Source organism: Bubalus bubalis, chromosome 1, assembly GCF_019923935.1.
Source record: "Bubalus bubalis isolate 160015118507 breed Murrah chromosome 1, NDDB_SH_1, whole genome shotgun sequence".
In the NCBI taxonomy this organism is placed as follows: Eukaryota; Metazoa; Chordata; class Mammalia; order Artiodactyla; family Bovidae; genus Bubalus; species Bubalus bubalis.
In genome coordinates this window covers 200,894,475-200,966,563 of record NC_059157.1, presented here as the reverse complement: position 1 = coordinate 200,966,563, position 72,089 = coordinate 200,894,475, and the positions used below count along the sequence as shown (strand labels likewise).

The following is a 72,089-nucleotide window of genomic DNA, read 5'->3' as shown; positions in this document are numbered from 1 at the left end:
GAAAGTCACTCAGTCGTGTCTGACTCTTTGTGACCCCCATGGACTATACTGTCCATGGGATTCTTCAGGCCAGAATACTGGAGTGAGTAGCTGTTCCCTTCTCCAGGGTTCAAAAGAGAAGTTGATTACTTTTGTATATGTATTTTTAGGATAAGGTTGGGATGATATTAATATGAATTAGGAAGGTGCCTGGCCTCTTTCACCTAGATTTTGTAGGATTCTCATAAACTCTTTTAACGCTTGGCCATAATACGTGTACTGAGGATTCTGGAGAGAAGGCAGTGAGACAGTTGGTTCCTGTTGTGTTCCTTGTTGCTGCCATGGCCTTCCTTCCTGACCGCCTCTGACAAAGAGCACCAATGCCAGAAAACAAGGAGCTGAGGAGAAAAGTGATCAAGCCATTTTAACAAATCCTGTGTCTTTAGGGGCTAAATAATTTGTCACAGTCTGTTAGGGACGTTATAACAAAATAATGTGGACTGTTTGGCTTATAAAAATGAGCATTTATTTCTCTCGGTTCTGGAGTCTGAAAGTGCATGAATCAAGGTCCTGGCAAATTCAGAGTCAGGTGAGGATGCCCTCCCTGCTTCATAGACAGCCAAGTGGCTCCTCACAGGGCCTGTCCTCACATGGTGGAAGTGACGAGGGAGCCCTCCGGGCCCCTTTTATGAGGGCACTAATCTCACTCACGAGGGCTGCAGCCTTATGACCTTGTCACCTGGTAGAGGACTCACCGCCTAATACCATTACATTGGGGCTTAGGATTTCACCACATGGTGTGGGGGACACACACAGTCGATCTGCAGCATAACCACACTGACATCATCCTACTTCTCTGCTGCTTCATCCTCTTAGTTAGTCAGATCAGTCACTCAGTCGTGTCCAACTCTTTGCGACCCCATGAATCGCAGCACTCCAGGCCTCCCTGTCCATCACCAACTCCCGGAGTTCACTCAGACTCACATCCATCGAGTCAGTGATGCCATCCAGCCATCTCATCCTCTGTCGTCCCCTTCTCCTCCTGCCCCCAATCCCTCCCAGCATCAGTTGACTCTTTGGAAAATGAGTCTTCACATGAGGTGGCCAAAGTACTGGAGTTTCAGCTTCAGCATCAGCCCTTCCAAAGAACACCCAGGGCTGATCTCCTTCAGAATGGACTGGTTGGATCTCCTTGCAGTCCAAGGGACTCTCAAGAGTCTTCTCCAACACCACAGTTCAAAAGCATCAATTCTTCGGTGCTCAGCCTTCTTCACAGTCCATCTCTCACATCCATACATGACCACTGGACATCATCCTCTTACATAAGTGCAAATTGTAAGATCACTATCATTCTCAAGATAAAGCAACCATGAGGGGCTAGACTTTTTGCTTGCCTTCTGTATATCTTTCCACTTTCACTTTTTTTTCCTACCTCTCCATTTAAAAAGAAAATATTGGATTATAATTGATTTATAATATAGAATTAGTTTCAGGTGTACAGCAAAGTGATTCTGTTACGCGTATATCTCCATTCTTTTTAGGTTCATTTCAAGTGTAGGTTATCACAGAATACTGAGTCGAGTTCCTTGTGCTACACGGTAGGTCCTTGCTGATAGTCTATCTTATACATACACGTGTGTGTCTGCTTATCCCAAGCTCCCAATTTATCCCTCCCCCCACATTTCTGATTTGGTGAAACCATAGGTTTGTTTTCTGTTTGTAAGTCTGTTTCTGTTTTGTAAACAGATTCACTTGTATCGTTTTTAAAATTAGATCCCACATATGAGGGGTAACATGCAACATTCATCCTTCTCACCTTATTTAGTATGATAATCGCTAGATCCTTTGATGTTGCTGTGAATGTCATTATTTTGGTCTTTTTAAAATGGCTGATTGATATTCCACTGTATATATATTCCATATCTTCTTTAACCATTCCTCTGTTGATGGACATTCAGGTTGTTTCTCTGTCTTGGCTTTTGTAAACAGTGCTACAATGAACATCAGGTTGCATATATCCTTTTTTAATTAAGACTTTCTCCAGATATATGCTCAAAAGTGGAATTGCTGGATCAAAAAAGAGTTGGACGTGACTGAGTGACTGAACTGAACCGACTGAAAGGAGTTTTATTTTTAGTTTTTCCAGGAATCTCCATTCCTTCCTCTACATTTTCTTTAGTGAATTTTCTCATTGTATTTCTTTCTTTATTTTTCTTTAATTACTGTATTTCCTTAATTTTAAAGTATTATTAATTGTAAGATATACCATAGATTAACTAAAAGCGTGATGGAAGGGAAGAAGTTACAATGACTTGACACATCAATTCTAAGAGGCATACTAATTTTATAAATTTATTTATATAGCAATTATCAAGGCTTGTTATGCACCAAACACATTCTAGGCATGTTTCATGTATTAGCTCATTTAATCTTTATAATAACTCTGTCATGGAGTTACTGTTATTGTTCCAATTTTAGAGATGAGGACCCTCGCATAAAGAAACAAGGAAATGGCCCCTACATCACACAGCTGGTAAGTGACGGGGAGTAGGTTCAAGCATAGCAGTTCTTACCACCGCCCTGTTCTACCTCAAAAAAGATTCTGAACCCCAAGAAAGAAGATTTTAGTTGAGAAAATTTTATTTTCGTTTCCCAAGTGATACAGGGCAATAAAGACCAGAAACATAAACATTAAACCACTACCAGATTTTTAGTTCTGTATCAGATTTTTACTGAGCCATACTTGAGTCCTGGTACAGAGGGCTTTGCTTTCAGGGGAAGAGAGGTTCTACCCTTCTACCTCAAGTCACAGCTGTGTCGGAAAAAAGAGATACACGTATAAACCGAAGTGCAGGAAAGAAGACAGCCGTTTGCAGTGTAGCTGCAGATTGTTTGTTTAGATGCTACTCTGAAGGAGAAGGCAATGGCACCCCACTCCAGTACTCTTGCCTGGAAAATCCCATGGATGGAGGAGCCTGGTAGGCTGCAGTCCATGGGGTCGCTGAGAGTCGGACCAACTGAGCGACTTCACTTTCACTTTCATGCATTGGAGAAGGAAATGGCAACCCACTCCAGTGTTCTTGCCTGGAGAATCCCAGGGTAGGGGGAGCCTGGTGGGCTGCCGTCTATGGGGTCGCACACAGTCGGACACAACTGAAGCGACTTAGCAGCTGAAGGTTCTAGACTCCTGCTTGAGATCACACGGTGGTGAGAGGTGGAGCTAGAGTTAAACTCTGACCCTGTGACCTCAGAGTGACTGCTTCGCAGACTCTCCAGTCCTCTCTGCCGCTTCTTAGGGCTCTTTTAAAACTACTACGCAGAAGGATCATCTTAAATCTGAGGCATGAGTTTTTCATTTAGCTGGTCCAGTGGCGGTAATCTTTATTTTTGATCATTTTCTTTTGAAATACTTTTCTGAATGTCACTGCTTGATGAGAAGTAAGGCTGAAGTGAAAGTCGGAGAAGCCAGTGATGGTGTCCCAAAATCATCAAAACTTAGAGCCAGGAGATTGGGAAACGCTCAGATTTTCTGCCCGTGGGCCACGAGTCTGCTTCTGTTGATCCATTGACATCGTGTAAGCCTGAAAGTCACCTGAAGCACACCGGCTCTTGTGTCTGTTTATTCAGTGTCTTTATTTCTCATTGTAGGCTTGGAAATTCATTATTATTTTTAAAATACAATGTTTAAAATCCGGGTTAGATTTATTCAGTTCAGAACACATGAAAGTTTTTGCTGAAGAGTAAGTGCCTTATAGAATCTTCTCTGCAATCTGTTTTTTCAACCGCCTGATTCTTAAAATAAATTTCAAAAATGCCTCTGGGGCACTCTGCTCAGGTGGAGAAGCTCTATTAGTGGTCTTTTGACCTCATAAGCAGCAGTGATACCATTTCTAAGCAGAAATAGCAGGAACATGTTCACAATCCATTACAGGGAGTATGAGGCCAGGAACAATGAACTTGATTGACAAGTTGGAGAATGGTTTATTCTCTAGCAGGGAAAAAGCCACAAGGCATATTCTCCTGAATGGACAACAAGTTGTCAAGTGACAGAGTTCAGTGGGGCTTTAGGGAACATTCTGCATGTGGCTATAAATAAGCTTGTTCTTGTTTATTCTGGAAACTGGCTCTGCTCAGGAAAGACCTGGAGAGTCATGGAGTCAAAAGCGTGTGTCGTTACCCTGCATCCGAAGTGATCAGAATCATCACCATGCCTTTATGTTGGATGACTGTACCAGGGAGAATCAGCTCTCCAAACAGATAACACCTTATGCAGAATTGACTTATGGGGAAAATTTATCCCCAGTGTAGAAAATAAGTGGAGACATTCAAGCCTGGCACATTTTGAGGACAGACTAGTTTCACAGGAGGAGAAAAGGCCTGTAAAAGATTGCTTGAAGTGGCTAAAATCAGAATTACAGGGAGGCTTGGCGTGCTGCAGTTCATTGGGTCGCAAAGAGTCGGGCATGACTGAGCGACTGAACTGAACTGAGCGATTCTAACAGGAGTTTCCAAGTTCTTTTTAGAGTCACTGAAAATTACATCAGGAATCACAATTTCATGTCAGTGGTGTTTGGGAATGAATCAACCCAGAAGGCCTCAGATCCCACATGACTGGGACTCGCGTCCTCACGGGGGTCTCTGGAGACACGTCTAGAGGGGCTTCTCTGTTGCAGGCTCTCAGGGAGCCCTCGTTTCTTAGTGGCACCGGCAGCCACTGCAAGTGACGCCTCCAGGCTCCCGCTTCCCCGTCTTCTGCAGGCGCCCTTTCTCTGCCATTCAAATAGGACATTTGACTCCCCCTTCCAGGGGAAAGCTGACAACTTGTCCTGCATCACTCAGGATGCCTAGGAAACTACTTTAATTCTCTCAGTATCTGTTACCTTCTGGTTGAAAACCTGCTCCAGAATCCATTTCGATTAGTTTTCATCATTACCACCGCTCTGGCCTTCATTCTCTACGGAGGGTGGCCTACCATCCTGATTTGCCTGCATCCTGGATGTAGGACTTTCTGGACTAAAACTGGAGAGCTCTTGAGCAAAGCAGAATGAGTTGTTCACCTTATTCTCTAAGATACCAATATTCAACTCTATTGTGTACAACGAATGGCCCGACCATTGCAGACAACACAGAGGAAACCAACGTGCAAAAGAAGACAACACCCACTCACAGCTGAGACATCAGTGTAGCCGAGGGCCTGGTCCTTGCTCCTCTTCTCCTTGGTCTAAAAGATGCAACAAACTCCAGCAGTTCTAAAACTACACATCTTCCAGGGGTTGCAAGTATGATGAGCTAAAGGTTTACCCTCCTCCCCCAAATTCGTATGTTGAAATCCTAACCCACAGTGTGAATTAAGGGATGGGAGCACCTTTGGGAGGTGATTAGGTTATGAGAGTGGGGTTCTTGTGAACAAAATTAGTGACCTTGAAAAGGAACCACAGAGAGCTCTCGTCTCTTTCTCTGCCACATGAAGAGGCAATGAAAACACAGCCATCTGCAACTGGGAAGAGGCCTCTCACCAGACCCAGTCTATTGGCACCTCAATCTTGGACTTCCCAGCCTCAGGAACTGTGAAAAATACATTTCTGTTGTTTATAACCTACTCAATTTATGGTACTCTGTTAGCACAGCCCAAATTGACCAAAAGAAAGGTTCCAGGCAAAATATTCAGGCAAGTTTCAACATGGGAGAGCTTGTGTTTATCTTTTAGACATAAACGTCTGGCAACACTCTGGGTAGAGGAACAGACCTGGAGTGCATGGGACATGCCTTTCTGTGGCTGACACTCTATCTTCTGCCAGCTAGTCGCTCAATAAATACCTGTTGAATCAAACCATAAACACCCTAAAACTGTATAAAAAGTAAGTGGAAAAGTGTTTTTTAAGAAAAACTAGGTCATCTCATATAAGAAGAGCTCCAATGTAGTACATTCTGGAGTTCATTCAGAGTCTCCTTGGTTATCGAGAACTATGTTCTTTCTGTCTTTTCACTGACCACTGTCTGGGCTTTTGCTATGCCTCCTCTCATTGGCATGAGTTGGGGGTCATAGACCACATGGCCGCATCAGTAGAGGAAAAAGGCGGAATACAGCAGCTCAGACCAGATTTCTCTTTCAGACTCGTGAGTTTAATAAAGGGAGTTTAGGAGAGTTAACCTTTAGGAAAGAAAGAAAGAAAGAAAAAAAATAAAGTGAGGTCGCTCAGTTGTGTCCAACTCTTTGCGACCCTATGGACTGTAACTTACCAGGCTCCTCTGTCCCTGGGATTATCCAGGCAAGCATACTGGAGTGGGTTTTCATTTCCTTCTCCAGGAGATCTTCCCAACCCAGGGACTGAACCCAGGTCTCCTGCACTGTAAGCAGATGCTTTCCCATCTGAGCCACCAGGGAAGTCCAATCTTTAGGGAGGGGTGCAAGTCTCCCAACCAGAAGTGGGAAGGCTATTTGTTGGGCAGCAAACAGGCAGGTCCACTCGCAGGAAAAGTGAGCTGTTATTGGTAATTTGGGTCAAAGATGAGATTTACCATAAAATTAAGGTAGAGGTAGAAAAAAAAATCTCTGATAGTTTTTAAGCCCTATTGTGGTAGAGACTGACTAGATGTTCATCTGAATAATATCTTCTTCCATGATACATAGAAAAACTACCTTCCTAGCTTCCCTTGAAATTAGAATAGGGCCATATGACCAAGTTCTGGCCAGTGGAAAGTGGGTAAAAGTGGCTATGGAGAGACCAACCAAGAAAGCCATATCTTCCTTACAGGACTGAGATTCAAAAGAAAAACAATCTGTGCTAATCTCTGTCACTACAAGTTTTAGGCTTACTTGTTTTTGCAGCATAATCTCTCCTGCTTTGTTTCATAATCTCATCTGAGTGGGAAAATCTCGCACAAACTCCTAGTAGCTCTTTTACTGATGTCAGGCAAGATCAAAACTGGAAACTCCATTCATTCTTTATGATATGTTCCTATGGCTCCAGAAGTCAGCTTGTATTTAAGAGCTGACTAGATTCGTATCTTGAAAATCCCTCCCCTTAGCAGAGTTTATTTGTAAAAAAAATATGGACTGAGCCTATTGATTTATTTTCATCATTTCCACAGAAATTAATGCAAATTCAAGACGAGGTTGGACTCGATTTCCTGCTGTATGACCGTATGAGAGGAAACGTTATGGGGTCAGTTATGTGAGTCCTTACTTCTTATGTCGGTCGTCAAACCCCTGAGTGCTGTTATTGTGTCATTCAAACATTCGAGAAAATATGGGCAGATGTTGTTAGTCTCGAGGATTATAAAGATGAACAGAGCCTTGTCCTTATAGAGACAACTGCTTATGTGTCATATGAGCTGTAGTAAAGTGTGCGTGGTGTGGTTAGCACAGAAGAGAGCATTGCTAAAGCTGCCTCGAGGATGATTCCACTCTACGCATCACACAGTCATGGTCTGTTCAGGCTGCTGCACCAAATCTCCATAGGCTGGGCGGCTTGTAAACAACAGAGATGCATTTCTCACACTTCTGGAGGCTGGGAAGTCCAGGATCCGTGTGCCGGTCTGCTCGGTGTCTGCTGAGGGCCTGCTTCCTGGTTCTCAGGGGCCACTTGTTTGCTGTATCAGCATTTGGTGCGGGGGTGAGGGAGCACTCAGGAGTCCCTTCTGTAAGGCCAGGGATCCCATTCAAGGGGCTCCACTCCCCTGACTTAATTGCCTCCCAAAGTCTCAAATTAAGATACCATCACACTGGGCATCAGTTTCCACCATATGAATTTTGGGGGGATATAAGCCTTCAGTCTGTAGCACATATATAAAGGCCAATTTAATGATAAGGGTGATGCCAATATTCACTGGCATTAACATGTATCCTTAGTGTAATGCTCTGTTCTGGTCAATCAGAAGGCACTTTGTTTGTATTACAATCTTGGGGAAATGACTGACTATTTATTAATTGGCTCTTATGAGTTTATACAAGCCAGCTCCAGAATACCACTGGCATAATCAGGTAAGGTTCTCCTCATCAATATATCTCAATATAAGAATACTTTTAAAATACCTTTTCCATTTAAGATTGTGTCATCTACTTCTGCTTTATTGATGATGCCAAAGCCTTTGACTGTGTGGATCACAATAAACTGTGGAAAATTCTTCAAGAGATGGAAATACCAGACCACCTGACCTGCCTCTTGAGAAACCTATATGCAGGTCAGGAAGCAACAGTTAGAACTGGACATGGAACAACAGACTGGTTCCAAACCGGGAAAGGAGTATGTGAAGGCTGTATATTGTTACCCTGCTTATTTAACTTCTATGCAGAGTACATCATGAGAAACGCTGGGCTGGATGAAGCACAAGCTGGAATCAAGATTGCTGAGAGAAATATCAATAACCTCAGATATGCAGATGACACCACCCTTATGGCAGAAAGTGAAGAAGAACTAAAGAGTCCTTTGATGAAAGTGAAAGAGGAGAGTGAAAAAGCTGACCTAAAATTCAACATTCAAAAAACTAAGATCATGGCATCTGGTCCCATCACTTCATGACAGATAGATGGAGAAACAATGGAAACAGAGACAGACTTTATTTTGGGGGCTCTAAGATTACTACAGATGATGACTGCAGCCATGAAATTAAAAGACACTTGATTCTTAGAGGAAAAGCGATGACCAAACTAGACAGCATATTAAAAAGCAGACACATTACTTTGCCAACAAAGGTCTGTCTAGTCAAGGCTATGGTTTTTCCAGTGGTCATGTATGGATGTGAAACTTGGACTATAAATAAACCTGAGTGCCAAAGAATTGATGCTTTTGAACTGTGGTGTTGGAGAAGACTCTTGAGAGTCCCTTGGACTGCAAGGAGATCCAACCAGTCCATCCTAAAGGAAATCAGTCCTTGGTGTTAATAGGAAGGACTGATGCTGAAGCTGAAACTCCAGTACTTTGGCCACCTGATGCGAAGAGCTTACTCATTTGAAAAGACCCTGATACTGGGAAAGATTGAGGGCAGGAGGAGAAGGGGACGCCAGAGGATGAGATGGCTGGATGGCATCACCATCTCAATGGACATGAGTTTAAGCAAGCTCCGGGAGCTGGTGATGGACAGGGCTGCTGAGGTGCTGCAGTCCATGGGATCAGGAAGAGTCAGGCAGGACTGAACTGAATGTTTCTTCATTCATGAATTCTTAAATATTATTTTTGTGTTTACTCTTTGCTCAGCCTTAATATAGATGCTGAGGATATACCATAAAACACACCAGAAACGGCTTTTGTCATTGTGGACCTTCTGTTCTAGTGGAGAGTGATGAATAAAATGGATTAAAGGGGAACCTGGGATCTTATGGGAGATGCTACTTTATATGTGATGGGCTTAGAAGTCTTTCATTGGTCAGCTCTCATTTGAACAAGCTTTGAAAGAAGGGATGGGGAAAGCTATGCCTATAAAGAAAAAGACATTCAGGTGCAAAGACCTTGAGTGGGGAGTGTGCTTGGTACGTTTGAAGAAGAGCAAGAAAAGCACTGTGTCCTGATTGAAATGAGTAGGGGATAAAGTGGTAGGAAGTCAGGTAATCAAGGTGTTGGGATTAGGAGGGGGATTCTATGGATAACTAAAACATGTTGAATGCCTTCTCTGCAGCAGTAGTACTGGTAAGAAGTGTGTGTGTGCTGTGCTTAGTCACTCAGTCATGTCTGACTCCTTGTGACCCCGTGGACTGTAGCCCACCAGGTTCCTCTGTCCATGGGATTCTACAGGCAAGAATACTGCAGTGGGTTGCCATGCCCTCCTCCAGGGAATCTTCCCAACCCAGGGATTGAAGCCAGGTTTCCCATATTGCAGGTGGATTCTTCACTGACTGAGCCACCAGGGAAGCCCAAGAATACTGGAGTGGGTAGCCTATCACTTCTCCAGGAGATCTTCCCAACCCAGAAATCAAACCAGGGTCTCCTGCAATGCAGGCAGATTCTTTACCAGCTGAGTTGCCAGGGAAGCCCAATAATTATATAGCCATTTAAAAATTTAATCCTTTCAAAGCTATGAGGGAGTTCATTTCCCATCCTTTACTAATGATTAATTTGAGGCTTATAGTAGTGTTTTAGTTTGGGTTACTCTATAAGTAAACCCTGAAACAGGATCTGAGTGCAAGTCGTTTATTTGAGAGATGATTCTTGAAGATGCCAACAGGAAGCTGGGGAAGCCAGTCAGAGAAGGGAAGAAAACAGAAAATGATGTTATCAAGGCAACTGCACCCATGGGCAACTGAAGCTCAACCCATGGGGTAGGGGTGGACTCTAAAAGCAGAGAAAGCATACGCCTCTCAGAGCCGTCATATCAGAAGGGCAATATTTGTAGTCCAAACTTCCATCCGTCAAGGTTGGGGCTGCACCCCAAAGGGCACTGATTCTCTGGCTGTTGGGCTTTGTACTTTTGGGAAATTCTTTGGGTCACTGGAGAAAGCCTTTAGACAAAGATGTTCAGGGGTTAGCAGTTGGAAGTTGGCCCAAGGTATGCAAAGCACATGTAGGTGCAGACATGAGTGAGACACAGACAGGGTCTGTCCCAGGCTGCTAGGCAACTAGCGTTTTGCAGAATCTGGATTTTCTCATAAACCCGTGTGGTGCTGGAGGATGAACTTAAAACATCGGTGGAATCTCCATAAGGCTTATTTCTGTGTCACATGGAAGGTTCAGTTCAGTTCAGTTCAGTCCCTCAGTCGTGTCCGACTCTTTGCGACACCATGAATCACAGCATGCCAGGCCTCCCTGTCCATCACCAACTCTCGGAGTTGACTCAGACTCACGTCCATCGAGTCAGTGATGCCATCCAGCCATCTCATCCTCTGTCGTCCCCTCCTCCTCCTGGCCCCAATCCCTCCCAGCATCAGAGTCTTTTCCAATGAGTAAACTCTTCACATGAGGTGGCCAAAGGTTAACCCACTTTATTTAATAGAGGTCAATACAGTCCCATGGTTTTGAACTCTAGTAAAAATTCACAAGTATTCCAATTTGCTTTTTCCTCTTTACTTTTTAAGTTAATTTTTAAATGGGCATATAGTGGATTTATAATGTTGCTTTAATTTCTTCTGTATAGCAAAGTGATTCAGTTATACACACACACACACACACACACATATATATACTGCTGCTGCTAAGTCGCTTCAGTCGCGTCTGACTCTGCGACCCCATAGACAGCAGCCCACCAGGCTCCTCTGTCCCTGGGATTCTCCAGGCAAGAATATTGGAGTGGGTTGCCATTTCCTTCTCCAATATATATATACATTCTCTTGTAAATATCCTTTTCCATTATAGTTTATCATAGGATATTAAATATAGTTCCCTGTACTCCACAGTAGGACTTTGTTACTTGTCCACTCTGTATGTAAAAGCTTGTATCTGCTAGCCCCAACTTTCCACTGCATCCCTCCGCCAGTGCCTTCCCTCTTGGAAACCACCAGCTTGTCCAGTGTGTGGTTTTGTTTCTGTTGCATAGATAGGCTCACTTGTGTCACGTTTAGATTCCACACGTAAGTGACACCGTGTGGTGTTTGTCTTTCTCTGGCTGGCCTACTTCACTCAGTATCATAATCTGTAGTTGCTTCCATGTCACTGCACGTGGCATTATTTCATTCTTTTTGATGGCTGAGTAGTATTCCATTATATATATATGCACACACATATATGTATATATATACATATACATTATATGTGCATATATACTATACATATATACAATATATATGTATAGTATACACACCACATCTCCTTTGTCTGTTCCTCTGCTAGTGAACATTTAAGCTTTAAGCTGTTTCCATATCTTGGCTATAGTGCTGCCATAGACACAGGAGTGCCCGTATATGTTTGAATTGTAGTTTTCTCTGGACACTTGCCCAGAAGTAGGATTGCTGAATCATATGGTAATTCTTATTTTAGTTTTCTGAGGAACCTCCATAATGTTTTCCGCAGTGGGTGTGCAAACTTACATTCCCACCAACAGTGTAGGAAGATCCCTCTCTCTCCATCCCCTCTCCAGTGTTTGTTACTTGTAGACTTTTTAATGAGGGCCATCTGACCAGTGTGAAGTGGTACCTCATTGTAGTTTTGATTTGCTTTCTCTAATAATTCCAATTTGTTTCCTCCAACAACCCCAAAATGTGACCAAGAAGAATCATGAATTTTATTCCACATGATCGTAGCTATAAAGACCATTGAAAAGGTGCCAGCAAGGAGATTTTCATGAAGTCTAAAGCCACAGGTGTCTAAATCTAGGATCAGAGATGTGCCCCTAGGCCTGGTGCCAAAGAGAACAGACGGAGTTACTTGGCACCCTCGAAGATTAAACGTGGTTCCTCCTTCTCTGAACTGTGATGGCCAATAAGATGAGGGATGCTCTCATGTGAGAGTACTCAATGCTGTGAGAAAAAGAAGGCTTCGAATATCATGTTAAAAGAGAACGCTGTGGCATTCTCAGTGAAGTGCCTGTCCAAGCGATCTCACCGTGTACACATATAAATAGACACAAAGCCGCTCTGGCTTGCAGGGAACAGCCTGTGTGCCTGCAGTCTCCCTGCTCATCTGAACATGACACTTAGAAAAAAGAGATGGGAAGTAGAAGTGACTGGAGAAAGCCCTTGGGTGATGCCCATCCGTGTGCTCCAGGAAACCCTGCTGTCCTGAAAGGTAGTCACCAGGCTTCCAGAGGAAATTGTACTGGGAGTGTGCTACAGAAGGCTTTGCATAAATTAAGTGAAACACAACCATTCCTAGACCTGAGAGATCACATTGTTTTCCTCTCCAATCTCCAGTTAGATTATTTATTTGAAATGGTATCAAACATGCCTGTCCCTAGGCAAGGAGTAAAATAGCAATTTTGAGGCTGAGCATAAGGGAAAGAGAACAAAAGATTAAAGCAATCAAAATAAAACGGGGCATGTTTTGGGGAAAAAAAATGCTAAAGCATGGCAAAAATAATCCCATTCTTTGCTGCTACATAAAGAGCCAACATTCAATCAATAAACGTTAAGGGCATGTTTAAGACGAGTGCTGTTCTTGGGTGCAGAAAAATGGATATGATGGCACAGAAAGCCATGATCAAAACCAATGGTTTCTAACCATTTTTAAGCAGCAGAATGCTTTTATTCAAATGTAATTGTACATGGAGTTCAATTGATAAAGCAGATAAAAATGCAGCTGCTCCAATAGAGTAAGGGGAGTCCAAGGGCACTGTACCTCTGCCTCGCCTTTTTTCTCCTGCAGCTGCTCCTGTAGCCCTGCCAGGGAATCCTTGCACTCTGCAAAATGGAATTTGAAAAGCAAATATTGGAATGTTGCAGCTTCTATCCATTTCCACTTTCACAGATATTACACACTATTAGCTCCTTTTAAACTGCTAGACATACACTGATAAAGTTGCCAATCTTTCTCCTTTCTTGTGTTCATGATTTTGCAGAATGCAAATTGAGCCGAAAGATGAGCCAATAAAAGTATGGGATTTGAAACCAGCTCATCTCACACCTCCTGGTGTCCCTGCGGGACTGGCAGGAGCCAGTGTGTGTGAACGATGTGTGATAGTCACACCAGTAATAACATTCTTGCCTGACCTCAGGAGCTAGTTTATTTGAACTTCTTGTCACTTCTCAGATCCTCGACCTTGGGACTGTTGGTAATTTGCATTGCTTCTACAGAATAAGTCAGATATGTTTAGTATTTATCTTGAGGAGGTCTGAGACCTTAGGTGAACCCTCTATCTAGTTCGCTGGAATGATTAATTCATAGATCCTAAAGCTAAAGGGTGCTTTCTGTGCCCTGTCTGCCTCGTTCTTTGAAATGCAGCAGGATGGTTTAATGGCTTAAATGCACTAGTGATGAAGGGATGAGGAGGGTTCAGGGCTTCTGGTCCCATGAGGGGCTCTAGGCACAGAATCAAAAAGGGCTGTTTAACCCCTGCTCAAGCCATAACCGGAATGGAGAGGTCCACGGCCCTGTAATTTAAATCGTCACCGGTCTCCAGTGAGGAGGATAAGGTGGGTCTGCGTTGCTCTGTGTGGATGATCTGAGGGGCGAGAAGGCAGCCTGTGAGGTACTTTTTGCTAAAAGAGAAACAGCCGTGAGAGCAGGGGTCAGGGGAATTACATAAAGTCAAACTCCTAAGCCTTTCCTACCTGCAACCTGCTTTCTTACATGTAAAGTGAGAACAAGAATAAGTACAAAGCTAGATTCGGTTATTTACTCAAGTTAGTCACACTTTTTACCACCTTCATGGGAGGAATAAAATTTCCTATCACACTGATGGGTTTAGCTATACAACTGGACTGCCCTCATGGTGAGGAAAGATTGAGGGAGAAGGAGAAGGGGACGACAGAGGATGAGATGGCTGGATGGCATCACCGACTCAATGGACATGGGTTGGGTGCACTCCAGGAGTTGGTGATGGACGGGGAGGCCTGGCGTGCTGCGGTTCATGGGGTTGCAAAGAGTCGGACACGACTGAGCGACTGAACTGAGCTGGGCTGAACACGCTGGGCGCCGTGCACCTCACTGCAGTTGGTGCTGTGCTTGGCCACGTAACTTGCACAGCTCATGGGATATCGGTAGGCAGCGTGCAGTAGTAGTTAAGCATATGCTTGCCGTGAGAAATCCGTGCTCTGTCTGCTAGCTAAACAGGAGAGGCTTGTGGAACAGCTTGCAGCCTATGCAACCAACCCGCTGCTGAACCACAGGTAAATGAGCGAGTGTATTCTGAAGGCCCTGAGTTCTAAGGTACTTTGTTACACAGCATTGGCTAACCAGGACACTTACGTTTTTACAAGGATTAAGAGAGAGCGCATACCAAATCCTTAGTATGCGCCCCAGTAAGCAAACAGTGACCAATGAGGAAGCCCTGCTCTCATAAACAAGGCTCACGTTAGTATTGGGGTCAATATTTTTTCCTTCAAATTTTGCTGATGAGTAAATGAGTATCCTAGTCTTATTCCGGTAGGAAAATTCACGACAGAAAGTTCTTTTCACACTGCAAGGCACGCTCCTTTCTGTCCTGCCCCATCCTTCAAATTCTCTCATATCCCATGTGGAACACTGACAAGGGGACAGAGTTAAACTCTCCTTGTGACTTTGTTTCTTTTGAAAAGAGAACTTTTTGTGGCAATCAATGAAAACGGAAGGCTTTCCAAGAGCCTTTTTGGGTATGCAGTGCTAAGGACACGGAAGCTTGTGCCTCTGCCCCTGGCTTCCCATAGCCTGGGGAGCCTCACCTCCCTGCATCACACTTCTCTGATTTGCATAATGGGGCTGATTATAATTGCCAACCTCACAGGATTGTTGTGCGAATTAACTAACGTTGTAAAGTGCTTAGAGGTCCATAGATGAAAGGTGCTCTATAAGCCTATTATTATGTCATCAAAAATGAAATTCCAATAAGATTACACTTTCATTTAAATTTCCATTAATTTTGTCATCATTCTAGATGAATTCTCCCTGGTTTTCTAGAGCAAAAATAAATAAATAAGTAGGAGAAAAGGATGATATGTTAAAATATGAAGCATTCATATGGAAAGGAAATTAGCTAGAAAAGCCTAACACTTAAAAGTGATTTTTAAATTATTATCCTTTAATGAATCCTGACCATGTAATCAATATTATGTAAAACCCAGATATGGTCTCTGAGTTTACAAACTAAATTATGAGCCTGACCAATTAAATAGCTAACACTTCCTATTTCGAGTGTGTGGGGATGAATCTATATAAAGACCTCTAACTCAACTTGCTTTTAAATTGGACTTCTCGATAGCATCAAAAGATTAAGCAAGATCATGAGAGTATATAAAAAGTACATTTATGAGAATTCTATTCTGAGTCTGGTATTGTCTCGTATTCTGAAATGATATTGATAGTCGGTGTGGTGACCTGTAGGCAATTAGCACCATAAAGTTTGAGTATAAACTTTCTCATCAAACTGGGAAATGCTAAAATTTCAAACATCTGGTTTAATGTCTTCATTTTACAGATACGAAAACAGACCCTCGGAGTCTTTAAATAATTCACACAAAGTCACATGGCTAGAAGTTGGTGGATATGGACCGCCAAAGGCACTATTCAATGCTGATTTGAAGACAGCTATTTATAGCTATGAACAAGGGAGTTAGTTTCTTACCCATGTTTTAATGTGAATTATTTCTTCCAGGCATCAAAGGGACCTTATATGGATATTTCCAAGCCTCATTGTTCATTGAATAAGTTTCTTGTATTAATGCTAGTAAAATGTCTGCATTCATTGACCAAATACTGATTTAAGAAAACTTAACTTTATTGGGTAACCTAAACACACACAAATGAGCCCTTTTTCCAGGATTGTTGACAAGAGATGGCAGATGCGATGTTGGATTCTGTTTTCTTCTTTGGAAATCTGGGGAGTAGATTGCATATCATCCAGTCCCCCAGCTCTAAATGCCTAAGCCTCTAAGATCCAGGTTCATTAGAAGTGGTGAATGGTATCAGATCCTACGCTTGTAACAAGGAGAGTTCATTGGATTCCACTGAACTTTAATGGCAGTTGAAAGAGATGGATGTTGTTGCTTCATTTTCCATTAGACAGATGCTATATACAGATAACAAGGGAAAAGTCTATTTAGAAGCCTAATGCACACTTATTTCTTAGGTTGTCTCATGCTGCTGATGTCTGAAGATGCAAATTTTCTTTTTTAAATTGGGAGTGAGGGTAGCGGCACCAAGTCCAAGTAAACTTCACTGGTTATGGATGGGGGAGATTACATTTCATGGGAGGAGTGCAGAACTGCCAAAAGAGGGCTGAAAGACAAATGCCTGCCTTAAATATTGAGACAGAGATAGATGGACTGCAGGGAGCAGGCTCAGAACACGGCAGCGAAGCCTCTCATTGCTGGGAGCTGCATTCCTTCTGTAGGTCTGGTTCCTCCTTCTTCTCTGCTGCCAGCTTTATCCACAGATTCACTTTCTGTGTCTAAGACATGGAGAATGTCGGTTGCCTAACATTAAGGAGAATCCTCATGGGAACTTACTCACTCGTTCACCCATTCACGTCTTTCGGGGCACTTCTTACTCTGGGAGGCATTGTGAGAGCTGGTGTCGTGTCTAATACTATTGCTCATTTCTACACCATGCTTCTGATGTGTCACATACTGTGCAGTATGTAGTTACTATAACTGTACAATGTTGTAATTGTATAATTATGTTATCCTCATTTGACAAATGAGGGAAGTAAAACATGTACTCACCATGTTTTTTTATCTTCTGTATCTTATGACATTTTGACATCTTAAAAATCTTGCCTCCCCTCCTCAGGGTAGCCAATTTTCAGAGACAGAAAAGGCCTCAGCCAGGAGTGGGCTTGTCATGAAGTGAAGAGAAAGTCACTCAGTTATGTCCACCTCTTTGTGACCCTGTGGACTGTAGCCTGCCAGGCCCCTCTGTCCATGGGGATTCTCCAGGCAAGGATACTGGAGTGGGTTGCCATGCCCTCCTCCAGGGGATCTTCCCGACCCAGGGATCGAACCCATGCCTCCTGTGTCTCCTACATTGCAGGTGGATTCTTTACCACTGGGCCACTGGAGAAGCCCAAGCTAGCCAGTCCTAAAATATTCATGCTGAGCTGCCTCGCCGTTCCCACAGAAACTCAGATAAAAGCTCTGATTGAGGTTTATCCCCTCACTCCTCTTTAGCTTCAATCCGGTGCCTCCTGCGTGGCCCTCAGGGGCCTGTCCTGCCTCTTGTTTCTTGCAATGGTACCAACTTCTCCATGTTGACACTCAGTCATTGTTATAGACTAAGCCTCAGGTACCATTCAAGCATAAAGCTGATAAGGTGAAGAGGGGTGGGCTTGGGCTGTCGACTCCAGAGTCTGTGCTTTTAACATATGTGCTGCTGCATCTCTTCAGTCATGTCCAACCCTGTGCGACCTTGACCTAAACAAGATCCTTCTCGCGAAGGCTCACAGTGCGATGGGGAACAGTTAGAAGGCAACAGTGATAAGGGAACACGACGCACGCACGTCTGTGCCGCTGTGGCTAGCTCACTCAGTGATACTGTCAGTGAGGAAACAAGGTATATCTTGCTTTAATTAGGATTTGGTTAGGCTTTGTGTAGAACTTGCTGCTTGGTTTGGTACAAGACATACTTAAGTGCCCACACTGCGCTGGTGCTTTCTCGGTTACTGCAGATCCAGAAAGGGGCAGGGTTGGAACTCACGACTGAGGAGCAGAGTGGAGAGTAGAGGCGAAAGAAAAGGAAGACAGCAAAGGCAGAGGCGCCTGAACGAATGACCATAGTGAGGAGCAGCAGGCGCGGCACAGCGGCCGTCAACCGATGGGTCGTCAACCCGGTTCTGAAGAGTAAGTGGGGCACGTGAGCTGCAAAATCAGTGTGAAAAATCGTAGCTTTGGGAATTTTTCTGGGAGATGACACGAGGCAGTGGGGGAGGCATACAGAGTGTGGAGGCTCACTTGGTTGGAAGGATCAGAATTTGCAAGGATTTTGAGACAAGTCATTAGGCACGACCCATGAACTGGTTTGTGTCCTTGAAGCCGCTGGCCGTGCTGACCATCATATGTGAGGCCATATTATACTCATGCTTTCAAGCCTGGGTCACAAACCTTACTGTATGCCAACGAGGAGCAGGTCCCAGAAGTAAAGAGAGTGGCAATTTTAGGAACTCAGTACCTCTGCATTCAAATCCTGGCTTTCTAACTCACTCGCCATGGGATTTTGGGGAAAGTTACTTAACATCTGTATAGTTCAATGGAGGCAATTTCACTTAAGTATACAAAGTGCCTAATACACAGTTAGGAAAAAGAGTTTTCTTTTATGTTCTGGACCTCTCTGGGCCCCTTAACCAAAAGATGTGTACGTGTGTCAAATTCTCAAGAAGACTACATGAATTCTAAGAATACTGCAAAGGCCATGATAGTGAGACCCCACCTTGGTGTTTGTCCGTACCCCCGACAGAGGGACAAAAATGAGCTGAACCGATGTTCTGCCTTCCTCATCCCTGACTAACCTCTTAGCGTTATTCCTTTCTTGGATGAGCCTTAAGCATGAGGCCATTTGTGAATTTTTGGACTATGAGGGGCTATGAGGGTGCATTGGTGAAACATCACTTCTAAGAAGCAAGGATAACACACGAAAAGCAGGATTATGGATAAACGGGTGAGTGATTTGCTTTTCTTTTGCAGTTCCTCTTTTCCATTTGTACAATGCCTCATCAGCAAAAGACCAGGCCCCTCCATGTCCTGTGTCTGCCCGCTGGTTGCTGCGGGGGATTTCCCTAGAGGAGGCACGGGCACCATTTCACGCGTGTCTGCCACGTGCCGTGCGTCCAGGGCACTCAGTGTAAACGTCTGTCTCAGTGGTGTTGGTTCTAGGCTTGCTAACCACTGACTGGTACATTTGAACTCGGCTCTTCTGGGCTTCCCTCTTGTCGATGTTATGAACGACGTGGACCACTGGATTCGCCGTCAATACGAACCTCCTTATATTAGCCACCCAGTCATCATTTGACCTCATGTTCTGGAGCCTCAGAAGCCGATTCATTGTGAATGAGCAGAAGGAATGCAATGCCGTGCTTCTTGATGCCTCTCTCTCCAGAGTTCCACAAGGAAAGATCTGAAGTCAGACTCTAAATTACATCCTGACTCCCTCCCATATTAGTCTGATGACTTCAAGATAAGCAACAATTTCTGTGGAACTCAGGTTCCTCAGACATAAGACTGCTGACCTCGTAACTTGTTGGGGTTGTTAAATGAGATAATGTTTAGCCCCGTGTATGGTATGTAGTCAGTATACGGGAGAGCGTGGTGAGGGAATTCCCTAGTGGTCTAGTGGTTCAGTTCAGTTCAGTTACTCAGTCGTGTCCAACTCTTTGCGACCCCATGAATCGCAGCACGCCAGGCCTCCCTGTCCATCACCAACTCCCAGAGTTCACTGAGACTCACGTCCATCGAGTCAGTGATGCCATCCAGCCATCTCATCTTCTGTCGTCCCCTTCTCCTCCTGCCCCCAATCCCTCCCAGCATCCGAGTCTTTTTCCAATGAGTCAACTCTTTGCATGAGGTGGCCAAAGTATTGGAGTTTCAGCTTTAGCATCATTCCTTCCAAATAACACCCAGGACTGTTCTCCTTTAGGATGGACTGGTTGGATCTCCTTGCAGTCCAAGTGACTCTCAAGAGTCTTCTCCAACACCACAGTTCAAAAGCATCAATTCTTCGGCGCTCAGCCTTCTTCACAGTCCAACTCTCACATCCACACATGACCACAGGAAAAACCATAGCCTTGACTAGATGGACCTTTGTTGGCTAGTGGTTAGGACCTGCATTTTCGCTCAAATAATCAAGTTGTCCTGTGATGCACAGTTCAGCAACCACTAACCTCATGTGGTTATTTGCATTTAAATTGGTTTGAATCTAGACAGACCGGTTCCTCAGTTGCACCAGCCTTATTTTAAGTGCTCTGTAGTCGTCCGTGGCTAGTGGCTGCTGGTACTGGATAACATTTCCACCTTCACAGAATGTTCTGTTGGATTGGGCTGACAATGACATTGCTGTTGAACTCTAAAAATATCGTAAAAGAAAATGTGCAATGCACCACATACTTAGAAAAAAAACAAACATCTCATTTGTGTGTTCTATGGGGGTTTTCAACCCAAAGAAATATCCCAAATGCCCACCCTCAGCATGTGTAAAATGTGTAAACCTTTGGAAACAATTAGCACATACGCTGCTCCTCTCCACATTGTCTGGAGCTGTTTCTCCCCGCCCCTCCTCCACATTCAATATCTGTCTGATGGAGTTACGTTCCATATGTGATATTGTTACAGGTGCAAAATTGTTTCTTTCAATCCTGAATGCGGCCGCACATGTGCGGCAGTAGCTCTGAAGGCCAGCACACGATTACCGCCGATCCAGGCCTCTCTCTCAGTCTGTGGGTCAACAGCGTTCTTCTTTGCTTGCTAATGCTTTATTGTCTCTTAGTATACATTGGAATAATAATGGTAATTTATGCAGATATTTTGTATGCATAGCAAATAATGAGAAACACCTGCAGAAATTTCCCTCCTTCTCCGAGTTCAGCAACTAATTATATTTTTAAATAATGGCTACCATTGAACACAATTATCCAAATCACTTTAAGTAATGGAATCTTTTTAAGGTGTTTTTGAAAATTTTAGCACAGTTTTTAAACACTCATTTTTATCTAGAAGATGGGAGGGGAACAAAAAAGGCTAGTGGGCGGCTTACTCACCCAAAAAGCAGTCTCTGCCAAGGACGGATCCATCTTCTAGTCTCCCCTGGGTACTGATCTGGCTCCCAAGGCTCTGACTTGTGGTGAAAATCAGATTTCTCTAGAGTTCAGCTGGTTGGTTTGGGCGGCTTGTTCTGCCTTCCCTTCTTCCTTTCTTGATGCGATATGAAAATAATTAGATTACCCCTAAACTTTTTCTTTTAAAAAGCGCAAATTGCCACGTGATTTTCCAATAGTTTGAGGGGAGAAGCACCCACTGGGGAGTCAGATGTGTGGCTTCCTCTGCTCTCTGAGTCTCAGTTTCCTCTTTTGGAAGACTGAGGCAGAGCACTTCCGAAAGGCTCCCTGACCCTGAGAAGTACTAGCCTGTGGCACCCATGGGCCCTGAAGCCCAGCATCAGGGATCAAGTTCCCCAAGACAATCTGGAAAATAATAGCAGTGGTTGGCTGACAGCAAGACTGGGAGGAAGTACACGCTTTCTCCCCATATGAGCCACAGACTGTGGTCTTAACTAGAGCAAGTTCCAGACATTTTTTGATCTCTCTCTCTATATATATAATCGATATAAGCATGCGTGCGTGTAAGTTGCTTCAGCTGTGTCTGACTCTTTGCAACCCTTTGGACTGTAGCCCACCAGGCTTCTCTGCCCAAGGAATTTCAAAGAGAAATATACCCTGCCAAGCTCCTCTGTCCATGGGGATTCTCCAGGCAAGAGTACTGGAGCGGGTTGCCATGCCCTCCTCCAGGGGATCTTCCTGATCCAGGGACTGAACCTGCATCTCTCACTTCTCCTGCTTTGGCAAGCAGGTTCTTCACCACTAATGCCACCTGGGAAGCTCATAATAAATATACAGATGCGTGCATATCTATATGGTGGTGGTGGTTTAGTCACCAAGTCGTGTCGGACTCTGTGATCCCATGGACTGTAGCCCGCCAGGTTCCTCTATCCATGGGATTTTGCAGGCAAGAATACTGGAGTGGGTTGCCATTTCCTGCTTCATGCATATCTATTGAGATATTTATGTATCCTACCATACACAATAAACTGTGGAAAATTCTGAAAGAGATGGGAATACCAGACCACCTGACCTGCCTCTTGAGAAATTTGTATGCAGGTCAGGAAGCAACAGTTAGAATTGGACATGGAAAAACAGACTGGTTCCAAATAGGAAAAGGAGTCCGTCAAGGCTGTATATTGTCACCCTGCTTATTTAACTTATATGCAGAGTACATCATGAGAAATGCTGGACTGGAAGAAGCACAAGCTGGAATCAAGATTGCCGGGAGAAATATCAATAATCTCAGATATGCAGATGACACCACCCTTATGGCAGGAAGGTGAAGGAGGAGAGTGAAAAAGTTGGCTTAAATCTCAACATTCAGAAAACAAAGATCATGGCATCTGGTCCCATCGCTTCATGGGAAATAGATGGGGAAAGAGTGGAAATAGTGTCAGACTTTATTTTTCTGGGCTCCAAAATCACTGCAGATGGTGACTGCAGCCATGAAATTAAAAGACGCTTACTCCTTAGAAGGAAAGTTATGACCAAACTAGATAGCATATTCAAAAGCAGAGACATTACTTTGCCAGCAAAGGTCCATCTAGTCAAGGCTATGGTTTTTCCAGTGATCATGTATGGATGTGAGAGTTGAACTGTGAAGAAGGCTGAGGGCCAAAGAATTGATGCTTTTGAACTGTGGTGTTGGAGAAGACTCTTGAGAGTCCCCTGGACTGCAAGGAGATCCAACCAGTCCATTCTGAAGGAGATCAGCCCTGGGATTTCTTTGGAAGAAATGATGCTAAAGCTGAAAATCCAGTACTTTGGCCACCTCATGCAAAGAGTTGACTCATTGGAAAAGACTCTGATGCTGGGAGGGATTGGGGGCAGGAGGAAGAGGGGACGACAGAGGATGAGATGGCTGGATGGCATCACTGACTCGATGGATGTGAGTCTGAGTGAACTCCGGGAGTTGGTGATGGACAGGGAGGCCTGGCGTGCTGCAATTCATGGGGTCACAAAGAGTCGGACTCGACTGAGTGACTGAACTGAACCATATACATCTCACGATATATGGGTATACATGGTGATGTCATGATTTGGAAATTGGAAAAGGAAAGAAGAAGCTGAGAAAGGCACGTCGTGGGTGCTGGTCCTCATTGCCAGCACGTGTGGTGAGCTATCCTCTAGCGTTTCTAACCCATTCCCTGGTGGTGCAATGGTGAAGAATCCACCTGCCAATGCAGGAGACACAAGAGACGTGGGTTTGATCCCTGGGTTGGGAAGATCCCCTGGAGTAGAAAATGGCAACCCACTCCAGTCTTCTTGTCTGGAAAATTCCATGGACAAGGAGCCTGGTGGATTACACTTAATGGGATTGCAAAGAGCCAGACACAGCCAAGTGATTGTGCACACATAAGAAGTTGTTAGTCTTTAGGAGGAAAATAGTGACTCTTGTATGAATCATTCCATTTTATTTTACATTGGGTTCATGTGACCAGTTGAGATTTATGGAGTGTTTTATAAAAAATGCTTAAGTTATAGGAATTCCTGACCTCAAGGAGTTAGCCATCTGGAGATGGAGGTAAGTTAAACACCAATTTCAAAAGAAAATGATGAAAATAAAACAATGGTGAGAACTTAGATGCAGAGCTCCCAGGTGGCTCTGATAGTAAAGAATCTGCCTGCAATCAGGAGACCTGGATTCAATCCCTGGGTCGGGAAGATCCCTCAGAGAAGGGAAATGGAAACCCCCTCCAGTATTCTTGCCTGGAGAATCCCATGGACAGAGGAGCCTGGCAGGGTAATCTTGCCTGGGAAATTCCATTGACAGAGGAGCCTGGTGGCATAAAGTCCATGGGGTTGCAAAGAGTCAGACACAGCTGAGTGACTAACTTTCACTCACACTTTCACTGTGAATTGGGGAATGAAGGGCATCTCTTGGAAGAGATGGCATCTGACCAGAGCCCCGAGGGACCAGGGAGGAGAGACAGGGAGTCCCAGATGCTGGTCTGTGACGAGCCCTGCTCTAGGCTGAAATTTAACTGATCTAACTGATGATAGCACAGAGAAAGAAAGTGCGGAGGGACTGCTTTCTAAAGCTAAATCCCCAACACAAGGGGATGCCCTTTTAACTTCTGGAGACTGTGTCCTCCTTATTCATTTGTTGTTAAGGTATCTTTTCTTTTATACATGATAGTTAGAATATACTATTATTTTTAGTTTGGGTTTTAAAAAATTCCTTGACAAAATAAAAAGCCAGAAAATATATTTTAGCCCCAAATCTTGGATATTTTGTTTGCCATTTTCTTGGACTTTTCAATCTAAACTCTGGGTTCCTCTGGGTTATACTTCCCTTTTTCCTCATTTGTTTTGCAAACTTCCAAGGGCCTCTATGCTCAGATAAGGAAGGTGAAGAGGAAGATGGATTTTTATTTTGTATTTTTCTCTGTGTTAATGGATTGCCCTGCTAATCTCAGAGAGAGAGAGAGAGACAGAGACAGAGACAGAGGGTGAGCAAGTACCGGGAGAGATTAAGGGTGCAAGGGAACATATGCTGTAGAAAACAGCTGTTGGTGATTCATTATTATACATAATATTACATGTAGTATTCTAAGTCACTTCAGTCATGTCTGACTCTTTCTGACCCCAAGGACTGTAGCCCGCCAGGCTCCTCTGTCCATGGGATTCTCCAGGCAAGAATACTGGAGTGGGTTGCCATGCCCTCCTCCAGGGGGATCTTCCTGATCTAGGGATTGAAACTGTGTCTCCTTTGGCTCCTGCTTTGCAGGAAGATTCTTTTACTGCTGAGCCACCAGGGAAGCCCATATATGATATTACTAATTTATTATAAAATATAGAAAATACATATCCAGAAGATGCAACAAGTTTGCACTTGTAGGAGGGAGTGTGTCACTGAATTTCATTTAGTTCTCATTTCCGTCACAGGCAGGAAGAGACTCCAGCACAAGCGAACCCGGGTGGCTGCTTGGGCACCAGCTCCCGTGGGAACTCACACTGAACCTGAGGCCGTGACAAAGGGCGTGTGAAGGGGCACTCACAACCCCCGTGACTCTAGCAAGGGGGGCACAGAACCACCACAGGAAACAGTTTTCTTTCCGAAAGTTCACTGTTGGAAGAAAGTCTTTATTTTTTCCATTTTGGACCTAAGGATTAATGCTCATCTTATTTCCTGAATGCATAAGCCTCCTGTATGAGGTGAGTTCTTGTACGGCTCTGGCCGCACAGTCGCTCAGTCATGTCCGACTCTTTGCGACCCCATGAATTGCAGCATGCCAGGCCTCCCTGTCCATCACCAACTCCTGGAGTTCACTGAGACTCACGTCCATCGAGTCAGTGATGCCATCCAGCCATCTCATCCTCTGTCGTCCCCTTCTCCTCCTGCCCCCAATTCCTCCCAGCATCAGAGTCTTTTCCAATGAGTCAACTCTTTGCATGAGGTGGCCAAAGTACTGGAGTTTCAGCTTTAGCATCAGTCCTTCCAAAGAAATCCCAGGGCTGATCTCCTTCAGAATGGACTGGTTGGATCTCCTTGCAGTCCAAGGGACTCTCAAGAGTCTTCTCCAACACCACAGTTCAAAAGCATCACTTCTTTGGCGCTCAGCCTTCTTCACAGTCCAACTCTCACATCCATACATGACCACTGGAAAAACCATAGCCTTGACTAGACGGACCTTTGCTGGCAAAGTAATGTCTCTGCTTTTGAATATGCCATCTAGTTTGGTCATAACTTTTCTTCCAAGGAGTAAGCGCCTTTTAATTTCATGGCTGCAGTCACCATCTGTAGTGATTTTGGAGCCCAGAAAAATAAAGTCTGACACTGTTTCCACTGTTTCCACTCTTTCCCCCATCTATTTCCCATGAAGTGATGGGACTGGATGCCATGATCTGTTTTCTGAATGTTGAGCTTTAAGCCAACTTTTTCACTCTCTTCTTTCACTTTCATCAAGAGGCTTTTTAGTTCCTCTTCACTTTCTGCCATAAGAGTGGTGTCATCTGCATATCTGAGGTTATTGATATTTCTCCTGGCAATCTTGATTCCAGCTTGTGTTTCTTCCAGTCCAGCATTTCTCATGATGTACTTTGCATATAAGTTAAATAAGCAGGGTGACAATATACAGCCTTGACGTACTCCTTTTCCTATTTGGAACCAGTCTGTTGTTCCATGTCCAGTTCTAACTGTTGCTTCCTGACCTGCATACAAATTTCTCAAGAGGCAGATCAGGTGGTCTGGTATTCCCATCTCTTTCAGAATTTTCCACAGTTTATTGTGATCCACACAGTCAAAGGCTTTGGCATAGTCAATAAAGCAGAAATAGATGTTTTTCTGGAACTCTCTTGCTTTTTCCATGATCCAGCGGATGTTGGCAATTTGATTTCTGGTTCCTCTGCCTGTTTTAAAACCAGCTTGAACATCTGGAAGTTCACGATTCACATATTGCCGAAGCCTGGCTTGGAGAATATTGAGCATTACTTTACTAGCGTGTGAGATGAGTGCAATTGTGTGGTAGTTTGAGCATTCTTTGGCATTTCTTTGGGATTGGAATGAAAACTGACCTTTTCGAGTCCTGTGGCCACTGCTGAGTTTTCCAAATTTGCTGGCATATTAGGTGCAGCACTTTCACAGCATCATCTTTCAGGATTTGGAACAGCTCAACTGGAATTCCATCACCTCCACTAGCTTTGTTCATAGTGATGTTTTCTAAGGCCCACTTGACTTCACATTCCAGGATGTCTGGCTCTAGGTCAGTGATCACACCATCGTGAAGATCTTTTTTGTATGGTTCTTCTGTGTATTCTTGCCATCTCTTCTTAATATCTTCTGCTTCTGTTAGGTCCATACCATTTCTGTCCTTTATCGAGCCCATCTTTGCATGAAATGTTCCTTTGGTATCTCTGATTTTCTTGAAGAGATCTCTAGTCTTTCCCATTCTGTTATTTTCCTCTATTTCTTTGCATTGATCGCTGAAGAAGGCTTTCTTATCTCTTCTTGCTATTCTTTGGAACTCTGCATTCAAATGTTTATATCTTTCCTTTTCTCCTTTGCCTTTCGCTTCTCTTCTTTACACAGCTATTTGTAAGGCCTCCCCAGACAGCCATTTTGGTTTTTTGCATTAACTGATAGCTAAAAATTCACCTCCCGTGCAGCTCAGATGCCCTCCGGCTGGTGAGACCTGTGAGACGGACAGGGGTCTTCGCTGCCTTGGCAATGAAGGGAAGAGACTTTAAAAAAAAACTTTTTTCTTATTTTTTAACTTTTTCTTTTATATTAGAGTATAGACAATTAAATTACCGTGTAGCTTCAGGCGCACAGCAGAGAGACTCAACCGCACTTCTTAGCATCCATTCTTTCCCAAGCTCCCCTCCCATCGGGGAAGGGCAGAGACTTGGAATCCGGTGGCTGAGCCCGGGGCTGGCCTGGCGATGGGAAGGTGCTCAGTTCTTCTCAGTCAGGAGAGTGAGACAGTTACCATGTTAGTTATTCTAGATCTCTAGGCCTTGGCTTCCAGGAAACGAGCCCTCTTCCAACCCCAAACGGGGCCCATTTTCATCCTGAGCCTCAGTTCTCTTGTTGAAACTTCTAAGTAAATAACCTCTGTGGCGAGGAAGCAGGGTTGTGCGTTGGAAATGGCTCGACAGACGCGAGCGCTCTCCCTCTTTAAGCAGGATCCTTGGGGTGGGATGGAAGGGCGGCCTTTGCAGGACAGGATTTTTCGGAAGTGCTCTGCAAACATCGCATGAGCCTTGCCTGGACGGCGGCCGTTCCTCCCGGGTACTGACTCTAACGTGACCACAGGGGCAACCTCTTATCCCTGTTACTAACAACACTTTACTTTTACATTAAACACGATCTGAAGGAAGAAATCTACTTAAGGGACATCTCTTGGCTGCGCCGTCCTGAGCACAGCCTAACACCGAGGGAAAGCGTTCATGCGCAGTTACAGGATGAATCAGAAGAATGCGCGGTATCTCGGTAGTCTGGAGAGTGTCGGATGGTGGCCTCGGGGGAAATCTGACTCAAAATACATCTCTGAGAGCATCTATCAGAGGTGCTGGGAAGGACTATCTTTGAGTGACTGGATAAGTGTAAGATTCCACCCCCACCCCCTTTCAGATGAACTTTGAGGATAAAACTCCTGAAAGAACCAGCAGAATCTAGATTTATGTCTACACTTGTGATAAGGTTCCCTCAGGAGGTAATGAATATGAATAAATAATAATAAAAATAATACATAAATAAATTTCCAAAGCCTTCAGTGAAAACCTAAGCTCTTTTTTCCAACACCCATATTATCATCTTGAAAACTGTGCTGCAGTATGGATACTACATCCCAAGGAGGTGCTGGGGTGTGTTTTCTTGTTTTGTTTGTTTTTTTGTGGGAATACTGCCAGTAATCAGCATCAAGTTGCTTGCTTTTCTCTCCGTAAATTCTAAAACTTGCACCTGGCTGGAAACTGGTAAGAAAGGCCGGGAGACCTGCGAAGACCTCCAAATACGATCTGCAAGTAGATGAATACTGTGTTTCATAATTTAACATCCTAGGAGATTTTCAGTCCCTCTTCCCAGCCCGCCTTTCTCAGACCGCAGTACTCAGGCACGGCCACAAGAGGGAACCATTGCTTAAATGTTGGGAGGATTGGGTCTTTTGAGGAATTGGTCCGGCTCAAAGCTGTCTTGAATCTAAGAACCTGGTCTAAAGGGTTGAACAAAAAAGTAAAGGGACGGACGCAATCATCGATGCAGTTCTATTTTTGATAGCTGAAGTATTTCAGGTTTTAGACATTCAGATCATCAAAGGCGTTCATAGGACTGTGACTTGATTAACAGAAACCGAGCAGGGAGTTGAGCTTCTGATAGAAATTCATGTGATACAGGAAGTACTTGGCATGCCTTCGATTTTTTTCATCGGTCTTGGTTTGTCTAAGAACAAGGCAAACTTTTTTGAAGATAAACAGAAAATATTGAAATATAAGGTAACAAAGACAAATCCAAACCCTTAGCTCCAAGTGTCATCCATCAGATAGCAAATAAGAGCAGGGATCGGTAGCTGGAGGAGGGCGCGTGCAAAGAATTCCTGCTTCTAGCCCTCTGAACTAGCACAGTTGTGGACTCCCGATTGATATGATAACACACATACAGAATGGTCTCTCGGAGGTCACCCAGCTCCAGGGAGCACAAGCACAGTTTCTGCACCGAGAATCTATAGAACGAACTGGAAAGTATTTGATGCCGGTAGGACCTTCACAGGAAAACAGATGACGGCTGAGATTATTAATTTTGACAGATTCCTGATTTATTAGGACGTCGTCATTCTCTGCTTTTGTATCATTTGGTAAATGATCACAGTATTAGGCTTCATGGAGGCAGAGCTAGCTCTCCCCTCCCTCCAACAGTGGCAGCAGGCAGGAAGCTATGAGGCTTGGGTTTAGGCAAGAGATGGAAGAAATGAATTTTAAGTTACATGCTGTCATTTGAGGAAGACTTGGTGTTGCTTTTTTATGACTGTCAACCTAGATACAGCTATGTAACCAAAATGCATTAATTATCTCAGAGAAATAAACCTTCTGTTTGTTTGATAAATCCAAAGCAAGGGTGACTAAATTTAAAACCAAGGTCTCTAGCAGGCAAGATTTGTTTCTGTTTACCATGCAGGCAAGAGAAATAGAGAAAACAGCTAGAAAATAATAGTAATCTTTAGAAGCCAGTCCTATGAATTGTTTTACTCTGCAAAACAAAAATGTAGGGAATTTCTCCTTCTGAACCATTCATACAAAATCACTAAAACAATCTTGGGTGACTTCATAGTAGACTCAAAATTAGAAAGCATTTGACATCTTTTTATTTGTGATTTCCTTCACCAGGATATTTTTGTGGTCATCTTTTGCATTTAAAATAACTGCCACAGAAATTAAGCCTAAATAAAAATGCATAACAATTAAAAATATTTCCAACTACATGATGCTATCCTAGAGACAGTTTTATCAAAATATAAAATTCTAAACTTAAAGTGCCATAATTGAACACTTTATTTTATTAAGAAAAGCCATGTCTGCACCTATGTTTCAAGACTGACATCTTGTGCAATAAACAGCAATCAGCCTAAAGATGCTATATTAAACAAACCAAGTTTTGTTTTGCTAAACTAAGCAAAATTAGTTGAATGCCCTAAGTAATAGTTGCTGGTATTTTTTTTTCTAAATTATTTCTCCACTTGTTTTTGTGTCTATGCATAAATTAAAAATCTGCTGAAATTTATTATTCATCTGAGATGTAATTAATATGCAAAATTATGCAAATTAAGATGCAATTAGGCTTCAATTCTCTAGTGGAATTTTCCATTATAATTTAATACAAAGTAATAGAGTAATTGGTGTCACGTGTAATTACGGTTACTCACGTGTACTTGCAGACGTGCAAATGATGTGGTATATGTTAGTTATCCTATGCAAATGGTTCCTGCAATCTCTTACTACTTGAGAATGAAGTAAACAAAAATGGTCTTCAGAAAAAGGGTGAGAGGGACCCCTTTTCTTCTCATGTGCTACCATTTTGAAGAACTGTGTGGATAATTGTGACTAATGCCTCTGCATTTATTTCTAAGAATTTTTAACTTAGTGTTGTACAGTGCATTGTTCATTACTTTAGAGAAATCATTGATGGTAGAAAGGAATCTTTAAATAGAGACCTCGCCACGACGCTGATGCCACAAGAATGTACCCAGGATGAGAGCAAGCAGAGCAGAGCGCTCACAGGACAGAGGTGTTTTTGCATCAGGCTCAAACGGTCTCCTTTAAAAGAAATACACAACACAACCAGCTTCCTCAAATGAATCATTGTAACTGTGTTGCGTTCATTTCCCTATTGCAAAGTTGACCAGTTTGCTTTGCAGTCTCTTTAGAAGCCAGACAGTTTGCTTCTCCAAACCAAAAATCCTTCTCTCCTACTTGCCAGAATTCTGGAAGAATTCTGTGTCATTTCTTTCTGAATGAATAAAGCACTGATTGAATTAAACTGTACAATTCTCTCCATCACTAACTCTACCATTTGGTTCAAGAGTCTCAGCCGCTAACTGCCACGTGTGTCTCCTGGTGTCTCCCCGGAGAAAGGGGCCAGGGGTCTCCCAGGCGCTTGTCCTGAGCCCGGAGCTGCAGCTTGTAATTTCTCCATGAGAAATGATTACCGCTTGTTTTAAAACACCCATGCTGTGTTGAATCCCGCACAGAAAACATTATGATCGCGACACTTTCCTGCTCATAACTGAAGCACACACTTTAAGACGAGTATTTTATATTCTCAGCTCCAATTAACCTGAAGTGTTTCTCTTCCCCGTCTCCCCATCAGCCCGCCCCCTTCACCCGAGTCTAGCCCTCTACCCTTTTGTAACAGAGTCTTTTTCAGGGAGGAGATAACTCATGCCACACGCTGCACTGTGATTCATGGACGTGGGCTCCGACGGAGAGGAAAGGCTAGGCTACCGGGTTGTGGGTAAGCAGCCTCACCTTCTTCACGACATTCCCACCTGGTGCCTCTTTGCCTTCATCCCCCTCTGGCTGGTTGTTTGAGAGAACAGACATAGAGAAGAGAAAATGCACGCTGCACCCAGCACAGCCCCGCCCATCCATACATATGTGGCTTTCCCATTCACTCCAATAATAATACCAATTACCATGCAGGCCGGGCCATTCTTATTCACATTTGCGGTTCACTGTGGACGTTTGTGCTATGCTCTGAGCCGCGCGGGTCTTCAGCAAAATCGATTATACAGCTGTTGTACAATCACTGTGAGTGAGACGGGCAGAATCCTGTTCAGCTTGCAGAATCATTTGTAATCGTGGAAGGTGGGATAGGACAGGGGAGGCCTGATTTCTCCCCAGCGCTGGGGTCCTTCTCTACGTCCTGACTGGTCCCAGGCTTAGGGTGCAGGGAGGCTGAACCGAAATGAGGAGGAACCGGAAAGCTGAGGCCAGTGGATTTTCTCTCTGGAGGGAGGATCTCTGGATTCCAGATTCGACGGACACAGGGGCCCCAGGACCCCACATCACAGAGGCTCTTCCTGGACTTTGGTGGCCAGACCATCGTAGGTCAGGCTTTGACTCAAGCTTCCTGAGCCCCCTCCACCCGAACCGCCAACTCAGGGATATGCTGTCTTTGCTGTTTTCTCTCTTTTCAGATCAAGGGTTTTTACTTGTTCGCACCCTCAGCAGCTTACATCTGTGGCCTGAACAGCATTATAGGTCTTTTGCTTTTACTTTTCTGAGGAACTCTGCTGGTTCGGCCTGCCTGAGAGACCCTGATTTTGAACCATCTGTGCCCCTTTCTTTTTCTAGGTTTGACCCCTCCACACTTAGACTCCGATTGGCTGGAACTGCACAAACGTAACGGCCTGCACGAAACCTTCCGCTCAGCCAGGTGCGGTCAGGTGCGGTCAGTACAACCCAGACTGTACCCGTCTCATGGACGAAAAGATGGATGTCTCAAGGAGGAACACACAGCTAATTCATGAAAGAATGAGACTTAAGTAGGCTAACTTTTTTCCCTTTATGTATATTTTATCTGTCTTTATTTATCAAACACTTTGATATTGCATTATCTTCTAAGAGCTTTGCAGAGACTCTATTGGATGAAACTGAATGCACTTTTTTTTTATATTTAATATGTAGGAAAATATCATACACTTAATGACATTTGGACAGCCACCTTCAACCAAACAACAGTTACTATGCAGCTGCCACTGCTTCTATATGCATGATATTTTTTTGTTGCTATTCCTGGTGAATAACTGAAGAACTGAAATCCTTTGAATGTTTAGCCAACAATCTCAAAATTAAGGGCCATTTGAAAAAAGAATGGGCTTCCTGGGTAGCTCAAATGGTAAAGAATCTGCCTGCAGTTCTGGAGACCTGGGTTTGATCCCTGGGTTGGGAAGACCCCGTGGAGAAGGGCATGGCAACCCACTCCAGTATTCTCCAGAGAATCCCACGGATAAAGCAGCCTGGAGGACTATAGTCCATGGGGTCGCAGAGAGTCGGACATGACTGAGCAAATTTCACCTCATTTAAAAAAGAAAACAAGCCTTTCCGCTGCTTGAAATTTTTCCATGGGACATCTTCTGGTAAAATCAAGAGAGTATCCGTAAGAAAACTCTCACTAGGGGTGTCAGCAGCTTGGAGGAAATTCCTGGAGACAATGAAAGAGCAGAAAGAGCAGAGTCAAAGAAGTGCTGCATCAACCATGCTTTTAATAGCACCAGCAAGAATACTGCGTGGAAAAACAGAGATGAACACTAACTCAGGTATTACACTGCGTGGCGAGATTTTAAGAATACCAAACCCCATTATTTCACTTACATTTCCTTTATATGTGTGCTCAGAGTGATAAATGATAAAAAAAAAATCTATGGCAAAATAACTGAAAAAGCTTTTTCAGTAATTATAAGACAATAATGCTAAGTGATAAGAAAGAATTGTGCTATGGGTTAATTAGCCACCATCTTTTCTTTCTCACAGAAACAAAAAAATATTCATTCATCTCACATTCAGTAGTGTCTTAGAAACAAGGAAAGGTATTCAGTAACTCATTTGATCCTCAGACGTGCTGTAAGAGGGGTGTTACTCCTCTCGTTTTCCAGATGAAGTGTGGAGGTGTGGACCTAACTTGCCTGAGGTTCCATGTCTAGTAAGTGATGGAGGTTGGATTTGAAGCAAGGTAATTAATGTAACTCTGGGGCACAAGCCTAATCTTGGATCAATCTGTCCTATGGACAAGATTTGTTCACTTTAAACATTGACTTGGAAATAAGATTTAGTGTTTGGTTTTGTTGTTGTTACATACATTTGAAATCGGGAAACTGCACAGAAATGTGAACCCCAGCTTTGCAGGAGGATTGAATCTAGGATGGTGGGTGTCCTTGTCGTCACCTGGGGACCGTGGCAGGGGTCGGGGGTGGGGGTGGGGGGTTGGCCGCCCTCCCTGAGAAGCCTGTGCCCCCGCCGCCCCATCCCTTTCTTTAACGTCCTCCCGCCCCTCAGGGATGCGGGGGGATGTCGGCCCTGCTGCTGTATTAGCGCAGGGGGCGCCCCTGAACGATCGGCTCACAAGCCACCGCCCCGACCCCAGCGCCCCCTTCTCCCCACGCGTATTCCACGCAGGGCAGGTGAAGTCAGCCCAAGGCAAATTGGAACACCTCGGGTCCAACGTGGGGAAACAGATCTGTCTTTGGCTATGGTATCACGGTGTCGGGCTTCCCAGGTGGCGCTCCTGGTAAAGAACCCACCTGCCAATGCAGTGATACAAGAGACCCGGTTTGATCCCTGGGTCGGGGAGATTCCCTGGAGGAGATCATGGCAACTCAGTCTAGCATTCCTCACTGTGAACCCCATGGACAGAGGAGTCCTGCGGGCTGCCATCCGTAGGCTCCCAAAGGGCAGACAGGATGGAAGGGACTCAGCACCACGCATGCATCATGCAATCGTCGCTTTGGCATCCCGTCCCGGGCGTGACCTCAGCGGGGATGACAGCAGCCAGAGGAGGCGGCTGTGGAATGGGGGAGGCCGGGCATGTGGACATCCTCGAGGGCGAGGCAGAGCCTGCGGGGCTGTCCCGGCCTCCGAGCCCCCCGCTTTGTCCGCGTGAGCGCTCTGCAGGAGAACCCAGCAGGTGACCGTAGAAGACGGCCCTGGAGCCGGAGAAGCGGAAGGAGCTGCCTGGGAGCAGTGGGTAGCTCGGCCCGGCCTCTGCTTCCCCATGGCCTGGGGATCCGTGCACCCAGACCGACGCCCCGCCGCCACCCAGCTCCAGCCCTCCAGCGGACACGCCGACGACGCCGCTTCTTCACTCGTGCTTTGCAGAAGCCAATGAGAAGCAAATGAAAAATTCCTGCAGAAGCTTTTTTCTTTTTGAGTTAATTTTTATTGAGCTTTACAGAGCTTTATGGGGCTCCATCCCTGTATGTCATGCCCAGGATGAGAGGCCGGAGCAAGGGTACCGTGCTGCACGCTTGCGTGCTGAGTGGCTTCAGTCGTGTCTGACTCCTGGGGACAGCACAAGGAATCAGTCACACACATTCATGTGGACTCCCCCTGTTGGACTGCCTTCCCATTCTGGTCACCACAGCGCGTCAAGTAGCGTTCCCTGTGCTACACAGGAGGTTCTCGCTAGTTGCCTATTTTACCCTTGGGGGCAGTGGTGCATATGTGTCAATCCCAAGCTCCCAGTTCCTCCCGCAGCCTCTTCTCCCTTGGTATCCGTTATCCATGTATTTCTTTTGGTGGCCGACCTTCGCCTGCAGCCCTAAAGGGAAAGGGGTTCTGGGAAACAAAGCTCCAGCTCAGCTGAATAAACACAGCACAACACCACAAGATCCCAAAGTCAAGAAATCCAGTTCTCACAAAGCTCTTGCCTGAGTGGCTTTGGTTTCCCATCCTTGAGTCACCAAGACAACCAGAAGCACTCCAGGACCCCAGACCACTCAGCCATGTGCTGTTTAGTAAGGGGCCTCCTGTAGTCTGCCCTTCCTACCTACCTAAAGTCTAGAAGATTCGTCTGGTAAATCCAGCTTCCATCTTCCAGTCTCTCTTCTTCCTGCACCAGTCTCCTCTTAATCTAGGTCCTGCTCTGCCACAGTGACTCAGGAATTCCAGGGAATTCCAGTCACTCGGAGGAGGCATGCCCCCATCCACACCACAGTCCCTCTGATCATACCCCAAATTTTCACAGAGCAAAGATGCATCAGGCTTTCCCTTGTGATCTTCCCATTGATAAGACATTAATAAGGCTTTAGTATATGGTCATTCTTTCTTTCTTTTTTTCTGACATACCAGAGCCAGTGTTTCTCAGTCCCTTTGCAGTAAGGCAGGGACATGTGACTAATTATGGCCAATGAACATAAGTGGATGTGTTCCTCTCAACTGAAGGCAAAGAGTAGTCCTCCCACGATTGTCCAGTCTTTCTCATCTCAGCCTGAGTGGAAAACATGGAGGCTGTTTGTTGAGAGGAAAACATGGGGGCTGTTTGTTGAGAGGAAAGCATGGAGGCTGTTTGTTGAGAGGAAAACATGGAGGCTGTTTGTTGAGAGGAAAACATGGGGGCCGTTTGTTGAGAGGAAAGCATGGAGGCTCTTTGTTGAGAGGAAAGCATGGAGGCTGTTTGTTGAGAGGACAAAAAACCAGGAGCCTGGATCGCTGAGCCATCAGTGGAGGAGAACCTCCTGGGAGAATCACCCGGCACACAGCAGACTTTGCACAAGAAAATGATGACCTTTGCACGTTTGGCTGCTGGGATTTGAGTGACCTCATGGGCTATAGAGGAGAAGGCACTGGCACCCCACTCCAGTACCTCACCTGGAAAATCCCATGGATGGAGGGGCCTGGTGGGCTGCAGTCCATGGGGTCGCACAGAGTCGGACACGACTGAAGCGACTTAGCAGCAGCAGCATGGGCTACAGCCTGCCAGGCTCCTCTGTCCATGGGATTCTCCAGGTGAGAACCTTGGAGTGGGTTGCCTTTCCCTTCTCCAGGGGATCTTCCAGGCCCAGGGATCAAACTGGCATCTCCTGCATTGTAGGCAGACTCTTTACCATCTGAGCCACCAGGGAAGCCCCCAAAATGCACTTATACATTTGCAAATTCCTTGTGCATTGTAAACAGATGTGAGGAGAACGGTTATAAATGACTTATGCCATACGTGCAACCGATGCCGAGAACATTTAAATTCCTAAATGAGGGAATGTGCTAGCTGTACAAACATTGAGAGCTGGTAGAAAGCTTTCTAACATCTCCTGTCAAGTCAGAACTCATTGAAATTGGGAAATTTTGGTTGAGATTCCAACACTCATCACAGTGTGATATCTTCAACTGAATTTTCTTAAGACCCTCATGTGTTCATAAGCATGGAATGCTCAAATCTCCTTTCACCTGCGTTCCATGCCATATACATCTGTATTGCTCCCCGATACAACCTCATTCCTTACTTAAGCAAGTTATACATATTTTCCTAGACATAAACTTTTGGCTTCTCAGAATCCCACGTTTGCAATGATGCTGTTGTGATGTCCCAGCCTTGTACCTGATAATAGTTGATGTTTGTTAAGTCAAGTTGAACTGACATGAATTAAAGTAGTAAGAGGAAGATGAAATGATCTATGTGCTGGGGACATTATCTCTATTATGAAGTGCCTAATATTTTGCACATGAGGAAATTAAGGTTCAGAGAGATTAGATAAGTTTAAAAATGTCAGACAAATAGTTGAAGTTGAAGCCCTTGAATTCTAAGATCTGAGATAAAGCCTGCATTCTACCCATGGTATCATGATATAATCTTAGATGGAAACAAATATAAATGGAATCAAAGGGAATTGACTGGTATCGAGCCAAAGTGGGAAATCCATCTCAAGGCAGAGATGTGAGGCTCAAGACTCTGTGGTGTTAATTATGGTATATCATTACAGCTAACACCAGTCACCATGTGCCTGTTTCCTAAGGGTGATTCTTTAAAATATTGAACTCTTAATATGTTTTTAATCTACTTTTATTAATAAAAGTTTTAGCTAATAAAAAAGTTTTGAACCAAACTCGTGGGTGATTTATGCGCTGTAATAACACCTCTCTCTTTCTTGGTGAGAGTGGCTCCTTTGTTCTTTTTTAATGTCTTTATTTTGGTTGTGCTGCATGACATGTAGGATCTTAGTTCCCCAACCAGGGCCTGAACCCGCACTCTCTGCACTGGAGAGTGAGTCTCAACAACTGAGCTGCCAGGGAAGTCCCAAGAATGGCTCCTTTGACCTCAGAGTATGAGAGAGAGGCCTGGTAAGTGTCGGTTCATAATACTTCTGGTCTTATTTGACCTGGCCACAGGGTGCAAAGCTGTCTGGAATGATCACAGCAGGGTTATTCACGGGTGCATCTGGGACCCAGAGAAGCTTTGTAAGAGGCAGGTTCTCTGATCGCTTAAGTCACCTCGTGCTTTCAAGGAAAAAGCAAAAACTTGAGTCCTATCGTTGTGGAATGGTACTCACAGACTGTTTTTGAAATAGATCAGATTCCATCGTCTCCTTTCTCAGAAAAGAAAACAATGCCAGTACCGTGAACTGATCTTATGATTTCTATGGAGTATTCACACACCCATTATCTCATCTATTGTATCATTTGAGACCTCAGCCCTAGGAGGTTAAGTAAATTGTCTCAGATCACATGGTTAATTAGTGATAGAATGAAAATGAAGTGTTAGAAATCCGAGGTTTATTAAACGTGTGTTTGTCACTGAGTAATTTGCTTAACAAATATGTGTTGCATAGTATCTTATAGACATTGTATTTAGAATGTCGCACTGGCATGGCAAAAAGAGAATGTGAAATAGTCAATAAATCCTGAATTGTCCTCAACCTGCAGACAATCTAATATTAAAGAAAGAGTTGTCAGTATCAAGTGGGGAGTGACAAGTGCCGATGAGTGGTTCTAGTCATTTTCTTGGGGAGTTCAAGTAGCTCAGTGAAGAGAAAGATGCTCAAGGATTTCTTTTCTATTTGGATAGATTTTTAGGTAGATGGGATTTGGTTATGTAGTCCTGCAGCAGTAGAAAGCAGAGGGAATTGTTCTAGCCAGGGACAAGAGGCAGAAAGTATGAGAAATGCGGAAAACAATGAGGCCTTTCCCCTTATTTCTCAGTCACATTATCTTTTCACATTTTAATGTCCAGAATACCATGCATTATCTTAGAGTCGGTTTCAGAAGAAACTTACCATCCATTAGGCTATGGAGTAAGATGTGCAAGAAATGAATAATGGAGTCTTCAATCAGTGGTGCCTCCTCATCAAGGGCTTGCAACTCATCTTGACAAAATCAAGGGTGAATGAAGAAAAAAGAAGCAGAAGCTGAGACTTGACATTTAAGTTGTGGAGAAATCAGGAAAGGTCCTTGCATAACAGATTAAGATTGTTGAGATTCTATTAGAAGGGCGATCAGGAGCCACTGGAGGTTTTTTGAGTAAGAAGCAATAGAATAAGAATTGTGTTTAGGAAATTAAATTGACAGCAATATATGAGTGGGATGAGAGTAGAAAGATAGTGGGGGGGTGGAAACTGAAAGGTGATTAACATAGTCAGAAGAGAGATCATCTGACCCACTGATTTGGTTACTGAACTGCAAAGTGAGTGAAGTCGCTCAGGCGTGTCCGACTCTTTGCGGCCCCATGGACTGTAGCCCACCAGGCTCCTCTGTCCATGGGATTCTCCAGGCAAGAATACTGGAGTGGGTTGCCACTCCCTTCTCCAGGGGATCTTCCTGACCCAGGGATTGAAACTGGGGTCTCTTGCATTGCAGGCAGACGCTTTACCCTCTGAGCCACCAGGGAAGCCACGAGCTGCAAACCATCCCTAAACTTAGCAGCTTAAAAACTCACCATTCATTCATCCCTTAGTTTTACAGCTGGCAGTGTGGATTTGTCCCATCCGGAAGGCGCTTCCGGCCTCGATGAAGCGTCAGCGCTGGCTGTCCTAGGAGGGCCTCGTTTGGGACGGCACAGCGCCGCCGCGTATTCCGTCACTGTCCAGGCGGGCTCAGGCTGGAGACGCTGAGAGCAGGGCGAGTTCCTGCAGCGAAACACACCTCGGCTCCTAGCGGGCGTGGTGTTGCTCCTACCGTGTCTGTGAGTCAAAGCAAGTTGCAGGATCAGACGGGACTCAAAGGAGGGAAAGCAGGGTCCACCTTTGATTCGTGAGTGGCAAAGCCACGTTGCAAAGGCGTAAATAAAAGGGAGGATGGGGAATAAATATGGCCATTTCTCCCCAGCAATCTGCCACACTCCCCAGTTTGTTTTCTTCGTGGCTATTTTTCATTATAATTTTTTGCCACTTTAGGAGGAAAAAGCCATTTTCTGAAACATGTCTTATTAGTGCGGGCGTCCTAAGTTGCTGCAGTCGTGTCTTACTCTTGGCGACCCCGTGGACTGTAGCCCACCAGGCTCCTCGGTTCATGGGATTCGAATCAGGAAAGGATACTGGGCTGCAGTGCCTTCCTCCAGGGGATCCTCCCAACCCAGAGACGGAACGCACACCTTTTATGTTTCCTTCATTGGCACCAGCGCCAACTTCCTTACCGCTAGTGCCACCTGGGAAGCCCCGAGTAGATTAGGCTTATTAGTAATTTCCATCTAACTGTCACTGCCCTTGCTCAAAGGAAGCAGCAATATTGTTTTGTTTCTCGTTTAAAAATCACTCATTCTATTCTGATGAGTCAGTTCTAATCTGTTAAGCTGGAAACATTTGGAATGTGGTAAATATAACACATTTAATAATATTCATTAATGTGGTTTTATGACTAAAGTTACCTTTTTTCCCCCCTTATTTCAAATTACATTACAATAAACACATCATACTAGACCTAGGAAGTGAAAAGTATAATTCAGTGGTGACTAATGCGAGATATTTTAAAATGTTAAAAAAATATATTTGGTGCTTAAAATATTGAAATTGCTTTCAATCCAGAATTCACTGACCCACTCATTTGAGAATTATTTAATTTCCATCTTTCTCATTCCATTGATAAGTCAGTATTTAAAGATCTTGAGAAGTCAAGGGAAACCTGTCTGATACATTTCATGGACTAATAGGGACAGAATAAAAAGATATTTTAAGAAAATTTCCCTTCAATGTGAACCAAAAAGATAAACGTTTTCCTCCCGAATCTATTTTATAAATATTTACTTCATGTAGAAACGCCTCTGGTTTTCATGTAGCTGCTTCTTTGAAATTTAAAAATGTACAAAGCATATTGTTAGAAGCATCTAGGATCCATTTCATTAGCGTGAATATTCTCACTGGATCAGGTAACTTCATTTTCTACCTACTTATTGAATCTGTTTCTCCAATTCCTGGGTACCGTCATTTCTCCAGTTCAGATCTTTATCACCTTTCTTCTGGACAAACAAAGTAGCCTCCTAAGTGACAGCCCCGCTTTCATTTTTCCCTGTTTTGCAATGTGCCCTTTTGCTCCTCAGAATATTTCCACTGGAGCAGTTGCCTAGCCAGGCATTCTTCTTGTTTTTCACTTGTAGCTAATTTACAATGTTGTGTTACTTTGAAGTGTACAGTAAAGTGATTCAGTTATCTGTCTAGTCTTTTTCAGGTTCTTTTCCACTATAGGTTATTATAAGACATTGAGCAGAGTTCCCTGTACCATACAGGAGGACCATGCTGGTTATCTGTTTTATATATAGTAGTGTGTATCTGCTGATCTCGAGCCTCTAATTTATCCCTCCTCCCGTCTTTCCCCTTTAGTAACCATAAGTTGCTTTCTGTGCCTCTAAGTCTGTTTCTGTTTTGTAAATCATTTCATCTGTATATTGGGCTTCTTTGGTGGCTCAGATGGTAAAGAATCTGCCTTTTAATGCAGGAGACCCAGGTTCAGTCCCTGGGTCAGGAAGATCCCCTGGAGAAGGGAATGGCTACCCACTCCAGTATTCTTGCCTGGAGAATTCCATGGACAGAGGAGCCTGGTGGGCTACAGTCCATGTGATCACAAAGAGTCGGACACAACTAAATGACTAGCACCACTCATTTGTATCTGTTTCTTTATATTCCACATATAAGTGATATCATGCGATGCTTGTCTTTCTCCTTCCGACTTGCCTCACTTAGATGATAATCTCTAGGTCCACACATGTTGCTGTAAGTGGCAGTATTTCACTATTGTTTCCTTGTACGAATGTCCCACGTCTTCTTGACCAGTTCATCTATTGATGGATACTTCGGTGGCTTCCATGTCTTGGATTGTAAACAGTGCTACTATGAACACTAGGGTGCATGTATCTTTTTGAATTATGATTTTCTCTGGGTATATGCCCAGGAGTGGGATTGCAGGATCATATGGTCGCTCTGTTTTAGAAATGTTCTTTAAAGAAAATGATTTATGTTTAAATAATTTGGAAAATGCTATACCGTATCTTCCATGCTTGCAGTCATAAACCCCACTAGCACATTAAAACTTTGAGGAGTCTTGAGTAACTTGGAGATAGTACGGTGCTTTTGTCTTCTGCATTACCCACGATCACCTTGTTTACTCTGAAGCTCCCAGGGCCTTAGGGAAAATTAGGATAATTACAGTAGGAACTTTTGGGGTTTCCCTGGTAGCTCAGATGCTAAAGAATCTGCCTGCAATGCTGGAGACCTGGCTTCGATCCGTGGGTTGGGACAATTCCCTGGAGGAGGGCATGGCAACCCACTCCAATATTCTTGCCTGGAGAATCCCCATGGACAGAGGAGCCTGGCAGGCTATAGGCCATGGGGTCACAAAGAGTCAGACATGACTGAGCAAGTAAGTCCAGCACAGCACAGAGTGAAAATTTGGAGAGAAAGAGTCAGTCTTTCAACATTCAACTTCCAAAAAGGGACTATGAAGATTATGGCTAGAAAGTCAAAACCCCTGCTTTATTGAGAAAGAATAGGCTTATAAATTCCAAAATATGTTTCATATCAAGATCCAGGTTTAGTGGAATCATAGCTCAATTTTCTAAATTTAATTTTTATTGTATTATAGTTTATTAAAAATTTTCAGGTATACAGAAAAGTGATTCAGTTATACATATAAATGCACATGTATATTATTTTTATATTTTTTTCCATCGTATGTTATTATAAAATATTAAGTATAGTTCTCTATTACTGTATGTCCTTATGGCTTATTTATTTTATACATAGCAGTGTGTGTATGTTAACCCCAAATTCCCAATTTATCCTTTCCTTCCTTTCTCCTTTGGTAACCATAAGTTTGTTTTCTATGTTTTTGTGTTTTTTTTGGTAAGTTCACTTGTACTGTTTTTATTTAGATTTCATGTTTAAGTGATATCATATGATATTTAAAGCTAAAGCTAAGCTAAAGGCAGAGGCAAAAAGGAAAGATATACACATCTGAATGCAGAGTTCCAAAGGAGTAGCAGGGAGAGATAAGAAAGCCTTCTTTGATGATCAATGCAAATAGAGGAACACAATAGAATGGGAAAGACTAGAGATCTCTTCAAGAAAAAGAGACAGCAAGGGAGCATCTCATGCAAAGATGGACACAATAAAGGACAGAAATGGTATAGGCCTCACAGAAGCAGAAGATACCAAGAAAAGGTGGCAAGAATACACAGAAGAACTATACAAAAAAGATCTTCATAACCCAGATATCCACAGTGGTGTGATCACTCACCTAGAGCCAGACATCCTGGAATGTGAAGTCAAGTGGGCTTTAGGAAGCATCACTATGAACACAACTAGTGGGGGTGATGGAATTCCAGTTGAGCTATTTCAAATCCTAAAAGATGATGCTGTGAAAGTGCTGCACCTAATATGCCAGCAAATTTGGAAAACTCAGCAGTGGCCACAGGACTGGAAAAGGTCAATTTTCATTCCAATCCCAAAGAAGTGCAATGCAAAAGAATGTTAATAATACCACATAATTGCACTTATCTTATATTCTAGCAAAATAATGCTCAAAATTCTCCAAGCCAGGCTTCAACAATATGTGAACCAAGAGCTTCCAGATGTTCCAGGAGGATTTAGAAAGCACAGAGGAACCAGAGATCAAACTGTTAACAACCTTTGGATCATCAAAAAAGCAAGAGATTCCAGAGAAACATCTACTTCTGCTTTATTGACTATGCCAAAGCCTTTGACTGTGCGGATCACAGCAAATTGTGAAAAATTCTGAAAGAAATGGGAACACCAGACCACCTTACCTGCCTCCTAAGACATCTATATGCAGGTCAAGAGGCAGTAGTTAGAACTGGACATGAAACAATGGACTGGTACCAAATTGAGAAAGGAGTACATCAGATCCGATCAGTCACTCAGTCATGTCCTACTCTTTGCAACCCCATGAACTGCAGCACGCCAGGCCTCCCTGTCCATCACCAACTCCCGGAGTTCACTCAGACTCACATCCATTGAGTCAGTGATGCCATCCAGCCATCTCATCTTCTGTCGTCCCCTTCTCCTCTTGCCCCCAATCCCTCTCAGCATCAGAGTCTTTTCCAATGAGTCAACTCTTTGCATGAGGTGGCCAAAGTACTGGAGTTTCAGCTTTAGCATCAGTCCTTCCAAAGAAATCCCAGGGCTGATCTCCTTCAGAATGGACTGGTTGGATCTCCTTGCAGTCCAAGGGACTCTCAAGAGTCTTCTCCAACACCACAGTTCAAAAGCATCAATTCTTCGGCACTCAGCCTTCTTCACAGTCCAACTCTCACATCCATACATGACCACTGGAAAAACTATAGCCTTGACTAGACGGACCTTTGTTGACAAAGTAATGTCTCTGCTTTTGAATATGCTATCTAGGTTGGTCATAACTTTCCTTCCAAGGAGTAAGCATCTTTTAATTTCATGGCTGCAGTCACCATCTGTAGTGATTTTGGAGCCCAGAAAAATAAAGTCTGACACTGTTTCCACTGTTTCCCCATCTATTTCCCATGAAGTGATGGGACAGGATGCCATGATCTTAGTTTTCTGAATGTTGAGCTTTAAGCCAACTTTTTCACTCTCCACTTTCACTTTCATCAAGAGGCTTTTGAGTTCCTCTTCACTTTCTGCCATAAGGGTGGTGTCATCTGCATATCTGAGGTTATTGATATTTCTCCCGGCAATCTTGATTCCAGCTTGTGCTTCTTCCAGTCCAGTGTTTCTCATGATGTACTCTGCATATAAGTTAAATAAACAGGGTGACCATATACAGCCTTGATTTACTCCTTTTCCTATTTGGAACCAGTCTGTTCTTCCATGTCCAGTTCTAACTGTTGCTTCCTGACCTGCATACAAATTTCTCAAGAGGCAGATCAGGTGGTCTGGTGTTCCCATCTCTTTCAGAATTTTCCACAGTTGATTGTGATCCACACAGTCAAAGGCTTTGGCATAGTCAATAAAGCAGAAATAGATGCTTTTCTGGAACTCTCTTGCTTTTTCCATGATCCAGCGGATGTTGGCAATTTGATCTCTGGTTCCTCTGCCTTTTCTAAAACCAGCTTGAACATCAGGAAGTTCACGGTTCACATATTGCTGAAGCCTGGCTTGGAGAATTTTGAGCATTACTAGGGTGTGAGATGAGTGCAATTGTGCAGTAGTTGAGCATTCTTTGGCATTACCTTTCTTTGGGATTGGAATGAAAACTGACCTTTTCCAGTCCTGTGGCCACTGCTGAGTTTTCCAAATTTGCTGGCATATTGAGTGCAGCACTTTCACAGCATCATCTTTCAGGATTTGGAATAACTCAACTGGAATTCCATCACCTCCACTAGCTTTGTTCATAGTAATGCTTTCTAAGGCCTACTTGACTTCACATTCCAGGATGTCTGGCTCTAGGTCAGTGATCACACCATCGTGATTATCTGGGTCATGAAGATCTTTTTTGTACAGTTCTTCTGTGTATTCTTGCCATCTCTTCTTAATTTCTTCTGCTTCTGTGAGGTCCATACCATTTCTGTCCTTTATCGAGCCCATCTTTGCATGAAATGTTCCTTCGGTATCTCTGATTTTCTTGAAGAGATCCCTAGTCTTTCCCATTCTGTTGTTTTCCTGTTGCCCTGCTTATTTAACTTATATGGAGAGTACATCATGTGAAATGCCAGGCTGGATGAAGCACAAGCTGGAATTAGGATTGCTGGGAGAAATATCAATAACCTCAGATACACAGATGACACCATTCTTATGACAGAAAGCGAAGAAGAACTAAAGAGCCTCTTGATGAAAGTGAAAGAGGAGAGTGAAAAAGCTGCCTTAAAACTCAACATTCAGGAAATGAAGATCATGGCATCCGGTACCATCAATTCGTGGTAAATACATGGGGAATCAATGGAAATAGTGACAGAGTTTGTTTTCTTGGGCTTCAAAATCACTGCAGATGGTGACTGCACCCATGAAATTAAAAAACACTTGCTCCTTGGAAGAAAAGCTATGACCAACCTAGACAGCATATTAAAAAGCAGAGACATTACTTTGCCAACAAAGGTCTGTCTTGTCAAAGCTATGGTTTTTCAAGTAGTCATGTATGGATGTGAGAGCTGGACTGTAAAGAAAGCTGAGCACTGAAGAATTGATGCTTTTAAACTGTGGTTTTGGAGAAGACTCTTCAGAGTCCCTTGGACTGCAAGGAAATCCAACCAGTTACTCCTAAAGGAAATTAGTCCTGAATATTCATTTGAAGAACTGATGGTGAAGCTGAAACTCCAATACTTTGGCCACCTGATGTGAAGAACTTCCTCATTTGAAAAGACCCTGATGCTGGGAAAGATTGAAGGTGGGAGGAGAAGGAGACGACAGAGGATGAGATGGTTGGATGGCATCACCAAACTCAATAGACATGGGTTTGAGCACGTTCTGGGAGTTGGTGATGAACAGGGAGTCCTGCTCTGCTGCAGTCCATGGGTAAAGAGTCGGAAATGAGTGAGCGGCCAAAGTGAACTGAAATGAGCATATGATATTTGTCTTTCTCCATCTGACTCACTTCATTAGTGTGATAGTCTCTAGCTCCTTTTATCAAAAAATATTGAGAGGTTATTCAGAAAGCAGTGGTGTATGAGGAATGCCTTCCAGAGAGAGAAAGGAACATGATATTTTTCAGGACAGGAAGAGGCAATATTTGGAAGGGGTAGGTAGAAGATAAGGATGCAGCCGGATCATTCAGGGGCTCAGTACGCTCACCTCCATGGACCTTGATCCAAGGAGCACCAAAGAGGTGAGGTAAAAATCCAGGCAGGCAGAAAGGGAGGTTGAAATCCAAGATGTGAACACTCTTTATTGATAGCAGTTTTAAAAGGACACTGATTTGCAAGTCTCCTTTTGTGGCAATATAAGACACCTGTAGTGCAAGAGAAAAGATGAGGCACACATTTAGGCAGAAAACAGCGGGGGATTTTATCAGTGGAGACTGCCTTGACAGACGTCTGGTGTGGACGGAATTCAAAATCCTTGCATGATCCAGTGGGGGCAACTGAAAATTGTTGCTAAATAAGAGAGTGGATCTGCTGTGGTTCATCTTGAGTAAATGACAAGCTGATCCCTTTTGAGACACAGGAAGCAGAAAGAGGGAGAGTTCGAAGAGTGACAGTGGAATGCGCTCACAGCTGTGCTTTTCCTGGGAGAGCAGACAATGAATCAGTATCACCTTGGGAGGCAGACGCAATTAGAACAAAAGACCACCTCCCACAGTTAGGTGATCAGAGTTCAACAAGGGAACACCCAGAAATCATTCAGTTGCAGCTCCATACAGAGACAATTTTGGAAAAGAAATTATGGGAGACGATCTGGAAGAGGAAAATTGTTTGAAAGGGAGTTTAATCTTTAAACTGAGTGAGAAGATTTTCAATTGGAAAAGATTGAACTACCTGTAACTGAAAATTTTACATTATTTTCTACCTATTGTTAGAAATTGATATTATAAAGAAATCTAGTTATGTAGACATATCATAGAATTTTATCCAAGCGAGTTGTAGGTGTAAACTATCTACTGTATACAGAAATAAATCTGATTCCTCTTTTAATCCAGAGTCCCCCAAATTTATTCTTCTAAAAACATATCTTAAAAAAATACATTATATTTTCCTCTCAGAACAAGTATTGAATGGGCAATCCTTTGGAAAATAAGGTCCTATGCTCTTATGAGAGTTATCACTTAAAAAATAACCTCTCTTTTAAAATTAATCTTATTTATTTGTTTTAAAAATGCTTTTGGAATTCTTACATGTTTGAGGCATTCTTCTAGGTTCTAGAATTTGAAAATGACTCAATCCTAAATTCTGACCTCAAGAAAGTCACAGATTTGCAGAGGAAATATGTGATTGTTTTGACAACATATATACTAATATTAGAATAGTACAGAGAGAATGACCATGAACCTTGGGCTGCATAAAAATTACGAAGAGTTTCACGTTTTTCTTTTTAAGGGTTCCTGCTTTCTCTTTAAGAGTACAATGAAGGCACGTGTATTCTCTCTCATCATTTCTGTTCTACATGGTAGTAGAAGATTAAGAAAGTGAACTAAGGCAAGGGAAGATTACAAGAAAGAATTAAAACTTAATATTCGCAAGTGATGTGATTGTGTAATAAATAATAAAGAATACATGAAACATCTATTAGACCTAACAGTGAATTTAGTAAGGTCACAGCACACAAAGTTATTAATAATATACCTGAAGCAAAGATTTAGAAGGTCAAATTTTAAAAGCTCTATTTAAAATAGCACTGAGGCATAAATGCTTAAGGATAAATGTAGTAATACACTAAAAACCTCTACACTGAATCCACAGAAGATGAGAAAAGAGAAATCATTGATAAAGGGTGAGGTATACCATGCGAATGGATAGGGAGCCTCAGTGTCATCAAGGCGTCAGTTCTCCCCAAGTTGTACAGATTCAATGCAAGCCAAATCATAATCTTGGCAATTTTTTTTCTATGTTAGAAGTTGATAAGCTATTCTAAAATTCACATGGAACTGGAAATAGCCTGCAGAGTGAAAATAACCTTGAAAAAGGAAAGGTTACATTCAGGAAGGCTTACATTTGTAGCTTCAAGTCCTACTGTGTGCGTGTGCTGAGTCGCTTCAGTCGTGTCCAACTCTGTGCAACCCCATGGACTGCAGCCCATCAGGGTCCTCTGTCCATGGGATTCTCCAGGCAAGAATACTGGAGTGGGTTGCCGTGGCCTGCTCAAGGGATCTTCCTCCAAGGCTTACTATGAAGCTACATTAATCAGGACAGTGTGGTGTTTATGAAAGGATAGTTAAGATAGAGTGGAGAATTCAAAAATACATCCACACTCACACAGTCAATCGATTTTTGACAACACTACTGGAGAATTGCCATAAATGATGCTTGGACAAGGGAGAATGCACACGGGAAAATAAACGTTGGCTTCGATCAGGCCATATGTTAACTCGTGATGGCTGCAGACCTAGTTTTAATTCTAAACTTGCAAAACTTATAAAAGAAAACCTAAGAAAAGAGCTTCAGGACTGAGGATTTTGTGAGAAATTATTTTCAAAATATAACTGGAAAAAAAACAAACAAAAAAGAACTTGTGTCCTACAATTTGATAAGAAGACAATTCAGTCAAGAAAGCCCTGCATAGACTTTACAAGGGAAGAAGTACATGTGAGCAATGAATGGATGAATAAAAGGCTCAGCAGTATTAGTCAGAAGGAAAATCAATTAAATCACAAAGAGTTATCACTCCATACTTAGTAGAATGGTTTAAATTTAAAAAGACCAGTCACTCTAAAAGTTGTCACCGATATGAAGCAAGCAAACTCCTCACACACTGATGGAGGAATGTAATGCAGTACAATCAATTTAGAAAACTGTTAGGTATTTTTTTCTTCTTCAGGTTGAGAATATATCCTCCTGTGATCTAATGATTTCACTCCTAGGAATTTACTCAAGAAAAATTAGGATATATTTTTGCACAGACTATATTGGAAATGTTTGTAACAGATTTACTCATAATAGTTCCAAAGTATAAACAACTCAGATGCTTATAAGAAAAGAATAGATAAATAATTCTGATATATTCATACAATTGAATAATATTAGACTACAAAAATGAAAAACTATTGAGCTCATATAACAACATGAATTTTTCAAACAATATATTAAGAAAATGAAACCAGGAACAGAACGCTGTACACTGTATGATTTCATATGTATGAAATATATTTGGCCCATATAGATTTCTAGAAAAGAAAACACTAATCTACTGGAACTGGGGATTTATCAGGAAGAGGAGAGAGGGGAATTTCTACAATAATAAAATCTTTTTTTATGTCTTAATAGAAATGTGAATTATATGGATGCAGGCATCTATCAAAATTCATTGAGTTGTACACTTAAAATTTATATATTTTACTGTATATACATTTTACCATAAAACCTAATATTTTACATATTTGTTGTTGTCGTCTAGTCGCTAAGTCGTGTCTCACTCTTGCGAGCCTGTGGACTGTAGCCCGTCAGGCTCCTCCGTCCACAGGATTTTCCAGACACAAATACTGGAGTGGGTTGCCATTTCCTTCTCCAGGAGATCTTTCCAACCCATGGGTCAAACCAACGTCTTCTGCTTGGCAGGCAAATTCTTTACTACTGAGGCACCAGGGAGCCCCGATGAGCACATTTATTAATATGTACAGCTTTAAGAGCAACTTCTTCCATATGTACTCCTGTTAAACAATTCTACTGAAGATATTTCAGATTTCTTCTAAGGTCTAAGCAGTTCACATTAAAAAGGTAAAAATCAACATTAAAGTCTCACCTACCTGTCGCCCTCTAAGAAGCTGACTTCAGAGCCATCTGCTTTCCTAAAGATGCTCTTTGGATTCTGGTCCCAGCCAATATCATCTACTCCATATGCTTTATGGTTATACCTATTGGTATTTGATTAAAATGTGTGGATATGTCAATTTAAAACAAAGGCTAAATAATATAAAAATACTAAAATATATACTAAAAATATAAAAATATATACTAAAAATATAAAAAAATAAAAGTACTCTCTAAAAAAGTAAACTTTCAAATCACTTGGTAATGTGCAATATAATGGAAACATAAAGGGAAAAGAATTTCTTAAAGCTTAAGTAATTTCTTATGCTATATGGATGGGGAGGTAACTATTAGAAACTTGCAGAATTACTATTAGAGACTGAAATTAAAACTAAAAAGGATAGAAAGCATTGGCTGTTTCTCCTGTTCAGATGAGTATATTCCTCCAACACTTTTGTTCTTAAGAAAGGTTATTATAAGTATCCCTCCCCTGTTTTTATGCTATTCCAACTTCTCAACCTTAAACCTTACTTTCTCATTAATGTTTTAGAACTATAAAGGCACAATATCTTAAGACTAGTAAAATTATTTTGCATTATACACAATGTTACTTGGTAAGAACAATTAAAGCTGTCAATTCTTTAGAAAGTCGTTCCTGAAATTTGTGTTCTTCAGTTTGATGACGCAAGTTGGACGTGAAATCTAAAGCAGGTTCACTTTGAAAGACTTCACGACTGGCATCAGTGCAAAGCACGATGCTATTTTCACACTGAAAAATAGAGGTAGTGAAGCCAGGCCAAATCATTGGCTTATCAAACAGAATGAATGCTACAAAGTAACCCCTATGAACTGTAACCCCGATGAAGTAACCCCTGTGAATATCCTACCATGTTTTATATGTATCAAGTTATGCTTTTTACCTGCATTAACTTTATTTAACTTCATTAACAGGTCAAAAGTATAAGCCCTGGGGAAATTAATTTTTATCTTTTATATTTTATATTTTCTGGATAAAGACTAATCTTTTAAAGATCTCTAACAGAAAAGCATCTATTTCTGCTTTATTGACTATGCCAAAGCCTTTGACTGTGTGGATCACAATAAACTGTGGAAAATTCTGAAAGAGATGGGAATACCAGATCACCTGACCTGCCTCTTGAGAAACTTGTATGCAGGTCAGGAAGCAACAGTTAGAACTGGGCATGGAACAACAGACTGGTTCCAAATAGGAAAAGGAGTAAGTCAAGGCTGTATATGGTCACCCTGTTTATTTAACTTCTATGCAGAGTACATCATGAGAAACGCTGGGCTGGAAGAAACACAAGCTGGAATCAAGATTGCCGGGAGAAATATCAATAACCTCAGATATGCAGATGACACCACCCTTATGGCAGAAAGTGAAGAGGAACTCAAAAGCCTCTTGATGAAAGTGAAAGTGGAGAGTGAAAAAGTTGGCTTAAAGCTCAACATTCAGAAAACGAAGATCATGGCATCCAGTCCCATCACTTCATGGGAAATAGATGGGGAAACAGTGGAAACAGTGTCAGACTTTATTTTTCTGGGCTCCAAAATCACTACAGATGGTGACTGCAGCCATGAAATTAAAAGACGCTTACTCCTTGGTAGGAAAATTGTGACCAACCTAGATAGCATATTCAAAAGCAGAGACATTACTTTGCCAACAAAGGTTCGTCTAGTCAAGGCTATGGTTTTTCCTGTGGTCATGTATGGACGTGAGAGTTGGACTGTGAAGAAGGCTGAGCATGGAAGAATTGATGCTTTTCAACAGTGGTGTTGGAGAAGACTCTTGAGAGTCCCTTGGACTGCAAGGAGATCCAACCAGTCCATTCTGAAGGAGATCAGCCCTGGGATTTCTTTGGAAGGACTGATGCTAAAGCTGAAACTCCAGTACTTTGGCCACCTCATGCGAAGAGTTGACTCATTGGAAAAGACTCTGATGCTGGGAGGGATTGGGGGCAAGAGGAGAAGGGGAGGACAGAGGATGAGATGGCTGGATGGCATCACTGACTCGATGGACGTGAGTCTGAGTGAACTCCGGGAGTTGGTGATGGACAGAGAGGCCTGGCATGCTGTGATTCATGGGGTCGCAAAGAGTCGGACACGACTGAGTGACTGATCTGATCTGATCTGAACAATGAATATTATTTTATAATAGTATTATAATAACTTTCCAAGTTCCATTTTAAATTGATACACTAACTTTATTAAACTTTATTATTTATATTTATTTAAGAGTTGAAAAATCTAGTTGAAAGCACCTATAATTATTTTAATAAAACTAAACCACATAAGCTGCAATCCTGATACACTACAGTAATTTTTGAAGCAATTGTCATTAGTTGGCTAATTTTGTTACCTGAGAGCAAATATAAACTTTTTGCTGCACAACTCCATGCTTTTTCCCCATGACAGATAAATAGCATATGATCTTTAAAACTCCAAGTATTCTGGAATGTCTCCTTTATTGTTCAAGCCAAGTTAAATGTTCACTTAATGTGATGGTTGCCATTAACAGCCATAGTAAATCTTATCATTTCACAGTAGAATGTCACTTTCAAGGTTTGTGACAAAACCTAAGAAATAGACACTTTCCACTTCATACAAACCTATGATTTGGGATATCAGTTGGGTCACTTGGGTTATAGTAATTCCTTCCAATTTGTTGCAAATTTATGATCTTCAAAAGCCTGCTGAATAATAGTGTGTTTATATCAATCCCAGTTTTCCAATTTTTTCCCTCACTCCACCTCCTCCCATAAAGACCTACTGTAGAGCACAGTGAACTCTACTCAGTTCTCTGTAACGGCCTATAAGTGAAGCCGCTCAGTCGTGTCCAACTCTTTGCGACCCGTGGACTGTTGCCTACCAGGCTTCTCCATCCATGGGATTCTCCAGGCAAGAATACTAGAGTGGGTTACCATTTCCTTCTCTAGGGGATCTTCCTGACCCAGGGATCGAACCCAGGTCTCCTGCATTGGAGGCAGACGCTTTAACCTCTGAGCCACCTATAGGGGAAAAGAATCTAAAAAAGAATGGATATATGTATGTATATTAGAGAAGGAAATGGCAGCCCACTCCAGTATTATTGCCTGGAAAATCCCATGGACAGAGGAGCCTGGGGGGCTACAGTCCGTGGGGTCACACGGAGTCAGACACGACTGAGCGACTAACGCACACGCAATGTACATGCATAACTGACTCACTTTTCTGTAGGCCTGAAACTAACACAACATTGTAAATCAACTGTATTCCAATAAAAAGTGTAAAAAACCCAGATATTAAACTATACTTAGTGGGGATGATTTTCACAATGGTATGGACAAACAATTCTGAAATAACACCGTGTCCTGTGATTGAGCAAATATGTAAGCATATTGATGATAATGATGCCAGATTTGTCTCTATTGGCACTGTGAATATGAAAAGATGGCAGCTAGAATAAATAGAGGAATGTTGCACTGGAATTGGAATCATCAGGTAGATTCATTGTTTATAATATATAAATAAGACACAGAAATGAGTGTGCATGCATGTGTATGTGTGTGTGTATTTCTTACTTTCCAAAAGAATGAAAAAGTCCGATTTCCAAAATCAGAAACAATTTTCATGCAAGGAAATAAAAACGTGCAAGTCCAAAATACGTAGATCCAAATGGATATAAAGAGAAACGGATGAACACACACGTCAGGTGGCGGGGTGAGGGAGGGGCGGATGGGGAGGGGAAGCAGGCGTCTCATGCGGTGGGGGCCGCCTGCTTTTCCACAACCCTCCTGCCGTGCTCAGCCCCTTTCTCTCCCACCCCCCTCTCTCCCACCCCCCTGCTTGGAACAGCCTCCCTTGTCCTCATCAGCTTGGTGTCTGCTTCCCTCACTCCTTCCCAAGGCTCAACTACATTCCACCTCCTTTGGGAAGCTTTCTTGAATTCTTAGAAGCATCTCAGTGAAGTAATTATTGACAACTTGTTGTCCATCTTGCTTTTTCTTTATCTCTTTCTCAGCACAGGCAGCACCAATTCTTTTCCTGTTTTGTAGAGCTCTCTTTTCTCTTAGAATTATGTTGTCTTCTATATGCCTATCTCCATCTCCCCTACCCCCACTGGTGGGCACTTAGGTTTTAACTAATTTTTTTCATGCTTTTCTATGAAGGATCCTCTAACATGAATTGCATTGTATTAAATTGTATTCCATCAATTGGTGGTGAGCTATGAAAATGAAAGTAACAGGGGTCAATTAAGTAAAAAAATTAGTTTATTTTGATGCCAGCTGTGAAAAATGGATAAGATTGGCTGGAAGCCAATCATGGAGGCCCTGTAAGGTACCTCCTTCCACCTGCTTGCAGATAAAACCTCATTCTCTTATTCAAGAGAAAAAATGTCAGCAGAGGACTACAGCTCTCTTGTCCTGTGACTTAGAGATGGGTATTATCTTGCTCCTTGACTGGGCAGTTCTGCACTGGGTTCCCTGACAATGAGCAGCTCTGTCTCTACTTGGCCAAACAAGTCACAGTGATCCCCCAGTGATGGGCATCAGTGGCCGTGGAGGGATCAGGATGTCGGCTCATCCCGGACCAGAAGGAAACCTCATGCTCGCCTCTAGGGCTCCCTTCCTCTTTCCTTGGCTCTTACTGAAAATAAACTTACAGAAGCCACACAACTCCTCTCCCAGTCTACCATTCTTTAAGGAAATTTGAGGAATTGCCCAGTGTGGGTTAGACTTTATGGATCAGGCCAGTTAAAACACCAGATAGAACATGTTGCAGGAGGTAGCCTCTCTGCAGCTCAGAGCTACAAGTCATTTGACAGTTTTGCCTTGATGGATACAGGCGTTGTAACCCTAAACAACTCAGCTGGTTGAGCCTGGTCACATTGCTATAATGAGAGCTGACTTGCACACTGAGTCCAGACGAGCACCTGTTTAAGACAAAACCCCAGAATATACCATTTCTGAAGGTATGCACAGCCCTAGGGCATGAGAGGCCTTGGGGAATCATCATTCCCAGTGTCTTTCTTTGTATTTTTAGATACCTCTTCAGACCTGCTTTCTAATATTTCATAATTATGAAAATTACTGTATATTCAGTTTCAGTCAGTCACTCAGTCATGTCTGACTCTTTTCCATCCCATGGACTGCAGCCCGTCAGGCCTCCCTGTGCATCACCAGCTCCCAGAGCTTGCTCAAACATGTGCCCATTGAGATGATGATGCCATCCAACCATCTCATCCTCTGTCGTCCCCTTCTCCTCCTGCTTTCAATCTTTCCCAGCATCAGGGTCTTTTCCAATGAGTCAGTTCTCAGCATCAAGTGGCCAAAGTATTGGAGTTTCAGCTCCAACATCAGCCCTTCCAATGAAAATTCAGGACTGATTTCCTTTAGGATGGACTGGTTGGATCTCCTTGCAGTCCAAGGGACTCTTAAGAATCTTCTCCAACACCACAGTTCAAAAGCATCAATTCTTTGGCCCCCAGCTTTCTTTATAGTCCACCTCTCACATCCATACATGACTACAGCTTTGATTAGATGGACCTTTGTTGGCAAAGGTCCAAATGTCTCTGCTTTTTAATGCTGTCTAGCTTGGTCATAGTTTTTCTCCAAGGAGAAAACATCTTTTAATTTCATGGCTACAGTCACCATCTGCTGTGATTTTGGAACCCAAGAAAATAAAGTCTCTCACTGTTTCCATTGTTTCCCCATCCATTTACCATGAAGTGATGAGACCAGATGTCATGATCTTAGTTTTCTGAATGTTGAGTTTTAAGCCAACTTTTTCACTCTCCTCTTTCACTTTCATCAAGAGGTTGTTTAGTTCTTCTTTGCTTTCTGCCATAAGGGTGGTGTAATCTGCATATCTGAGGTTATTGATATTTCTCCCAGCAATCTTGATTCCAGCTTGTGCTTCATCCAGCCCAGCATTTTGCATGATGTACTATGCATACAGGTTAAATAAGCAGAGTGACAATATACAGCCTTGATGTACTCCTCTCCCGATTTGGAACCAGTCAGTGTTCCATGTCTGGTTCTAACTGTTGCTTCTTGACCTGCATACAGACTTCTAAGGAGGCAAGTAAGGTGGTCAACTTTAAGAATTTTCCACAGTTTTTTGTGATCCACACAGTCAAAGACTTTGGCATAGTCATTAAAGAGAAGTAAATGTCTTTCTAGAACTCTCTTGCTTTTTCGATGATACAATGGATGTTGACAATTTGATCTCTGATTCTTCTGCATTTTCTAAATCCAGCTTGAACATCTGGAAGTTCTTGGTTCATGAACTGTTGAAGCCTGGTTTGGAGAATTTTGAGCATTACTTTACTAGTGTGTGAGATGAGTGCAATTCTGTGGTAGTTCGACCATTCTTTGGCATTGCCTTTCTTTGGGATTGGAATGAAACCTGACCTTTTCCAGTCAAGTGACCACTGCTGAGTTTTCCAAATTTGCTGGCATATTGAGTTCAACACTTTCACAGCATCATCTTTTAGGATTTGAAATAGTTCAACTGGAATTCCATCCCGTCCACTTGCTTTGTTCATAGTTATCCTTCCTAAGGCCTGCCTGACTTCACATTCCAGGATGTCTGGCTCTAGGTGAGTGATCACACCATCATGATTATCTGGGTCGTGAAAATCTTTTTTGTATCTTTTTTTGTTCTTCTGTGTATTCTTTCCCCCTCTTCTTAACATCTTCTGCTTCTGTGAGGTCCTTACCATCTCTGTTTGATGCAATAGAAGGACGTGTAGCCATCTTCTCCTGCAAGAACTCTAAAATAAACATCTGTTTATAACTGATATTGATATGGTAATTTCCAATTTACTCAGTGTGATCAGATCTCCAGTCTAAGCATATTCTCATTATAAGGTCATAGGTATGACATTTATAAAGACGATACAATAACTTCCTTTTTATAGATGAAGAAATAGAGATTTGGAGAGGTAGAAGCAATTTCTATTATCAAAGAAAGAGAACTATGTAATGGAGGGTTGAAAAATAAGAAGTAATTCACAGAAAACTGAGTGGTTAATAAACCACATCTTGGGTATTTGAAGAAAATATAATAAAATAGAGGGAAGAAGCATAAATGGGTATTATCTGGCCAAATGTGGCAAAGCAGGCTGGAATAAGGTAATTCCAAAGTGCATTACCTCGAGGACTTGAGCTTGAGACGTTCCAGGATGTTTCTCGGCTCTGTCGGGGAATGGAGATGTTGCTGATGGAACAGTGATTTTCTTGGTCCTTGTCCTCTCAAGGGTAAGAATTCAGATGAGTGACATAAAGAAGTTTCAGGCAGAAGGAGGTTTATTAAGCAAAGCAAAAGAACTCTCTGGAGAAGGGGAAAGAGCAGGCTGCCTCCGCCTGGAAACAGCAGCAGTGAGGGCAGGGCTCCGTGTTTTAGAGTCAAGTCCCGCCCCACAGGCTACCTCATTGGACGGATAAGCTGACTGACAGTTTCAGGTTTTATACCCTTTCACTTAGTGCGCAGGACTTACCCATAAGCACTCAAGCCAAACCCACTGGGCGGGGGGCACGGCCAAAACGAAAGCTATCTTGTTACAATTAGGGCACACTGAACTCCGGGGCACTTTGAGTCACCTTTTAGGTCTTGGCACACTTGCACCAACCTGTGCAGGAGGTTTTATCTTGCTTGGGCCTGATAAGGCTAGAAACTTCGCCTTAAATTAAGCCTTAACTAAGCTTAGCTTTGGGCTTCCCAGGTGGCTTAATGATAAAGAATCTGCCTGCCAAGCAGAAGACATGAGTTCGATCCCTGGGTCAAGAAGATTCCCTGGAGAAGGAAATAGCAACCTACTCCAGTACCCTTGCCTGGGAAATCCCATGGACAGAGAAGCCTGGTGGGCTACAGTCCATGGAGTCACAAAGAATTGGATACAACTTAGCGACTAAACAGCAGCAAACTTAGCCTTGACTGGGAGAGGGAGACTGTCTGGGCATGTTCTGATTACCAGCGTCCAGGTTTGGGAGGGAAAGATGACCCCTTCCAGGATGGGGTGGTATCCACGCATGTCTGATAGCTACCGAACAGAGATACTCCTCCCCAAACTCATTCAGATCTCTTGCAGATTCTTGGGCCCTGGGAGAACAGGGGAACTGATGAGAGTGTCTATGATTCAAGGCTCTTTTGTAATATTAACAGAATTATTTCCCAGCTAATAGCCATGTGCAGATTGCTATTCTGCTCTTTCCTCTGTAATTCCTGTCTCTCACTTCCTTACTCCACGTTCAAGCATCGATAACTTCTCATTTAGTACTGATTATGTCAAGGGAGGAAAATGCAGGAAAACTGGAGAAAAAGAAAAGTTTTGACTTTCTGAAGCCCTGTTTTAAGTTCAAAATAAAAAGAGGTAGAATAAGAGATCTGTTTCAGTTTTTCCTACCACTGAGGGTAGATAAGACTTCATTAAATGGAAGAATGATGGAGAGAATGGGGGGAATACAAAAGAAAACTGAGTGATGATGTATCCCAGCAAAGGCATCTTGAGTATTTCACTCTTTCTCCAGGCTTCATCTCCCATCTATGTTTAATCCCAGACAGCATAATAGACTACCCTGAGAATTTGAGGACTTGAATATAAGTTAGAACCATGTAAATTTTCATAACTAGCACCTAGGATAGAGGCAAGATTTAAGTTTCCCTGTGCCCAGATGGTTCAGGAGCAGAGGCAATCTCTATGATCAGGGAGTATTTTACTTTAAGGTCGGCCTATTTTCCTGCAGCCCTTGAAGCTGGGTTGTGTGCTGGTTTAGGCAGAGGATGGGTTAAAGTTCAGATACCTTGGGGAAGGAGAGAAATTAAACCAAAGTTCAGTTCACAAACATTTCGCTGTGACTGATCAGTGAGGACAATACAGTTTATCTAATCATTTATGAGGCAAAGGATGGGAATTTGGAAGGTCAGTGTCTTTCCTGTCATAGGTAATCCGTGAGTCTTTTCCAAGTTATATACCAAAGGAAACTCTTTATAATAAGTAGTTTCCCAGAATACAAAAGGGTGGTGACATGTCTTTAATCTTTGCTATTTTCCAGGATCACAAGGCTCAAGTAAAATTCAACATTTTCAAAGCACACCGAGTAAACGAGGAAAATGGATCCAGTATGGTCAACTTGAAGACTTACACTTGAACTTTAAAAGTGAAGAAAAAGGAGGAAGAAGAGGAGGGGGAAAAGGAGGCACCACTGTAGCAGCATTTAAGGGGAAAAATTTAAAAATTCTTACTGGTCTTGCATTTCTTCTTATCAACATTTAGTACATAAAGGCAGTGAGCAACAAGATACCCAAGGAAAGAGTGTGAGATGAAGACTGTTTAAGTGAGTAAGTGTTAGTCGCTCAGTCGTGCCCAACTCTGCGACCCTGACTCTTTGCAGCCCACCAGGCTCCACTGTCCATGAGATTTTCCAGGCAAGCCTACTGGAGTGGATTGCCATTTCCTTCTCCAGGGGATCTTCCCAACCCAGGGATCGAACCTGGGTTTCCTGCACTGCAGGCAGATTCTTTACTGACTGAGCTACAAGGGAAGCCCTACTGTTTAACTGCCAAAATTTTACTTAATTATAAAATCTATGAACTGTTTTGGCCTTGCAAGAGCTCGGAGAATATTGTGATGTTGAACTTTTCTGCAGGGTTCACTGAATTTTAGCCAACTAAAAAGTAACTAGGTAACCAGTGACCAAAGCACTAGAAATAAATATTGAAAGTATTTACTTGTAGAACCTATGCAAGAAAAGTATGGGGGCTGAGATATCAGAATAAATATAAATATTATGAGCCTTGACCATGTAGAAATTATATAATAAAAAATGCATAGGCAAGGGAGAAAGGGAGTCAGAAACCCTATAAACTCATTCTCTTACTTATTAAAAGTAAATATAATTAGTAACTAAAGTCAGCAGAGAGAAAAGAGGGAGTAGAAGGAAAAGGAAGAGGAAATATCTTAATTTTTAATCATTATTCATAGCAGGGAATTTAGAAATACAAGTCTAAGGGTCTCAAACAAATCTTTATTATTATAAAGATCACAACTAAAGAAAAAAACACATAATTTGAATAACAGAAAAGCAACACAGAAAAAGCAAAGAAAAGAGACTTGGAAATGAAAGACTCCAAAATCACAGAGACAAGGTAGTACAAAAAACACCATGGAATAAAGACAAAATGGAATTTTTATATCAATAACTCACCTATTAAAAGGCTTAGATTTTAAAAGAAGAAACTTTCCAGAAGGATCACAGAACCCAATTCTATGGTGCACAGTGTAGAGTCAATTAAATAATTATTCCAGAAAGGCTAAAAAAAAAAAAATTAGATCTATAAACCAGAAAATACAAACAAAAATAAAGTAGAGATATCAGCCAAACTACAACAAAAAAAGAAAGCCTAATAGTTCAGAAGTGTGTTATTTACAGTGGACATAATAAAGTTACAACTATCTATGCACCAAACATTTATAATGTATAAATTACAGATGATAGAAGTAGAAACAGACAAAAAGCACTAGTGAAAAACATTAATTACCTCTCTTGGTCCGTGTCAGATCAAGTGGATGGAAATACTTAAGTATATCAGTTCAGTTCAGTCACTCAGTCATGTCTGACTCTTTTCCACCCCATGAACTGCAGCACGCCAGGCCTCCCTGTCCATCACCAACTCCTGGAGTTTACTCAAACTCATGTCCATTGAGTTGGTGGTGCCATCCAGCCATCTCATCCTCTGTCGTCCCCTTCTCTTCCTGCCTTCAATCTTTCCCAGCATCAGGGTCTTTTCCAATGAGTCAGCTCTTCGCATCAGGTGGCCAAAGTATTGGAGTTTCAGCTTCAGCATCAGTCCTTCCAATGAACACCGAGGCCTGATCTCCTTTAGGAGGGACTGGTTGGATCTCCTTGCAGTCCAAGAGACTTTCAAGAGTCTTCTCCAACACCACAGTTCAAAAGCATCAATTCTTCGGTGCTCAGCTTTCTTCACAGTCCAACTCTCACATCCATACATGACCGCTGGTAAAACCATAGCCTTGACTACACGGACCTTTGCTGGCAAAGTAATATCTCTGCTTTTTAATATGCTATCTAGGTTGGTCATAACTTCCCTTCCAAGGAGTAAGCGTCTTTTAATTTCATGGCTGCAATCACCATCTGCAGTGATTTTGGAGCTCCCCCCAAAATAAAGTCTCTCACTGTTTCCATTTTGTCTCCATCTATTTGCCAAGAAGTGATGGGACCAGATGCCATGATCTTTGTTTCTTGAATGTTGAGTTTTAAGGCAGCTTTTTCACTCTCCTCTTTCACTTTCATCAAGAGGCTCTTTAGTTCTTCTTCACTTTCTGCCATAAGAGTGGTGACATCTGCATATCTGAGGTTATTGATATTTCTCCCAGCAATCTTGATTCCAGCTTGTGCTTCATCCAGCCCAGTGTTTCTCATGATGTATGCTGCATATGACTTAAATAAGCAAGGTGACCATATACAGCCTTGACATACTTCTTTTCCTATTTGAGACCAGTCTATTGTACTGTGTCTAGTTCTAAATGTTGCCTCTTGACATGCATACAAACTTCTCAGGAGGCAGATAAGGTGGTCAGGTATTCCCAACTCTAAGAATTTTCCACAGTTTGTTGTGATCCACACAGTCAAAGGCTTTGGTATAGTCAATAAAGCAAAAACAGATGTTTTTCTGGAACTCTCTTGCTTTTTCGATGATCCAGCAGATGTTGGCAATTTGATCTCTGGTTCCTCTGCCTTTTATAAATCCAGCTTAAATATCTGGAAGTTCACGGTTCATGTACTGCTGAAGCCTGGCTTGGAGAATTTTGAGCATTACTTTGCTAGTGTGTGAGATGAGTGCAATTGTGGGGTAGTTTGAGCATTCTTTGGCATTGCCTTTCTTTGGGATTGGAATGAAAACTGGCCTTTTCCAGTCCTGTGGCCATTGCAGAGTTTTCCAAATTTGCTGGCATATTGAGTGCAGCACTTTCTCTGAATCATCTTTTAGGATTTGAAAGAGCTTAACTGGAATTCCATCACGTCCACTAATTTGTTGGTAATGATGCTTCCTAAGGCCCACTTGACTTTACATTCCAGGATGTCTGAATGTAGTGAGTGATCACACCATCGTGATTATCTGGATCATGAAGATCTTTTTTATACAGTTCTTTTGTGTATTCTTGCCCCCTCTTCTTAATATCTTCTGCTTCTGTTAGGTTCATACCATTTCCTTGCTTTACTGTGTCCATCTTTGCATGAAATATTCTCTTGGTATCTCTTTATCTTGAAGAGATCTCTATTCTTTCCCATTCCATTGTTTTCCTCTATTTCTTTGCAGTGATCACTGAGGAAGGCTTTCTAATTTCTACTTGCTTTTTTTTGGGAAAGATAGGACACTGAAAGATGAACTCCCCAGCTCAGTAGGTGCCCAATATGCTATTGGAGATCAGTGGAGAAATATCTCCAGAAAAAATTAAGAGACAGAGCCAAAGCAAAAACAACACCCAGTTGTGGATATGACTGGTGATGGAAGCAAGGTCCTATGCTGTAAAGAGCCATATTGCATAGGAACCTGGAATATTAGGCCCACGAATCAAGGCAAATTGATCACTGAAGAAGGCTTTCTTATCTCTCCTTGCTATTCTTTGGAACTCTGCATTCAGATGGATATATCTTTTGTTTTCTCCTTTGCCTTTAGCTTCTCTTATTTTCACAGGTATTTGCAAGGCCTCCTCAGACAACCATTTGGCTTTTTTGCATTTCTTTTTCTTGGGGATGGTCTTGATCCCTGCCTCCTGTACAATGTCATGTATCTCCATCAATAGTTCTTCCGGCACTCCATCTGTTAGATCTAATACCTTGAATCTATCTGTCACTTCCACTGTATAATCATAAGGGATTTGATATAGGTCATACTTGAATGGTCTAGTGGTTTCCTGCCGGGGTCCAGCCCCAGCTGATCCAGGGTATTCGAAGGAGAGACGGCATAGGCGAGGGTCAGGAAACAACTGCTTAACTACACGTTAATTAAGGATACAAAGAGTAATAGAATGAGGATAGCTCAGTAGGAAAATTCAGTGGAGAAAAGAGGCTGAGTAGCTTGGTTTACACGGGAGACCAATAAAACTTCAAGACAAGAAGTTTGCACCACTTACGTAGGCCGCAGGCGTCCTTCTGTTCTCCCGAAGGAGAGGAGACACTGAGACCTCCCCGGTCGGATCTTAGAAGCCCAGGCATAATTAGCAAGCATGGTGGGTTCCATGCTCCAGATGGAGACTCAGCCAGAATTTGGGAGAGAGAGCGACATGGGGAGACCAAGTTTTGGTGAACAAGGCCCGCACTTTATTTTCCAAAGTAGTTTTTATACCTTAAGTTGTGCATAGAGGATAATGGGGGAAGGGGTGGAGTCATGCAAGGACAGCAGTTCCTGGTCCTAATCGAAGCCAGGCTTTCAAACTTATCATATGCAAAAGTTCAGGTGATTGACATCATCTTCTGGCCCGGAGGCCTGTTAACATTTTAAGAAACTTATTTTTCTCTAAAGGTGATTATTCCAAAGTCAGGCACCAGCCTCCAAAAAAGCATTGGACAAAGCTGCATTTTACATTACTATACACCCATTATATCAATCAATACACTGCCAAGGACACAGTAGGTAAGGAGTATGGAGACTTAGCAGCAAACATTGGCCCAACAAGTGAAAAACCCTTCACCAATACAATTTCTAATCAATCTTTTAACTACTCAAAGGAATCTGTGTTTAGGCAGTTTAGAACATCTCCTGCCTCTCACAGTTGGGAGGCTCTGAACAATCACATGTGGCTGGAAAAACCTATTCAGGCAGGCTAGAGGATTTCCAAAGGAGTTTGTAGGTTAAACACTGTCACACCCAGGAATTATTAACTGGAGCTGTAAGCTAACTCTTTTTTCAGAGAGAGGTAGTGGGGGACAGCCCCCTGTAAAGTCAGAGGTGTAGGTGAAAGCACAAAGCAGAAAGTAGGCAGACTCTGGTTTTGGGGGTAGATGCTCGAGAATTTCCAGGGGGACTCCTGAGGCTCGATCCCGCCTTTGCGTATGCCGAGCCTCCTTCCTCATGACCTTTGTCATGGGCGGAGTTCCTCACGCTGGCTCCTGGCAGTGATAGAATTCCAGTTGAGCTATTCCAGATCCTCACTCAATATGCAATATGCCAGCTCCCGGCAGTTTCCCCTACTTTTTCAAGTTAAGTCTGAATTTTGCAATAATGGGTTCATGATCTGAGCCACAGTCAGCTCCTGGTCTTGTTTTTGCTACTATATAGAGTTTCTCCATCTTTGGCTGCAAAGAATATAATCAATCTGATTTTGGTATTGACCATTTGGTGATGTCCATGTGTAGATTCGTCTCTTGTGTTGTTGGAAGAGGGTGTTTGCTATAACCATTGTGTTCTATTGGAAAAACTCTGTTAGCCTTTGCCCTGCTTTATTTTGTACTCCAAGGACAAACTTGCCTGTTACTCCAGGTATCTCTTGACGTCCTACTTTTGCATCCCAGTCCCCTATGATGAAAAGGACAACTTTTTTGGTGTTAGTTCTAGAGGGTCTTGTAGGTCTTCATAGAACCTTTCAAATTCAGCTTCTTTGGCATTAGTGGTTGGAGCATAAACTTGGATTACTGTGCTATTGAATGGTTTGTCTAGGAAACAAACAGAGATGATTCTGTTATTTTTGAGATTGTACCCAAATACTGCATTTCAGACTCTTTTGTTGACCACGATGGCTACTCCATTTCTTCTGAGGGATTCCTGCCCTCAGTAGCAGATATAATGGTCATCTGATTTAAATTCACACATTCCAGTGCACTTAAGTTTGCTGATTCCTAGAATGTCGACGTTCACTCTTGCCATCTCCTGTTTGACCACTTCCAATTTGCCTTGATTCATGGACCTGACATTCCAGGTTCCTATGCAATACTGTTCTTTACAGTACTGAACTTTACTTCCATCACGAGTCACATCCACAAATGGGTATTGTTTTTGCTTTGGCTCCATCCCTTCATTCTTTCTGGAGCTATTTCTCCACTGTTCTCCAGTAGCACATTGGGCAGCTACCAACCTGGGGAGTTCATCTTTCAGTGTCCTATCTTTTTGCCTTTTCATACTGTTCATGGGGTTCTCAAGGCAAGAATACTGAGGTGGTTTGCCATTCCCTTCTCCAGTGGACCACATTTTGTCAGAACTCTCCAGCATGACCCGTCTGTCTTGGGGGGCCCTAGACAAGGCTGTGGTCCATGTGGTCCGATTGGTTAGTTTTCTGTGATTGTGGTTTTCAGTCTCTCTGCCCTCTGATGGAGAAGGATAATGGGCTTATGGAATCTTCCTGATGGGAGAGACTGACTGTGGGGGAAACTGGGCCTTGTTCTGATGGATGGGGCCATGCTCAGTAAATCTTTAATCCAGTTTTCTGTTGAAGGTTGGGGCTGTGTTCCCTCCCTGTTGTTTGACCTGAGACCAAACTATAGTAGGAGGAATGAAGATAACGGTGTCGTCCTTTAAAAGGTCTCGTGCATGCACTGTTGTGATCAGTGCCCGGACCCTGCGGCAGGCCACTGTCTACCTATGCCTTCTCCAGAGACACCTGACACGCACAGGCAAGGCTGGGTCAGTCTCTGGTGGTGTGTCTGCTCCTTCCTCCTGGTTCCTGGTGACACAGGGTTTTGTTTGTGCCCTCCAAGAGTCTGTTTTCCCAGTCCTGTGTAAGTTCTATACTCAAATCTCATTGGCCTCCAAAGTCAAATTCCCTTTGGGTTCTCAGTCCCTTTGCCAAATGCCCAGGTTGAGAAATCTGTTGTGGGTCCGAGAACTTTCTTAACAGTGTGAGAATTTCTTTGGTATAATTGTTCTGCAGTATCTGGATCATCTGCTTGGCAGTTCTATGGTGGGGTTAATGGCACCCTCCTCCAAGAGGGCTTATGCCATCCACTGGATGACCCAGGTCTGCAGAATCCAGAGTCCCTGCCCCTGTGGCAGGCCACTGCTGACCCATGCCTCAGCAGGAGATATTCAAACACTCAAAGGCAGGTCTGGCTCAGTCTCTGTGGGGCCTCTGGGTCCTGGTGTGCACAAGGCTTTGTTTGAGCCCTCTAAGCATCTCTGGTGCATATGGGGTTTGATTCTAAATGTGATTTCACCCCTCCTACCGTCTTGCTGGGGCTTCCTCTTTGCCATTGGACATGGGGTATATGCTTTTGGTGGGGTCCAGCATTCTTTTGTTGATGGTTGCTCAGCAGCTAGCTGCAATTTTGGAGTTCTCACAGGAGAAATGAGTGCACATCCTTCTCTGCCATCTTGCTCCTTTCTACTTAAGTATATAGAATATTGAAATAACATAAACAATAAGGTAGAGCTAATTGATAAGATAATCATGTACCTTATTAATTTTGAATTATCCTGGGAATATGTAGGGAAATTTGCCACATATTAGACCAACAGAAAATTCTTAATCTATTCTGAATTGAAAATAAATAGGAATCTCAGACACAACCTTCTTTAACCCTCATGCAATAAAACTAGACAACAAAGAGACCCTTTTAACTGAAATTAGTAAGAATATTTTCTTAAAGTCTAGGTTGAATAATAATTTAAAAAATGAGATCTCATCATATATAAAAAATGTAATAAAAACAGAATTTATGGGATGTTGTTAAAATAGGGTTTAGAAGGTTCACAAACTTAATATACTTAAAGTCAGTAAAAACTAGAGTCATGAATTGGTATCAAACTCAACAAAGTCAGGAAAAGGAATATAAGCAAACTGAAGGGAAGCAGAGGGAGTTTGGCAGGTTGAATGCCGATCCCGCTTGTTCAGCCCTCCCTGTGTGTGTCCTCTGCCTCTAGACTGAGTGCTCAGATGTGTGGCTTTCTTTGGCAAATGGGAAGCCAGCAGATGGGATAAGTAGAGGCTTGCAGTTCGCTTGTGCAAGAACGCAAGCCCTCTGTGCTTCTATTATTGCCATGAAGCAACAGGTCTCAACTGACCCGCTGGTTCAGGAGGAGGGTGAGATGTACACGGAGGGGAGCATCACGTACTGACATGGAGGAGGGAACAGAAGTGCTTCAGCCACCAAAGCCTGGAGAGGAACTACCCCGGCAAATACTGATTTCAAGAGTGAGGGTCTGCCATGGAGGGCCTGTGATTGCTTGCTATGTGATAATTACAACATGGATTAATTAACTAGGAAACAGGATACTGGTACGTTTTATCTTTTGATTTTCAAAATTAATGAGAAAATAAACATAGATTGCTTTAAAACACATGAGAAGATGCTGAGTCTTAAAATGTGCACTAAAACTACACTAGAATAGCTTTTGCTAACTATTAAAATGAAAAGTTGAGCAGTTTAATGGCACCTTTCATTTGCAAAAATAGTGGACTAGATACAGTGAGAACAGATATTGACCTGACTAGTATGATTTCTAGGGGTAATTTAGCAATATTTTTCAAAATTATATTAATAAATACTTTAACCTTTGACCTGGCCATCATTTTCCCACTATTTACTTTACAGGCACACCTGTACAAGTGCAAAATAATGCATACAGATTGCTATCACACCAAATGATACATAGAGGATATTTTGTAATAGAAAATGTTTGAAAATCATGTGACTATTCACCAGTAGTGAACTAGTTAGATAAATTATAATATATAACTTTAAAAGAAATATAATGCAATTGTATAAAAGAATGATGAAACATTTTATGTGTGTGTGTGTGTGTGTGAATAGGGTAGATTTGTATTAAAAATGTGTATGTATTAATATATTTTTATACATTCATGCATTTATTTTAAAATAAAAAGTGGTTTTCCAAAAGCTGGTTTTAAAAAGGAAAAATATATGCATATCATAAAATAGTTTGTTTATAACGGGGAACACGAGAGTCTGTGTGTATATGTTTACTGGCTTGCTTACAAATATAGTAACATTGTGGAAACACCAAAACCAGTAATGAAAGTTATCTGTCAGGGTATGGAAATCAGGATGGGGACTGGATGCATAAAGGAAAGGGTAGAAGAAAGAAAGGCTCTCACTGTCTATCACTTTCTATTTTCCGCTCTTTGAATCACATGAGTATCTTATTTATTTTGGAAAAAACCCTCAGTGAAGAATAAATATAACAAGAAAAAACATTGATGGGGAGGGGGAAATCCATCAGATTACAAGTAGACTGATAGATGAGTGAATGGCAGGAAGACAAAGGCAGTCTCATAAGCTCTGAGCATGGGGGTCAAAAGCTGGTACCCCACTAACAGAATTTGCTATGACCAATGTGTTTTCTTGGTAAAACTCCGTTAGCCTTTGCCCTACTTCATTTTGTACTCCAAGGTCAAACTTGGCTGTTACTCCAGGTATCTCTTGACTTCCTACTTTTGCATTCCAACCCCTATGATGAAAAGGACTTCTTCTTTTGGTGTTAGTTCTAGAAGGACTTGTAGGTCATCATAGAACCATTCAGCTTCAGCTACTTTGACATTAGTGGTAGACGCGTAGACTTGGATTACTGTGATATACAATGGACACATGGACATCACCAGATGGCCAATAATGAAATCAGTTTGACTGTATTCTTTCCAACTGAAGATGGAGAAGCTCCGTATAGTAGCAAAAACAAGACTGGGAGTTGACTGTGGCTCAGATCATGAACTCCTTATTGGAAACGTTGGACTTAAATTGAATAAAGTAGGGGAAACCACTTAGGCCATTCAGGTATGACCTAAATAAAATCTCTTACAATTATACAGTGGAAGTGACAAATAGATCCAGGGGATTAGATCTAATAGACAGAGAGCCTGCAGAGCTACAGGTGGAGCTTACAACATGGGAGGTGGTGGTGCCCAGAACCAGCCCCAAGGAAAAAATGGAAAAAGGCAAAATGGTTGTCTGAGGAGGCTTTATGAATAAATAAATGAGAAAAGAAGAGAAGCTAAAGGCAAAGGAGAAAAGGAAAGATAGGCCCATCTGAAGGCAGAGTTCCAAAGAATAGCAAGAAGAGATAAGAAAGCCTTCCTCATTGATCAATGCAAAAAAATAGAGGAAAACAATAGAATGGGAAAGACTAGCGATCTGTTCAAGAAAATTAGAGATACAAAGGGAACATTTCATGCAAAGATGGGCTCGATAAAGGACAGAAATGGTATGGACAGAACAGAAGCAGAAGCTATTAAGAGAAGGTGGCAAGAACACACAGATAAACTATACAAAAAAAGATCTTCATGACCCAGATAATCATGATGGTGTGATCACTCACCTAGAGCCAGATATCTTGGAGTGTGAAGTCAAGTGGGCCTTAGGAAGCATCATTACAAACAAAGCTAGTGGAAGTGATGGAATTCCAGCTGAGCAATTTTATATCCTATAAAAGATGATGCTGTGAAAATGCTGCACTCAATATGCCAGCAAATTTGGAAAACTCAGCAGGGGCCACAGGACTGGAAAAGGTCAGTTTTCATTCCAATCCCAAAGCGCAATGCCAAAGAATGTTCAAACTACTGCACAATTGCACTAATTTCACATGCTTGCAAAGTAATGCTGAAAATTCTCCAAGAGAGGCTTCAACAGTACATGAACAGAGAACTTCCAGATGTTCAAGCTAGATTTAAAAAAGGCAGCAGAACCAGAGATGAAATTGCCAACATCCATTGGACTACAGAAAAGCAAATTCGAGAAAATCAACCATTCTGCTTTATTGACTATGCCAAAGCTTTTGACTGTGTGGATCACAACAAACTGTGGAAAACTGTTAAAGAGATGGGAATACCAGACCACCTTTTCTGCCTCTTGAGAAATTTCAAGAAGCAACAGTTAGAACTAGACAAGGAACAATGGACTGGTTCAAAATTGGGAAAGGAGTACATCAAGGCTGCATATTGTCACCATGCCTATTCAACTTATATGCACAGTACATCATGTGAAATGCTAGGCTGGATGAAGCGAATGCTTGGCTGGATGAAACACAAGCTGGAATCAAGACTGCAGGAGAAATATCAATAACCTCAGATATGCAGGTGACACCACCCTTATGGCAGAAAAAGAAGAACTAAAGAGGCTCTTGAAGGTGAAGAGGAGAATGAAAAAGCTCGCTTAAAACTGAACATTCAAGGAATGAAATCATAGCATCCTGTCCCATCACTTCATGGCAGATAGGTGGGGAAACAATGCAAACAGTGACAGACCTCATTTTCTTGGGCTTCAAAATCACTGCAGATGGTGACTGCAGCCATGAAATTAAGATACTTGCTCCTAGGAAAAAATTATGATCAAAATACACAGCTCATTAAAAAGCAGAGACTTTACTTTGCCAACAAAGGTCCATCTAGTAAAAATTATGGTTTTTCAAGTAGTCATGTATGGATGTGAGAGCTGGACTATAAAGAAAGCTGAGCGCTGAAGAACTGTGGTGTTGGAGAAGAGTCTTTAGTCCCTTGGACAGTAAGGAGATCAAATCAGTTAATCCTAAAGGAAATAAGCCCTGAATATTCATTGCAAGGATTGATGCTGAAGGTGGAACTGCAATTCTTTGGCCACCTGACGCATAGAGCCGATTCACTGGAAGTGATCCTGATGCTGGGAAAGATTGTTGGGGGGAGGAGAAGGGGATGGCAGAGGATGAGATGATTGGATGGCATCACCAACTCGATGGACATGAGTTTGGGCAAGCTCTGGAGATGGTGAAGGACAGGGAGGCCTGGTGTGCCGTAGTCCATGGGGTCGAAAAGTGTTGGACACGACTGAGCGACTGAACAGCAACAACTGACTGAATTTGGCACACGTGTGAGCAGCACAATGTTGTTTCAAAGTGCAAGTCTTAGTTCCATGTGAGCCTGCACTGTCCGGTTAGTTGTGGTTACTATCCATCTATTATTTATAGCAGGCACTGAAAAGACTTTTAGCTATCCTCTCTCATGTAGAGTCACTTGTGATCAGATAGTCTCATCATTGACTGTAGAAACCAGTCTTCTCTATATCAATCTCTTAGAACCTTTTCACCATAGGAAAAATATCAACTTGTAAAACGCAAAGTGTTAGATGATCTAGCCAAGGTTAGAGATGACCCTTTCAACCCCACTTGCTCAGGAGTTAGGGGACCCAGGCAGGTTAGAAAGGAAAGCCTGTGTTTCCACCACCTATAACATATTTGACCTGTTTGTGAAAAGCTTTTCATAAGAGAACCAAATGTTCCCCTTAACATTTACTTAAAAAATTAGAAAATGCGTTAGTAACAGCCTTATCTCCCAGATTTGCACAGGAAGGGACAACATGACCTTTTAAATATTCTTTTTAGTTAATTCTTAGGATCAAGATTGAGAAAAGAAATTGAGAATAAATATTGGAAAAATATGACTGTTAAGCAGCCAAACCTGGAAGAGTGGGGCCCACAATAGGGAAAGTAATTGATAGATGAATAATACAATGTGTAAAGATGTATTAGCGTTTTCATTATTTTGTACTATTTCTATTCAGTTGGAGCTGATTTCCATAGTAATATAGTTAGCTAAAAATCTGCCTTTCTATATAAGGTCTCCACAGAAAAAGCAAAT

The 72,089-nt window shown here is 42.6% G+C and overlaps 1 long non-coding RNA gene across 2 annotated transcripts; it reads right to left on the bottom strand.

The window, feature by feature from the left end:
* Positions 1-35,138: 35,138 nt before the first annotated feature.
* On the bottom strand, positions 35,139-57,809 carry LOC112587295. 2 transcript variants are annotated; one of them, XR_006553381.2, is made up of 3 exons: positions 57,666-57,809; positions 39,635-39,878; positions 35,139-35,271 (listed from the first exon to the last, which is right to left on the bottom strand). It is a non-coding gene; the product is annotated as an uncharacterized LOC112587295 (long non-coding RNA). The 2 variants fall into 2 exon arrangements; XR_006553376.2 differs by lacking the exon at positions 35,139-35,271 and adding an exon at positions 37,673-39,065.
* Between the last annotated feature and the right edge of the window lie 14,280 nt (positions 57,810-72,089).